The sequence below is a fragment of the Carex rostrata genome, chromosome 17 (genome assembly GCF_964058835.1).
Source record: "Carex rostrata chromosome 17, lpCarRost1.2, whole genome shotgun sequence".
NCBI lineage: Eukaryota > Viridiplantae > Streptophyta > Magnoliopsida > Poales > Cyperaceae > Carex > Carex rostrata.
The window spans coordinates 10,048,780-10,109,727 of NC_135934.1; the positions used below are offsets into that span (position 1 = coordinate 10,048,780).

General features: G+C 34.4%; 2 protein-coding genes and 1 long non-coding RNA gene across 3 annotated transcripts; all 3 read right to left on the reverse strand.

The window, feature by feature from the left end:
* Positions 1-12,871: 12,871 nt before the first annotated feature.
* Positions 12,872-17,228, reverse strand: LOC144568110 (putative auxin efflux carrier component 1c). The gene is made up of 6 exons (XM_078318340.1): positions 15,242-17,228; positions 14,817-15,087; positions 14,390-14,475; positions 14,024-14,181; positions 13,595-13,671; positions 12,872-13,357 (listed from the first exon to the last, which is right to left on the reverse strand). Exons 1-6 carry the CDS (start codon positions 16,464-16,466, stop codon positions 13,291-13,293), a joined length of 1,884 nt encoding a protein of 627 aa, XP_078174466.1. The 5' UTR covers positions 16,467-17,228; the 3' UTR covers positions 12,872-13,290.
* Positions 17,229-36,330: 19,102 nt separating this feature from the next.
* LOC144568055 (uncharacterized) lies at positions 36,331-36,786 on the reverse strand. Its single transcript, XR_013515588.1, has 3 exons — positions 36,709-36,786; positions 36,498-36,651; positions 36,331-36,398 (listed from the first exon to the last, which is right to left on the reverse strand). It is a non-coding gene; the product is annotated as an uncharacterized LOC144568055 (long non-coding RNA).
* Positions 36,787-37,416: 630 nt separating this feature from the next.
* Positions 37,417-40,124, reverse strand: LOC144568448 (putative fructokinase-6, chloroplastic). Its single transcript, XM_078318803.1, has 7 exons — positions 39,767-40,124; positions 39,347-39,564; positions 38,946-39,158; positions 38,581-38,778; positions 38,350-38,487; positions 37,850-37,966; positions 37,417-37,757 (listed from the first exon to the last, which is right to left on the reverse strand). Exons 1-7 carry the CDS (start codon positions 39,921-39,923, stop codon positions 37,623-37,625), a joined length of 1,176 nt encoding a protein of 391 aa, XP_078174929.1. The 5' UTR covers positions 39,924-40,124; the 3' UTR covers positions 37,417-37,622.
* Positions 40,125-60,948: the final 20,824 nt, after the last annotated feature.

Consider the following 60,948-nt stretch of genomic DNA (forward strand, 5'->3'; position numbering starts at 1 on the left):
GTATACTGCAGAGGAGGTGTCACATATATAAGTTCCTATTCCAAATTCCAAACCAACAGATCAGTTGATATTGACAAAACAGAATGAACAGATAGATAGAGATGTGCACATATTCATTGATTCATGCATGAACAACAATTGGTTTGGTGATGGATTCCTTATTGCTTAAAGCCACCAATAACACAAAGATATGTAATATATTCCAAGAAGAAGAGAATCTGATTAGAAGAATGGATGAGATATCCTCTCTAATCTCCCCCCTTTTACTTTTGATTTTAGCCGCCAAAAAGAAGGGACCATAGAAACAAGCTAGAAAGAAAGGAACTTAATTATTGCACGCCTTTGTTTTTGTATCTCCACTTTCCAGTTGTTCTTCCATTTTCTATCTCCATGATCGCATATCATGTAGATTATGTTCTGAGAATTGAAGTTTGGATAATCTTAATTATGCTGATATCATATTAATTTGATATATCACTATTGATCTTACTAAACTGACTTGATGGTATCTATGTTTTACATAGATTGTTTTGTTATTCAACTCATTAATTTTATTATTCCAATTAAGCGATTTATTATTCATATTATTTATTTCGTTATTCATATTTATTGTGTTGATGTTGAGACTTGAGACTTGAGAATCAGAACACGAAAGAATATATTTGACCAATAAATTAAAAAAGAGCGCGTGCTATATATCAGAGAATCGCACGGTTTCCTCAATTACGGCATCTTATATATATAAAGTTAATTTCAAGTTTAAATTGTAAGCATGAATTCAAACAATCAAATCAACACATGTAATGTAAACGCGATGAGGGGCGCGCGCAGTGCGCCTTTAACTAATTAAATAGACAAACCAGCCTAATTAAATTCTCATTTTTATCAATTTATAAAGCAAAGCTTTTAATCTATGTTCAAAAATGTCAAGCACCTCTTCTTTACGAAAAGACGGTGACTTTATGTTCTCACTGTATAGTGTCTTCTTCATGCATGTTTGCATCCTTATCTATTAATAACAAGATTCTAAATAGCGCACTATAGCACCGCTATAGCGTTTTTAGACCATAAAAGCTATGGCGCGCTATCAACGCTATAGCGGCGCTATTTGGGAATAATGCTGTTTTTTTAATCAGTCCGCTATGACGCGATAAACGCTATTTAAACCTTTGATTAATAATATGCTAAATGATTATCAAACAAGCAAATAAACAATACTAACGTAAATAATAAAAAAAAGAAAAGAAAAGAAAAGAAAAGAAGGTAGAATCTATACAAAGTTACAAACAATCACATCAAAGTGGGTTTGGAATTAAGTAATATAAACGAAGAGAAGACAGCCCCATTTCTCCATGTTGTCCGGCCATGCACGCAATCATTCTCTCTTCATTTTTCCACTTCTTCCATATCTTATATCTTATACCCATATCATGATATGCCATGACCTCTCCTCAAAGTCTCAAACTGAAAAGGCTGCATGTAATATAATTGCAACATCCATAATCTACAAATTTATTTTTGTTCTTTTTCTTTTGTACCAGTCTTTTCGTATTCTATCTAAAGTACGTACGCATTCCGCAGTTGAGACTTGAGACTAAGATGGTGTGTAATTGTAATTGTAATTTTGAACTTCTACAGTTTTAATTTGTGGTAAGAAACGGAGTCACATTTTTAAGATATAAGAATAAATATATTGAGATCAATCATATAAATTTTTATGTAAGTATAGAGATCATTCTTACAATATTAATCAATAATTTACTTTAAAATATATAAAAAATTATTTAAAAATGAATGGACGTCATTTACTGGACCAGTACGTACCCCTGCTTCTGGCAAAATGACACTATTTTAATATTTTTTACTCTAATCAAGATGATGAGAATGAAATCAATGTTGGGAGTCCGAATAAATTTTTTTTTTTTGAATATTAAAATAATTAATGGAAGATCAAAATTCCCAACAAGGTCAGAATTTTTATCTGGATTGCGATCCAAGACAGGTTGCTAACACAACACGTCTTAAGGTGGAGAGGATGTGATGTAGAAGCAGGTTGTCACTTATGTCAGGACCCTGGCATTGAGACGGCAAGTCACATCCTCTACTCATGCCCCTTTGCTACAGGATTTTGGTGCATGCTGCTATTCAGATATGGCTATATATAGGCAGAGATTTCGCAACAGTAACACGGTGCTGGAATGGTGGTGGGCGATGAGGATGGACATAGCGCAATCGGATAAGGGTCAATGGGACACCCTTTGGGCTTCAGGGTGTTGGGCGCTTTGGCGTGAGAGAAACCGGAGGCTCTTTACAGGAAAGAGCAAGACGGTGATGGATCTGATAAATCACACCGCAATAGAGTTCTCCAATTGGCGTAGAGAACTTTAGATGATTTAGATCTCTATCAGAGATATTTGTACATATTTACTTTCCAATAATGTGTGTAAATAACATTTTTCTATTAATCCATGAAATGTTAGTTCTACTGACTTTCAAAAAAAAAAGAATATTAAAATAATTAAATGGCTTGATCGTTAAGTTAGAAAAAAATAAATTTTACCGGCCTATGTCACCTATTATTTTACCTTTAAACAGGTACAATTTTGTTACCTCGTTTTAGATGGGTAAATTAAAAAGCTTAAAGAGGTTTTCCAAGCATGTATATATGCATCCATTCATGAAACAGAAAAGCGGCCTTTTGGTTCCTGGTTTTTTTCCAATCAGTTTTTGGAATGATTTTTTATTTTATTTTTTTGTTATTGCCTTCAATCATTGGATTAGGTATAATTAATTATGCCATTAAATTATTTGATTGGTTCGACCAGTCACTTGTACTTTGATGTGGATCCTGTTTTTCTCATATTGATACATAGCATTTCATAAATTGATGTGGATCCTATTCAATTGATTAAAATTGCATAAATTAATGTATAACATAATTTGATAAATTTAGATTAAAATATGAATTCAAAACATATAATTTGTTTATACTACTATAAATGTGAAAGTATAAGAAAATGGTAAGCAATTCGAAACAATAAAAAAAAATTATTATGTTTACAGTAATAACTAACAACACATATAAATCTGCGATCATCTTACACAGAAAGAAAAACAAAAGAATAAAGAAATAGAAATCCTAATATTTCAAATATTTCAAATAATTAAAATATCCGTATTTCTAAAACAATCAAAAGTATAATCTCTATGCATTCGTATGTCATATGGATATAGTCAAGAAAGTCAGATCCGGTCCAATAACCAACCTCACGCGAATGGAATAATAAAATTGAGAAATACTTCCGTATAACCTTATTTTTATTACTTTTAGTACAACAAGAGCCGCATTAAAAAATAAAATTGGTATCCGTACATTTAGCGGCGTGAAAATTCTTTTTCCTTTTTACCTTTTTTTTTTCTCTAACTGACCCACGCATCGATCGAATAGTTGTATCAATTTAATTATGAGAGGGTTCAAATACCTCTAATTTTTGTGTCTTCATAATATTTTTATTTTTAAGAATTTTAATAATTCAAAATTCAAAACTTAAAAATCAAAATAAAATCACTAGATATAATCTACATCATTTTATCTATGCACGTATAAAAAATTATAACATTTCAACTTTGTTTTGATTGTCATCAAAAACTTGTAAAAACGTACTAATATGAATAATTTTTAGACGTTGATTTTTCAAATGATTGATTCACATAAAAATAAATCGAAATGTGATATTTTTTTATAAACACAGAGAAAACAACATAAATCACATATAAAGATTTTATTTTAACATTTATAATTTAAATTTTGATTTATTAACGCTTTTAAAAATAAAAGTACGGTGGAGGTACAAAAAATAAAGGCATTTGAACCCTCTCTTTAAATTTTTTAATGTTTCTGTTTCTGTTACTAATTTTCATTTTTGTGAGTGCTAGACTGCTAGGCTATATATGTTGCTAAGTTGAGACTTGAGAGAATGAGAGGTGAAGAGTACATATATCGGATGCAATATTGGATGCATGTAAAAGGATGAATAGTTCAATAAAGTCTTAACCAAACGCATTTATTAGCATTTGATTTAAATTATTTTGGTTAGGTCCCACATACCTGTAATAGATAACACGGAGAGGAAGGTGCCATTAATAGCTTTAGTACGATTACTGAAAAAGAAATTAATAAAACAAACCACCAGTAGGCAGTAGGCAGTAGTCCAGTACTCATGACTCACTATTTCCATAAATCGCAATGCATGCATGTTGCATTTAGAGTGTGAAAAATCAATGGCACCGCGAACCTGATTCTGCCACACAATAACATGGTTATGGTACGACTTACGTGTTAGTTACGTGTCGTGATTCACGTGTCCCATACTGTGATCATCTTTTTAAACTTTGACACAATATAGCACGTGAAAGATCTAATCACAGCACGACATGACACGTAGTCACGCGAGTCACGTGTAATTAAAACTATTAGATATTGATCAAATGGTGAATCTCAAATACTATCACGCGATGCACGTTTGATCACGGCACATTTGGGCACGACATAACTCACGTAGCGTGACCATTCGTATACCGTGACCACCCCTTGGCATTTTGGTCACGGCACAGCACGTTTTTTCCACTCTAGCTGCATTCACTGTTGTCTTACCATCGATGGCTGAGATTGTTTCCGTAGCATCACTTCATGGTTCAGCAAAAGCAGAGGATCACATTTCACTTCTCTTTCTTTTTCTTAAAGAAAAACACAACCGGCAACATATATATTTGAGAGAGGTCACGCCATTTTGTAAACCGCATACTGATTTGTACTATAAATTATTAAATTTATTTTTAAATTTTAACAGATATTTTACAATCGTTAACATGTTTTTATATAAATAATATTCGGAGACCAAATTCTATATATATTTTTTTACATGTTTTTATGTAAGAAATATTCGGAGACTAAATTCTATATCTTTAGATAGATAAAAAAAAAAAAATCACCAAATCTATATATTCTTAGAGTGATTATACAGTCACACCACATTAAAAAGTGAAAACCTCTCTAATCATGTATAGGTTAACCACCTCACCAAATTAAATCTTAAGAATTAAATTAAAAAAAGAACACACAAAGTGGTATGAAAAGGCGTAAGAGCACTAACAGCCCACATGAACGCTTTAATAAATAATATTAATTATTGTAATAACTATAATTAATTATAAGATGACCAAACTAACCAGGGTCCAGGGCCCTTGTGTAAGCCCACTTACCACCAAATCCCAGCAATGGCGTCAAAGTACTAACTAAAATATTAAATATCTTTCGCACTAACTAATTAATTTTCAGGCGACAGACAGAGGTTAAACTTCAAATCCACGAGAAAGGAATGTTGCCTCTAAAATCTCTAATTGCGATTGCGACCCGGTGACCCGTTTTGTCGAGGTATATTCTGTTTGCGTCCAAATCAAATCCCATACTATTGCCGGGTCCCATCTCTGACCTCTGCTCTACACTCTACACTCTACCCTCTACACCACCACCATTTGCTCTATATAAAATAAATATAATCTCCCTGTTTAATTGAAATTTGAAACAGATTAACACAGCTAGCTAGGATCCTCTTCGCTCTGTGAGTACTGGACGTGTCCATTACTGTATAGCATAAGATAAATTGAGGTGTTGTTTGTCTTTTATGCAAATTATTCATCTCACGAGCTTAAAATAATATTAAAGATTTTCAAGTGCAAAATTTAATAATAGAAACTAATTAAAGTGCACAGTAATATATATGACAGTATTTTTTTTTAACATGTGACTAATAGATTGTTTGTTTTCTAAGGAATATATATGAAATATATAACAAGTTCTTAGCCTTTAAAGACCTGTTCGGCAGCACCTTTGCTCATGAAATTTCTTGGTTTAAATGATTTTATGAATCTTTTATTTCCATGAACTATTCGTCAGCTGGTTATTATACTCATTTTCAAAACCTGCTAGGAACTCCTATCTTTTGCTTGTTGCTTTGTAGAAAAAAAAACAATTAACTCCAAGCTCCATTTTTTTTTCTCAAAAAGTTGGAGCTCACAACTTTTTCATTTTTGTTTTCTTCTCTCAAAGATCCCTTTAATATTTACATATTTATGAAGCATTAATCTATTGCATGTTTAAAATAGAAGACATTAATTACTTGTATATTTAAGATATGGCATTACTTAAAGCTATTGAAAAAAAAATATTGATTCTTGGAGGACAAGCCGTGTAGATTGGTAAGAAAATATTGATTCTTGGAAGGCAAGCCGTGTAGGGCATAGTTGGAAAGAAATGAGCTGCAATATTTTATTTATTTCCATGAATAGAATTAGGAAAGAATCTTGTGCAAGATTTATATTCTATTTTTTTTCTATTAAACCTCCCTTGTGTGTCTCCAGTGGAGATATCCAAAAAATTGTAAAACTATTCTGTTATGAATAAAGAAGAAAAAAAAGGGGTTTGAGTTGAGGACGTAGGTACTAAACTGGTACTGAACCTCGTTAAATTTGTGTGTTTGAATCTTTATTTATGTGATTGTTAGTACTTTTAGACATGGTATCATAGCATAGTGATCAATCTGATGGAGAATCCTCTAATACAGCAACCCTTCTGGAACGACTAACTCAAATAGTAACCATGCAACAAACACAAATGAACCAACTCATGTCTCTCCAATCTTCCCAACACACAGCCACACCTGCCCCACCCATGGTGACAATTGAAGATCCTTCTTCTCCAATTTCGGTGAAATTGGATGGTTCCAACTACTCCATCTGGTCTCAGGTGGTGAAAGTGTATTTAAAAGGGCGTGACAAGATGGAGCATATTACTGGTGATCCACCTTTACCATCGACTCCAACATATCAGAAGTGGAGTATCGATGACTCGGTGGTTAAAGGTTGGTTACTCAACTCGCTTGAATCCAAACTTATGGTTAACTACATCCATTATGAAACTGCCATTGAGATGTGGAAGGTTCTTGCAACCACCTTTTATGATGGAAATGATGAAGCCTTTGTGTTTGACCTGAATAGAAAAGTGACTCGACTCAAGCAGTCGGGTAAGCCAGTAGAAGACTACTATAATGCTTTGCAAGGTCTTTGGCGTGAAATTGACTTTCGACGTCCTAATCCCATGACAAGTGCTACGGATATTGAACAGTTCAATAAGTACCTTGAGAAAACTCAGGTCTATATCTTCTTAGATGGTCTTGATGACCGTCTTGACAACATAAGGGCAAGTGCGTTATAGATGTTGCCATTTCGACCGTTGAGCAAGCCTATGGGGTAGTAAGAAAGGAGGCAATTCGACAAAGTGTTATGCTGAAATGGGAAGAAGATGTAGTTCAAAACTCTATGGATATGGTGTTAAGGAGTTACAAGTCATATGAGGGTAATTCAACTCTGAACAAAAATTACCCTAGTCAGGAGAAGTCAAATCTCAAGTGTTCAAACTGTGGAAAAACAGGACATGTTAGAGAAAGGTGTTTCGATTTAGTTGGCTATCCTGACTGGTATAAAGGAAGTAATGGAAGACAGCTAGGTGAAAAGGGAAGAAACCAGGCCTTTGCTGCGACTACTAAATGACATGGGTCGGGTTCACCGGATCCACAAGGTGTAGGCCGAACAGGGCATGCTGAGCAGAAGTTGATCCGAACAGCTCCAACTGGTGGATCTATTCAACCAATCTGCTCATACCAAACTCCAGGTATTGCATCTCATGTTGAGGGAAAAGGTACACAACTTGATGAAGGTATGCTATCTCTAAATCATGATAGTTTGGGTGGTTGGTTAATTGATTCCGGTGCCACTGATCACATGACTTTCTCTGAGAAGGACATTAGTGACATTAAAAAACCAAGAACTGATATGATTTTAAATGCAAATGGAATTGGGTATCCAGTTCAAGGAGCCGGGAATGTGAAAGTTACTCAATCTTTGGTATTAAATAATACACTTCTTGTACCTTCATTGAAGTCACGATTAGTCTCTGTTGGACAAATTACTAAGGAGTTGAATTGTGTGGTTCTCATGTTTCCTAATTTTTGTATTTTTCAGGATATCCTCACAAAGGAGATCATTGGGCGTGGTTCTAAAAAGGGTTGCTTGTATCACTTAGAAGACTTAAGAGTGGGCAGAACCAACTTGGTAAGTGGGTGTTCAAAAACAGAAAATAAAATATGGACATGGCATAGGCGGTTAGGGCATCATTCCTTTGGTTATATGAAAAAAAATTTACCTGATTTATTTTCCGGTTTAGATATATCTATGTTTAAGTGTGAAATATGCATCAAGGCTAAAAGCCACCGTGTATCCTATAATATTAACATGAATAAATGTGAGAAACCTTTTGATCTTATTCATTCTGATGTTTAGGGACCATCCCCAGCTGATTTTGTTTATGGGTATAAGTGGTTTGTGTTATTTATTGATGATTGCACTTGCATGACATGGGTATACCTATTGAAAAGAAAAGAGGAAGTAGTAGAAGTATTTAAAACCTTTTATAAAATGGTTCAAACTCAATTTGGACAGGCCATTAAGTTTTTTCGAAGTGATAATGGAGGTGAATTTGTTAATAAGGTTCTCAAAAGTTTTTTCATTGACAAAGGGATTATTCATGAAACCTCTTGTGTTGGCACACCTCAACAAAATGGGGTAGCTGAAAGGAAGAACAGACATATCTTAGAAACTACTAGGGCATTACTTTTTGAGAATCAGGTGGAGAAAAGGTTCTGGGATTGTGCAATAACCATGGCAGTATATGTAATTAATAGACTACCCTTTAAAGCGAATGACTTTCAAACACCTCTGAAAAAACTTGCAAATTTTGTACCCATACCATCGGTTCTGAGCTTACCACCAAAAATATTTGGATGTGTTGCATATGTCCATATTCCAAAGAATCAAAGGTCTAAAATTGAACCATGTGCTGTTAAATGTGTGTTATTGGGACTTGGTATGCACCAAAAAGGGTACAAGTGCTATGATCCATTGTCAAACAGGTGGTATGTTACAATGGATGTATCATTTCTGGAAAGTGAATCGTTATTTCAAACTACCAAATATCCCTCTCAGGTGGAGAATGAAAATGAGAGAGATTTTTGGTCTCAACTGAACTTAAATCAGGTAAGAGAGTTGGCCAAAAACTCTGAAGGTGTGCAGGGCCCAGTTCGGGTCAGAGAGTTGGCTGAAAACTCTGGAGGTGTGCATGGCCCAGTTTGGGTCAGAGAGATGGCCAAAGATTCTGAAGATGGTGCTGGTCCAGTTCGGGTCAGAGAAGAAGTTGATGTTGTATGGACCGAGATAAATGAAGAAGATAGTGAAGAAGTGATACAAGAAGACCAAGAACCACAGATCCAAGAGTATCTTGAGGATATCCCAAAGGTAAGTACTTCTCACTCTAGATATATTCTACCTCCTAGACAGAATCGTGGAAAGCCCCCTAAAAGGTATGTTCCTGAAGATGGAACCAGTAAAGAAATAGAATACCCAATTGCAAATTACGTCACCACCAAAATACTATCAGAACCAATGAAACTTTTTTGTGATACAATGCTTACCTTACCAATACCAGAAAATGTGAATGAAGCTCTTAAGAATAAAACATGGACAAAAGCAATGGATGTAGAAATGGAAGCATTGTATAAAAATAGCACATGGTCTTTGGTTGAACTTCCAAATGGAAAGAAGACAGTAGGATGTAAGTGGGTGTTTTCTATAAAATATGATTCAAATGGTAATGTTGAGAGATACAAAGCTAGGTTGGTAGCTAAAGGGTATACTCAGACATACGGAATTGATTATCAGGAAACATTTTCTCCTGTTGCTAAATTGAACACAGTTCGAGTGGTGTTGTCTCTTGCAGCTAATCTATATTGGCCCTTACACCAATTTGACGTGAAGAATGCTTTTTTGCATGGGGATTTAGAAAAAGAAATCTACATGGATCTTCCTCCTGGGTATGAGAATCCGGGTTCAAAGCAAACAGTGTGTAAGTTAAACAAAGTTCTGTATGGACTCAAATAGTCTCCTCAAGCATGGTTCGGTAAATTCTGTCAGGCAATGAAGAAGTATGAGTTCAATCAAGGGGAATCTGATCATACACTGTTTTACAAAAGAAGACATGAGAAACTAATTGTTTTGATTATCTATGTGGATGGCATGATTATTATAGGGGATGACACAGAGGAAATTCGAGTTCTGGAAGAAAAGCTTTCAAAAGAATTTGAAATGAAAAATTTGAGTGGTCTAAAATACTTTCTTGGGATTGAGGTGGCCCGATCTAACCAAGGTATTATTTTGTCTCAAAAGAATTTGAAAGTATATTACAGGGGATGGCATGATTATTATAGGGGTTATACTGATGTAGATTGGGCAGGAAGTGTTACAGATTGTAAGTCAACATTTGGATATTTCACTTTTGTTGGAGGTCACCTTGTCACATGGAGAAGCAAGAAGCAAGGAGTTGTTGCTCTCTTGAGTGTTGAAGCTGAACTTATTGGAGTAGTTAAAGGTTTGTGTGAACTTCTCTAGATAAAGAAACTACTAACAGAACTTGGTTTAGCTCAAGAAGAAGCCATGAAGTTGTATGTTGACAACAAGTCGGCAATTGACATGTCGCATAACCCAGTGCAACATGATATGACCAAGCATGTTGGTGTAAATCGATACTCCATAAAGCAAAATATTGACTCAAAGGTAGTTCAGATATTTTTTGTGAGATCTGAGAACCAACTTGCTGACATTTTGACAAAAGGTGTAACAGGAACAATGTTCAACAACACGCTAGACAAGTTAGGCATGACAAACCTTTACATGCCAACTTGAGGTGGAGTATTGGAAAAAAAATATTGATTCTTGGAGGGCAAGCCGTGTAGGGGATAGTTGGAAAGAAATGAGCTGTAATCTTTTATTTGTTTCCATGAATAGAATTAGGAAAGAATCTTGTGCAGGATTTCTATTCTGTTTTTTTCTATTAAACCTCTCTTGTGTGTCTCTAGTGGAGATATCCAAAAAATTGTAAAACTATTCTGTTATGAATAAAGAAGAAAAAAAGAGTGTTTGAGTTGAGGACGTAGGTACTAAACTAGTACCGAACCTCGTTAAATTTGTGTATTTTAATCTTTATTTCTGTGATTGTTAGTACTTTTAGACAAAAGCCACCTATCATGCATTAAAATAACTCTAAAGACATTAATATTTTAACTGTATAAACAAACAATAGTTAAAATCATATTTTTTTTTAAGTACTTAACTGTATAGGAATTAATTTCACAATTAGAACAAAATAACTTAATTGTATAGACATTAATTTCACAATTAGAATAAACAACACTTAAAAACTAACTGTATAATGCTCCAATTACTTATTACAATTAATGGTTGAAATCATATTTAATCATGAAATTTATTCATTTTATATACTAACTATAATTTTCAAAACCAAATTTACTTTGAAGTTATTTTGTTTTTTTCATAAACAAGCACAATTAACATACAAATTTAATAATATAACAAAACAAACTCAATTAAACAAAGTTTTTCAATATAGTTTCTAAGTTATGTATGACGGAGATTAAAGAGTTCTTTGTAATTTCACGGTTATTCATTTATGTTCACACATTTAAATTTTTGGAAAAACTATATATACAATTGTATTGATCATAATTAGTAATTAGTATCAATACACTTTGTAGTTTAATTTGAGTATTACTCTTTTATAAAAAAAGGAAAAAAAAATATTCTAACAAATTTCTCATGCATTTGTCGAACATCTATATTCCAAATTTTTTCATAAATTAAATAAATTTGATTTTGACAAATTAAAATTTCTATTCCTATATTAAAAAATGTCATTCTCACAAAATTTCTTTATTGCTAAACAGACTCTAAATCTATGTCGCCGACCTAGCAAAGGATATGTTTTTTTTCTTTTCTCTTTTTGAAGGGTGGAGACAAAGGTACTTAGCGTGTGAAAATCATGTAATTAATTGGTTCAGGGCTTCAGGCTAGTAGTCCGACATATCAAATCACAGATAACTAACCACTGGGGAGGAGAAAATGGATGCTCCTTTTTCTTAGTTTTATCTTGTTTAAGCTAATTAATTAATGAATACTAAATGGATGGTTCCCAGCAGAGAGAGACACACATTCCCCTGCCATCAGTTGACTCTGACAATTTTTACGTTTACCCCCCTGAATTTCTATTTTCTGCCTAACCCTGTTTTTCAAATATTTTATATTGATATCCTTCTGCTTATCTTTTTTACGCTTGCATTCGCACATTAGAAACTAATCATAATATTGTCAAATTTAAATAAAAACGAATAATTTTGTTAAACATTTGAAAAGATAAAAAAAAATAATCTAAATCAGTCCTCTTACTGTCGTTTTCTTTTCAATTTGAGGTAACAGTATTATTACTGTCACAATCATAGTCAATCAAAGATGGTTTTGGATTTTTCTCTCTCTCGGGTTTGATCTTAAAAGTATTGTTTTCTTTCGCTGAAATTTAGGAAGGAATTGTTTGGGCCATACAGATAGTACTATACATCACTGTCCTTGATTTGATGCTAGTTTATATATATATATATATATATATATATATAGTTTCACAATTGTGCTGTTATTTTGGGAATATCTGAATTCATATCTGAACAGTATTAAACTCCTCTTCCGTTGAAACACATAATTTGTTTCTGTGAGAAGAGTTGCACATTTTTTTCTTCATTACTTGATATATATATTGACATTATCGAGCACTTGCATCATTTCATTTCATGATTAATAAAAGGAAATAAATGAGCAATCAAGTGGCATGCAAAAGAGGGCAAAAGAAAAATGAAGGAACTAAGAGCACCAAGATTGAATAGAGCATATGATTTTACAACACTAAACAAGTGGGGGGACCCGAATCCGAATCGGATCCAAATAAATTTCCCCACATTTCATTTCATTTCCCTTCTGAAAGTTGCTAATTAGCCTCAAGCCCTCAACTCAATCTATCCTCTCTCTCTGTCTCCTCTTTTTTTTGGAATACCATTTCTGCCCCTAGTTCTAATATCTGTCACTGACACCTCTCTCTCTCTCTCTCTCTCTGGCCGGAGTGCTGTAGTTGACGCATCTTTTGTCTTCTTTTAGTAGGGGGCTAAAAATAAAAACCCTAGAAAAAAACTTTACACGCAAATAAAAACAAATAGAAAAAGAAATGAAACAGTGGCAACCCAACCCTATGAGTAATTGAGTATCAGTATCAGAGTATCAGTATCACAGTCCCAGTAAAATGTAATAAACCAAGGTAATAGGCAGAGCAACAAGCATTCCAAATATGACCCTGCACCAACAAAGAGGGAACCGAATCAAAACATACAGAATCTAAATAATCCATACAAACGACAGAACAAAACAAAAATAGTATGGGCAGCTAATTTATTCTCTCTCTCTCTCTCTCTTCCTCTTCTTATTTTTTATTTATTTGAAACCGGATTGGTCATTTGATCCTTGACCAGAGTCAATTAATGAAATTATATCCATCTCCAGTTTAGAAATTAAATGGAGAGATAGAACTGACCCAGTGCTGAGAATGTCGGGATGCACATTGTACTCCTTGGCGAAGACGAAGGGGACAATGCCTTGAGGCAGCGCAGCCTGCATGCGTCACCATCCGTCAATAATCAATAATCCAACGGTCAAATAAACACAAACTTTATATGTTTCAGGTTACAACAGTCACCAAAAGCTGCTTCTTTAGAAGCATGGAGAAGAGAAAAGCTCTAGTTTGTTTCTCCTGCTTTTTTACTTTATAACCCAGATCATGTTATGTTTTCTTCCTCAATTTTTAAGGTCGTGTCATGATAAATTCAATTAGAATTGAATAATAATAAAATTCTATGGTAATGAAAATAAATTAACATTATGTAGCAGACTTAGATGAGTGAATTAATTATGTGTAATTAAATTAAATTAAATTAAATTAAATTAAATTAGATTATAAAAGGACCTGAACAATGGCGACGCGAAGGAGATTGCCCTTGAGGCCGATTGCGAAGGAGGCGGCCGCCATGACCGCAGGACCGCAGAGGAAGCGCACCCCCATGGTGTAAACCGCTTTCTTGTTCCCGCACGCTATGATCCTCGGCTGCAGCGCCATGAATAACCCTGCATGCATGCATGCAGTAAGTAATTATTGAAAGTGCATGAACTAACTAATTATATTATTATTATTATGTATAAAATAACAATTATATCTAATGTAGTAGTAGTAGTAGTAGTAGTAGTATTAGAAGAAGAAATAATTAAGAGAGCAATGCAGTGCAGTGCAGTGCAGCGGGGGAATATTGATGGAACTATGGAAGTGAATACTGACCGAGGCTGAACATTGCCATGCCGAGGCCCGCATCAGACAGTATGGAGATGGATCCAGATATAATTGCTGGCATCTTCACTTGCCACCTACATTACCAGCACATCAACCATTAGTACATTAGTACATGCATTTCTTTAAATTTCCTCCAATCACACTACACTAGGTTATAGTTATACTACCATACATGTGAAAAATATACATATATATATATATATTCTCATTAACAATATCCAAAAGAAAAACTAAGAATACAACCAAGAACAGTCCCCTCATTCGGGGACGCATTTATTGCTCTGATCTCATTGTTTGTTTACAATTACCTTTTCACTTCCACAAAGCAATTTCAGTCCCAACCTTTTTTATATAATTAAATGAAAATATGAAATGAAAGAGTTAACATTTTGGCGTGGTAATAAATGATTTTCACCTGAAGGAGACGAGGGCCCAGATGATACCGACGAGGCTGGAGTAGGTATTTGGGTTTCTGATCAGCTTGCGCCAAACCATGATCAGAATCAGCCTTGTCATCACACTTGTCGGCGGCATGGCCGTTGCTCTCATCGGCCCCCCAACACCTCCTGCCATGGCCTTAGTGTTGTCGTGTCCCTTCTCGTCCCCGTCATCTCGGTCCGTCATTCCTCGGTTGCCGAAGCTGAATTCGTCTCTCTCCACGTAGTCATCCCCCCTTCTCCCATCCACTGACAATTAAATTGTACCATTAGATTAAACTATGCAACAGGCTATTTGCTACTTGCAAGGATATTTGCTACTTGCAAGGATACGTACTAAGAGAAATAACATGAAAAATTAACAGAAACTGATCAGGGAGCACGGAAAAGGAATTTTTAGTACTTTTGCGGGGAGAGACAGCAAGCCTGACTTCTTTGACCGCTGACGGGTCGGCCCCAGCTGCCGGGAGACCGTACTCCTGGTTGTTGCCAAAAACATCTGAAACCGGCGAAGCACTCGAGCTCCATACAAACATGTGCAAGTCCTTGGTGCCGCCGTCCTCCGTCTTCAACAAATGTGTTTGACCATTGACTTTCTTTGTGGCGCCTCCACCTGTCGCCTTCTGCTGAGGAACACCTGTGGCTGCCGGTGGCACAGGAGAAAACACTGCAGGATTGGGAGCCGGGTAATGTGGTCCATGGAAGCGCCCTTTCGTGGGTCCTGGAGGGGCTGCCGCCGCACCCCCATGGTCTTCCTCATAATTTGATGGTCTTGGTGTAGCACCAGTGCGCATGCCATATGCATCAGCTGCCCCAAAGTTGGAGCTGCGCCCGACCATGGAGTAGAAATCAGTGTGGTTAAAGCTCGATCCTCTGGGTGTCGGATTCCTCGAAGACTGGAGAGAATAGATCTCTGCATTGGTGAGGTTTGACGGCCGGGGCGTGGTGCTGGAGAAACCCATTGACCGGCGCGAATAGATGTCGGATCGAGACGCGTTGGACCGACGAACTGTCACGTGAATTTTTCCATCCTCCTTTATCTCAGCCTCAGTCTCGATTGCGTCTCTCCTCCCATCAAGAGAGACCACGTCAGAATCAACTATGATGGAGGCAATTGATCCGGCAGTGTCAGGGAACTGCTCGGTGATGAGGAGCTTTGCGCCACGGTACTCAAACATGAAGAGCATAAGAGTGTACCAGATGATGCATTGAAGCACCACAATTTGCACCATAAGGCTCCCAGAGGATTCACCGTACATTCCCTTGAGCAGAGGAATACCCATGACGAGAGTGTTTGGGAGAGTGGAAACGGAGAAGAGAGTGATGGTCCACTCGAGGGACCCACTGCGGCTGAGATTGCTCCAGGCGGTGAGAATGGCGAGCACCATGAGTTTCTGGAGGGTATCTGCGGCAATAAACTTGAGGTTCATCGTGTACGGGTCGTTGGTCGAGATGAAGTGGAAGGAGAGAAGGGGCACGGCGAAGAGCGCGACAAAGCGGTTGATACCGGAGCATTGGTCCGGGGAGAAGATCTTCCACCACTTGACGGAACCGTAAGCGAGGATCATCGCCACGTACAACGGCACCATGGCCGTCATGACGTGGTAGAAATCTAGTGCTGTGATCATCTTAACTTAATTATATATATATATATATATATATATCTATAATATATATTTGTTCTCTTGAATGAGATCAATTGTGTTTCTCTCTGATTGTGATAGTGAGGGGTTGTGGTACGTGAGTGGTTTTAGAGGGGAGGAGAAGATAGCAAGAGTGAGAGTGATAGGAGGCTGAGGAGGAGAGGATCGAGGAGCATGTGTTTGGGTTTTGTATTGTGGAGCGCAACAGCAAGTAGCGAGCAAAGGATGCTTTAAGAATCGTGCCCGAGGAGTTCCAGTTCGGCTCTCCTACTTCAATTCCCAGTCTCCCACGCTTGGACTACTGGCCTCTCTCTCTCTGTTGCTGGAGTACAGTGCCAGTTTAATTTGTTTATTCTCTAGTTGCTTCAGTCTGATTTGAGAATTGAGAACAGCCCCAGCTCGCCTTGGTTTTTCCCTTGTTGGTAATCGGTGTTATATATATATATATATATATGCTTGTATTGTATCTCTCTCTCTGTCGAGAGTCCACTGGTGCGGTGTGGCGTGGTGTGTGGTGTGAGGTATGGTGAGAGAGAGAGAAATGAGACAATAGAATAAGAATAGAATAGAGGCGAGAGCAAAGGGAAGGGAAGGGAAGGGAAGGGAGGGGAGGGGAGGGGAGGGGATCTGAGCTCGTGCAGAGGCTTTTGCCTTTTAGTCTGTTCGACTTATATAAACAACCGCACATCATCTTTCTTTTCCTCTTCCCTGTTCAGGAATTAATTTTTAAATTATACTATTGGATCTGTTTTACGTTAAAGAGGAAAAAAAAATTAAATGAATAAATTATTGAAATTTGTAGCCCACTGAAAAAAGAGGAAAGGGAAGAGGACAAGGGAAGCGTTGATTGCAACCAGTGCCGGGCTGTGTTTTGTATGGGAGAAGGTGACGTGTCAGTGGCTAATCCGCATTTTTTTATCCCTTTAAAAAAATAACTAATATGTTTTCTTGTATTTGGGAACTTGCAATACCAACAAAACGGAGGATGGGATTAAAAATTACTGGGTGCATTGGGGTCAGGGATGGAACAGTTGAATAATAGCGGGGGTAAAAAAAAATGGGGAACAGGAGGTGGGAAAATCGGAATAAGATAATGATGGGGTTTGGGATGGTAAACTTTTTCATGTCTAATTAAATTCATTGGCGAACTTAGATTAGCCTCTCAAAATAGCTGAGATCGGGTTCTCTCCATCCATCTATGTACAATTTTCAGGTTAACACTCACCATTGGCCGCTTTATATTAGATCGGACGGTTGATTCTCTGCACTTCAAAATTGACGGGCTCATCTCTCCGGGGAGGCGATTGGAGAGGATCCGGAGGGAGGAGGAGTATGTTGGCAAATGGCGATGCAAAGGGTTTCTCGAATTTCCTTGCGCGTGCACTTGCGCCATCATCAACTGCTGAAATCTCGTACACCGCAAAAGCTTTCCACGGTTTCACCCCGCCCTCTATTTCCTGCTCCACTCCAGCCTTACCCTAATTGGAGGTGTCCTTTTCCTGTATACAAGTTGCAGACAGACAGTATCCCATTTTCACTGTATATAATTTTAATTTGTCGTAACCGCTAATTTCTATCACATTTCACTGTTAATAATTAACTTTTTATGTACAAGTAAACAATAGAAACAATATAAAATGAGCAAATATTGTTGTGTTTTTTATCTTTAGAGTTAAGGAGGGAGTACACAAGAATTAACTTGAATGAAGAACATAATAAATGGATTGTATTGTTTGTAATAAAATGGAGAGGAAGATTAGTCTCCAACGGCTTACCACCACCAAAACTCGCATTAAAAACTTGACCCACATGGGTGGATCGCAGCGTCGCTACTAGCTCGCCTTAGCTGGAAAAGCCCATTCATTTTTCATATAACTCCTCAACTTATTAAAATTCATGTTAAGTCTTAAGATTTGAAAGGAATTTTTTATTGGAGGAGGAGGGGTCAGTTATCACATAATAATTAATAATATACAACCAGAGGGGCCTTTCGCTCAAATTCAGAGATTCTTTGTTTTTTAATTTGCACGACCATTTGAGGGCACGAGGGAATGAGTAAAAAGTGGAGGGGGGCAAAAGCAAAAGTGGTAAAAGAAAAGCCTGCTCCAGTGGCCTTTTAGAGAAGAAAAAAAATACTTGTTAAGATTCTAAAGCTGGTTTTTGGTTTGCAATAAAAAAAGTTTGAGGATATGTCATGCAGATACTCAATACAGTACACAAGGAAGGAAACTTGCCTTTTTAATTATGTCATAATTTATTTGGAAAAAAAAGTTTTGTTTCCAAAAATATAGTCCTTGGTGGTTCAATTATATAATTTCTTTGTAAGAAAGGAATTTCTATTTTGAGAGAAAAATTAACGGAACTATAGATTAATTAATTAGTTAATGTATGTATGGTACTCCTAGAAAAAGTAGATGTATGTATGGTATATAGAGTAGGGGATCTTTTGAGATGCTTTGCAATATTTCTATTTAAACTCAAGGCAAAGAGGAATCCATGAAATTTGGGATTGTGACTCCTGGAGGGGGGTATTATTTACTTATTCCCGGATAGGCTTCCATAGCTATCTATCCATCTATGCCTGTTTCACGGGAATAAATCAGAAAGTGGGCCCCGCCTACTCAGACTCATTAATGGCCACAGCGTGATTAACTGCTCATCTCATGCATATTTGATATTTAGTACAAATAAAACCGGAGTAAACCAGTCTTTCCGGCCATGATATCTTGTTTCAGATTTTATTCGTTTTGTTTAATCTGCCTTATCTCATACTTTGATGGTTAAGCCTATAATATAATCATTACCTCCACAAGTATAAAAAGACAAAATATTATTATTTTTTCTCTATCTTTTTTGTAGTTGTAATTTATAACTTTTTGACCAAGCATGACTAATCAATGACATCAAATTAAACACTGTTATATAATAACAATTGTTCATGAACATATCAAGTTTAATCCTTAAAATACATGATAAAATTTGCATTCGTGAGAAAATTCATACATCAACAAAGTAGATTAGATGATTAATACTATATAATCCAAATAGATTATTAATAGACAGTTCATTAAAAAAAAAAGTAAACAATTACAAAAGCGGATCGGAATTAAATATCTCCATTTTCCCTCATTTCCCCTCTCAAATGTTCTTTTTAAAAAGGGAATAATAGAAAAGAACAATAACAGCCCCCATGGTAAATTAACAGCAGACTAGACGGCCCAATTTAATCGGCCCATTAGGAAATTTCCCCTTTTTGTCGTTTATTCCTAATCTCTACTCTCTAGTCACACGACCCCAAACAGTAACAATAGACGTAAAAGGAGGTTCTGAGATTCGTACAAGTCAACGAAATCATTGAATCCAATGCGATGGAGCCAGTAGCCACGGAAGTACAAACAAGGTGCAAATGTTTTCATTTAATGGCGATGCACAGAGCGAGGTCTCGGGCTCGTGTCGACAAAATGTCGCATTGCCATTTCTCATACTTGCCATCTAATCTATCTGCACCTGGGCCCCACATTTTTCCCTCCTTGATTTCCTTGATGTGCTTGCTATAATTGCTCCTCACTGCTGCTGCCCTTGATTATGTACTGATTAGGGGTGCACAAAAAGCTCGTGACTCGAAAGTTCAGTTCGGATTCAACTCACTATAACTCAAGTTAAAATTGACTCGGTTGATTTATGAGTCGATTCCAAGTTACTCCTAACTCGGTTAGGAATCAACTCGGTTGGACTCATCACACCAAACCCTAATTCATATTAGACTTTTTTTTTTTTTTATAACTGTGTAATGTTTTGTTAAACATCGTAATATTTGGTAATTTGTACTGTTTTGTTAGACTTTATCGGTTTGGTAATTTTTAATTATGTACTATTTTGGTATTTTCGTAATTTTTAATTATGTACTGGCCATTATCTCATTATGTATTGCCTTTAATTGTGTATTATTTTGGTAAACTGTGTAATATATTTTTTTTGTTAGAATTACATTAGACTGTCTCACTATGTACTACATTATGAGTCACGAGTCGACTCGAGTTGCTCACGAGTTGATTCCAAATCAGAGTTTTTAACTCGGAACTTAATTAGCAACTCAGACTCAACTCGGTTCATGAGTTTGCGAGTTGAATCCAAGTTCTCCTCAACTCGGTTCATGAGCAGCCCTAGTAATGATTAATTGGATGCTTATTGCTTCCTATGATTTCAGTTCGCATTTTTTTTATTCCTGTCTGTCTAACCCATTTACTTTTCAATTTTAGTGTCCCCTTTAAGATTCGTGTAAATTTTAGTTAAACGATCAAAATCTAACCTTATCTGATTTGAATTCCTTTTAGATGATATGTTATGATACCATGATGGTACTTTAGGAAGGCGTGATTTTTTAGGTTACGTTCATACAAAAATGTACATGTAATTAACATTTTTATTCTTAGTCAAATTCTTGAGAGAAATCTGGATCATTGCATTACTTAAATTAATCTTTCATTCAATTGTTCATCCATTTCTTACGTGTTAGAAAAGCATATGTTTTCAGTTATCAATAACAGACTTCATCATGCATTAATTATTGCCGTCTTTTGCATTGATCGAATTTGAATTCTATTGTCAACAGACAACTAAAAGAAAACGATAGATTTTATTGTCTTTCAACTTCTTCCAAATCAACCAATTTAAAATATAAATTAATTGAGAGGTATCAAGATAATGCCGAAATTTTTATTAATACCCAAAAATTCCATCAAATTACTCAATCTACCTAAATTTGTACATAATTTTGAAAATTGCCCCTTCCGATTACTAAATAACCAGACTATCCTTCTTTCCAATGATTTAGTCACCGGATTTAGAAAAAATTTATGGTTACTAAATAACTGAAAAGTGGCCTATGTTTGACCGGTTACCAAGTAACTTTTGTTTGTTTGGCTCTTCTTCTTTTTTTTACAAAATAATTTTTGTTATTTTTTGTATTGAAATATTAGAAATGTTGAATATATTTCTTTAAAAATAGATGGAATACAATATAATTTGATTTATTAGAAAGACTACAACAAATAATCCGGATCAACATTTTTCAGGCCGGAATTTTCACGGCTATAAGAAAAATTAATATACTTCTTTATGTGTTATTGGAAAAAAAAATAAATATGTTTTGAATGTGAGTTATTGATTGCAGTTTAAAAGTCACTTCTAGGTAATACATAAAATATTGTAATCCTTCTAGTATATTTAATTTCTAAAAAGTTGTATTTATTTTGAGAATTATTTTTAAATATTAATCATTAAATAACTTAAAGTTTTTATTTTTTTTCAAAATTAGATACAACTTTTTAGAAATTAAATGCACTAGAAGGATGACAATATTTTTTGTATTTACCAAGAAGTGACTTTTGAACCGGGATCAATGTCACACCCCGCGGCCACGGGTTGCAACAGTACCCCGCCGTAAGCATACACTCCATGTATACTTACAAGGCATTTAAAATAATTTAAGCAATTCACACTAAAATAATATAAAACAGGTTCATATATATATATATAAAATCAGAGCACACAGTCTGGTCAGAATATAACACATCAAAAGTATCTCATCCGGATACCAACCATGAGGCCTACCCTAAAGCTATACAACAAAACATATCTAGGGTCATATGAAGGTAAAATACCAAGGCCTACTACTCGCGTGCCTCTCCGGAATCAGTCGCACCTGAACCTGTAAAATAATCCCGAAGGGTGGGGGTGAGAATAAATTCTCAATGCGAATTTGCCACAATTAGATTATTGGACTTGCAATCAAGTTCCATATTCAGAAATGAAATCCATACAACAGCAATTCAAACAGATATATATATTCATAAATAAAAGAATGCATATGCTCGATAACAATTCAACCAGATGAATCACAATTAACGGAATTTCCAAGATGAATTTCAAAAACAACACGTATTTGGCTTAACTCGACTCATTAGGGCTTGTAACAACTACAGATGTTCTTTTGAGCTGGACCCTTTACCAAACCCTCGTCTGTAGGGTTACTGACACCTACAGACGTTCCACCGAGCTGGACCCTTTATCTGACACCCATCTGTAATCACTTGGCTTAACCGTTCACTAAGGTCTGGTTCAAGTCATATAAAGAAAATCCTCTTTGGAATCATTCCAATGATCGTGACATTCAATTGACCGTCCAAATGCATTAACACGTAGAAAAATGCCACCGAGCCACAGACGTTACACATGTCACCCACGACTCCAAATCACACATCAATACAATCACTCACCCCTCGTCCCAACCGGTACTGGGAAAACTGAGGGCTGTTCACCTAAAGCACTAGAAGGATTCCAGGCTCAAAGTCAGCTTATACAGCTCAACTTTGCAAATTCATTAGATCCAAGTGCTTAACTTCGTAAATCCATTCACTTATACATTCTCAATCAACAAGTTCGTGGTGACTCTCAATCAAAATCAGATCATAATAGATCGACACAACTGACAACCATACCAGCATGCAAATCACTCAAGTCACATCAATCCGAGTTTAATTTGATTGGGCTATGCAAATGATTTACTCAATTCAATGATGCAATCAATCAGATATTCAACATGACAAACGAATAACAATTTAATTCCTGAAAATGAAATATCAAACAAGTCCAAGAATCCCGCACCTGTTTACGACGAGCGTATCGCTTATTTATGGATCAGACGTCTCGAAGTGTCCCGCAAAGTCTTGCTCGACCGATCCTACGCCTATATTACACACAAACTTGGTTTAACCTTGGTTCACGATCGAGGTATTCACTCGAGTTATATTAGGGTTTATACTTTCCTATTCCTCTTTCTTGCTTTAAAATCTCTAACTTCTCACAATTTCCATTTGGGTCTTCTAGACCATACACGATCTCAATTTGGTAACAATTCATTTACTAGTTCACAATTTCGCTTCCCATAACAATTCAATTCACCGAGTGGTTAACCCTAATTTGGTCAAAATCTCAAATTAGCCGTTAAACGTTATAGCAATTCCAGATCAAGAGGTAACCCTACCGATTACAAGTCTAATTGGTTGGATTAAACAAATCAATTCACGATTATGCCCAATTTCGGTTTTGGCACGAAACCCTAGAAATCAAAATCCGCAACCGGGGTGAAATCGGGAAAAGAATCGGCAAATAAACAATCAAAGAAGCTCAAGGAGCTAGTCTACAAGCAATTCAAACACAAATCTCGGGTTTAAAATGAAAACCCGAGAAATTGAGAAATCCGAGATTTTAGAGAGAAACGGGAAGAGAAAGAAATACCGAATAGGAGGGCTAGGAGAGATCTACGGCCGCTTGCTCGGTTCCAACTTTGATTTCTCGCAACAATCGGGAGTTTGAGAGGGAAAGAAAACTCTCTCGCTCTTTTTCTTCTCTCTTGGATGAAAATCACTAAAAATGAGGAAAGGGGCGGAGGGGAAGAGAGAGAAAGGGAAGAAATTTTGGGCTTTTATAAAAAGTGTTGGGTTTTCGGATACCACTTTTGGGGTTTCGCGGTAACCAAAACCCTTTTAGGCTTAAGCTGCGGAAAGAACGTAAAACAAAAAATTTTTACTTCTAACTCAAGCCGTGAATTAAAAGGGATATGCCGGAAAGACCAAAGCAGAGTTCCTTCTGAAGTCTTTCATTGCAAGGACCATTTTAATCCTTTTTACAGATCTACTCCATGATTGATTTCTAAAACTTTAATCTACTTACAAATTAAATAGATTAATATAACATATTTATACATTGTTTCCAAATCACAGTTGGAATGCAGACTGAGCGAGTAGAGCCTCACCAGGGAAGGAGTCGACTCGGAGTATCACACGTGTGATACCTCTATCGGTTATCCACCAGGACTAACCGGAGAGCGGTTTATTTCTTCTGCCAGAAATACCGTAAACCGCCGAATTATGCAAAAATACTATTCACGGGAATAAGACGAAAACCCGTAAACACGAATTTTCGGTTGCTCAGTTTCATCAATATGCAAAACTGACATACCGCGAAATTCGATAAAACACTATTCATCAATCCCGTAAATATTCTCCACAACAACCCGCAAGATTATACGTCAACTACGTATAACTTTCTTTTCTCAACCGAAACACTATTTGGGAGAGAAATCGAGAAAGAGAGAAAATACCGATTCGTTTCTGCACAAAAAGATACATGTGAATGTGCATATGTATATATGTAAATATATATTTCTCTCTCTACCCCTCCACCCCTATTTATAGTGTTTAGATTCGGTTGCAAAAGACCAAAATGCCCTCCAAGTTCGGCCTATTTACAAGATATGCCATTGACACCTCATCCTTTTTATATGTGAAATGACCAAAATACCCCTTCCACACCCTTCCACATCCTTCTCCATGTTTCTACACATGCAAGGTGGCATAGGTGTGAAATGACCATTTTGCCCTTGTGGATAGGATTGATGACATGTCATATGGATAGGATCAATGACGTGTCATGCAGATAAGCTCGAATCTGAAAAGACCCGAATGCCCTCGGCCCGAACACAAATAATATTCGTATAATTATTCTGAACAATTATATATATATTTTTCTTTCGGTTATTTGTTTCGGTATCGATGACATGTCATCTGGATAGGATCGATGACGTGTCATGCGGATAAGGTCGAATCTGAAAAGATCCGAATGCCCTCGGCCCGAACACAAATAATATTCGTATAATTATTCTGAATAATTATATATATTTTTCTTGCGGTTGTTGTTTCGGCAATTTATACAATGTGTCCTGCACATTTATAAATTAACCGGTTAACTTTTATACAACGTGTCACATACGTTTATAAATTAACCAATGTTTTTGCTTGTTATTTTTACATAATATTTATAATTTAATTATAACACGTATAATTAATTATAACCATCTTATCATTGATCATAACCAATTTATAATCAATCAAAATAAGATTCTCCGATTAACTCCTATATGGTGTGACCCAATAGGATCTGTGTTATGTTGGTAAACAGAGTTAAAACCATTTTAACTTCTATAATCATGAGCGGCATCTGGCAACACATCATGACCATCCAATTACACAGATGATGCTGTACTGTACAATATCACGATCCAGTAAACAATTTACTTGTGTCTGTTCTTCTGTCTCATAGCTATCAGATTAGTTTCAAGGTAGATGTGTGTCATCCTTGCTAACTTAATCTTTTCTTGATCTTGAGCATATTATCAAATATGATTACTCTTGTAATCATACCGCGCGCTGATAATCTTACTCTATCAAGGGGCCCAGTGATGCTATAACTCGTATAGAGATACGAGGGACAAGTAGTACTTTTGGTAGACTATCACTTCCTCAGCTAAGCTATATATATCGAAAAGCTACCGTTATGACTGCTATTTACAGACAGCGTTAGATAGCAATCACACATATATATTTCTTAGTGGGAACGATAAATACCTCATACTTTAGAACTTTGACACTGAATGAAAAACATAAATGACACGAACACAATTCTATTTAATGTTTTCATTCGGGGTCTGTCAAATACCATGTTCCTAGAACATGTATCTATGTGATTAAAATGACATCTCGTGTCAAATGGTTTGTAAAACTTAACCATCTTTTAATCCACATACTAACCTTATAGCGGTAATTAGTGTTCCTGCTAATTACCTTGGTTAGTGACCTTTTAAGATTAAGAGTATATATCATCTATATTATGGAGTTTCACAATTTCAGTCATGAACTCGAAATGATCCATAAATTCAATAATACTCAAGGCAACAAAATGATATTAATCATCCAATTCATGAACCAAACTTTATGATAAATTATCGTATTATTGACTTCTAGATTATTACAAACTAACAAAAAGATCATCTGAGTGCGGACGCACTCAATTCAGTGCGGGTCGGCCACCCGCACTCTGCACTTGGGACACATTTTCAGCAGTTGAAAATACACATAAATATCCATGAGTGCGGACGCACTCATTTCCAGTGCGGGTCAATCACCCGCACTCAACACTTGGCAAAATTTCGACAGCTTGGAACACACATAAAAGAATACCCCAGTGCGGACGCACTCAGTTCAGTGCGGACGCACTCAGGACTTGGTCAGAATTGGGGGAAAAGAGAAATTGGAATCAGTGCGGGTCACCCATCCGCACTCACACCAGTGCGGACGCACTGAGCCTATAAAGTCTCAAATTCTCGAAATTTCAACGCGGTTTCGATTCACAGTTGACTTACTTATTTAGAGAGGCATTAATTAAGGTTTAAACTTCTATTTTGTTAGCATGATTTTTTATTCTTGCTTTCAAATCATTCAGAATTTAATTGTTAAAGTTCTATAACGTAACAATCAATAACTTAGAATCTAAGCATTTTTATTTTTTTGCCAATAACACATAAATAAATATATTAATTTTTCTTACAGCTGCAAAAAATTCGGACTAAAAAATATTGATCCGGATTATTTTTTGCAATCTTTCTAATAAATCAAATTATATTTATTCCATCTATTTTCAAAGAAATATATTCAACATTTCTAATATTTCAATACAAAAATAAAAAAATAAAAAAAAATTCTGTTTTGTCAAAAAAAAAAAGCCAAACAAACAAAAGTTACTAAGTAACTGGTCAAACATAGGCAACTTTCCGGTTATTTTAGTAACTGGAAATTTTTTCTAAATCCGGTGACTAAATCACCAGAAAGAAGGATAGAGTCCGGTTATTTAGTAACGAGAAGGGGCGATTTTTGAGATTCTGCGCAAATTTGAGTAGATTGAGTAATTTGATCGAATTTTTTAGTATTATTAAAAAATTCGGAAGATAATGTGATCACTTCAATTTATACTCTCTCAAACACCTCAAACTCAGAAAATCAAAGATTATTCAATGAAGTATTAGAAAGTGATAAACAACAACCACATTAATAAATCTAACAACAAAAATCAAATTATAATACAACTCAACAATAACTAATTAGGCACTAAAATCTGCATCTTCGCTTTCGTTTTCATCCTCTCCTTTTCAAATAGGAACTAATAATGAAGTGTGTTGATATTTTGTGTAAAAATTTAAACATAACATTATATTTGTCATCTAATACAACTAAATATTAACAATAATGATAACAACGAAATAAAAAAATATTAATGATATCTTAACACTTTCTCAATCTCTATTAAGATGGGTGTATAGGTCCTCTCTCTATCTTCCTCTCATAAATAATAGGAAGATCATTAAAATTGATGATAATATTATTTATTGTACATCATTTTCATGATGTTAATGATACTTTTGATACTGCTTAGTTATCTATATTTAACATATGTTTGTCAACACCAGCACTAAAGCATCGGATCCAATAGGAATTCCATAATTAAACGTGCTTGGACAGAAGTAGTACAATGATGGGTGACCTCTTAGAAAATCCGAAAAAAAATAATTATTTGTAAATATTAAATAATTAGATGACTTGATCTCCAACCTTTACTCAAATCTAGCAAAAAAAATTAAAAGCGGTTAATATGCCTAATGCACAATGTCATTCTTTCAAATGGATTTGATCCATTGATTTGCATGGAATTCCCTTTCTTTGATCTATACACTATCTTTAAACGCATTGTTAATTTGATCTAGGCTAATTAGGTGTTGCCGTTGGATAAAGTTGAGAATGCAATTCGTTATTAACCGATGGTCAAGAGATTAGGAGACAGGCATTATTCAAATCATAGAAAGTACGGAATAATTATTCAATTAGTGAGAATAAGTGTCCTAAGATAATATATACATATTTAACTAGATATCATTTTTAATTAAAAAAGTACGGATTGCGATGATATAATCTGCTGTGGAGTGTGGTAGACCAAACATTAATACCTAGGTGGGGTTTATCTTTTTAGAAACTCCCCTTGTTTTACGGAATTGTGCCTCAGCAGATCCATGAATTACTCTTAATTCATACAAATCGATTTTTTTTTATTTATTTATTTTTTTTAATGCCGAAATTTTGGAGTCAAAACGAGATTTATTTGAGTTGGGCCCAACTTTGAAATCTTTGTGGCCCAAATTACTGCCTGGATTTGCTTGAACAAAACAATAAATAAATAAATAAATATTTATTCACCAGAGTTTAGTGGGTTTTTTCTGATAAATTGGGTGAGGAAAAATAATTGAATTCGCTGGGGATGTGATATGGAAAGGTCATGTTTTTCATCATAAAGAAGCTTTGGATTCATATGTAACTTCAACCTAATTATGACCTCCAAGAAAAAGCATTTGGGCAAGGAATAAGGATAATCATAACATATACAATGAATAAACTTCTCTAGCTTCACCCAAATTCTAATGTTATATCATATTATCATGCATCTGGCATTCACAATTTCACCGTACGTACTAAGTACTAACTATTCCTTTAAGATTCATGTTGATTAAGTCCAGTTATTAGTAGAGAGAGCCAGAGAGGTCCTGTTGTGAAAGATAATACTTGGTCAAGCTGACATGGATAACATTTACAATTTATTACTCTCATACGATACTAGATAGGCATCACTTACACAAGTAATACTGTAACACAATTACTGCCATTGAATTTCATTCTCTCACTTCTATCCATTTAATTTTGTCAATAGCACTCTCACCCTTGATAATATTAATTTTCATTTTCCATATAGACATAGTAGAAAATAAGAAACACATTATTTTATTGTATTGGTATAAAATATATTTTCTCCTTTTTTTCTTCCAAAGTCTTTTTCAAAATCTAATTTTTAAGAAACTATAATTATAGTTTTACTCCATTTCACCGTACAAGGATCTCATGTGCACAAACAATATTGTTTAAATTACACATTTTGGTTTTCTGCATGTGCAATTTGCAAAAAACTAAATAAAATTATTGACAGCCAATTAGTTTTGTTTTCCTGTTGATTGCATTGCAAGGAAACCTGTAGTGAATCATGCTCTCCGAACAGTTGATCTGAAATTTTGTATACATAGGTTATTGTTTTTCTCTTGATAAAAGTATTACTGTTCAATAATATACTACCCTAAAAATATTTTTGTGACAACTCAAATATACATGATTTTAATTAACAACAAAGCTTAAGCATTTTGTGGATTCTAACATGTAAAACCCAATAGAAGGAGAAAGGTGAAAGAAATTATACCTTCATTTGTTTCCTCCAACATCTCAATTGTTGCAAACTTTACAAGACACTTCAATTATAAAATTACTTATTAAAAATTGTGTAGTTTTCTTGTAAATAATTCTAGTTCTATAGTCATATGTACATAGAATGTGCAGACACAAATTAGGAACTTGTAATTTTTTTTTATGGTCAATCAAATTGTTGGACCTTAAAAGCTTCCAACGTTATATAGAAAAACATAAACAATCTGTAAATAGCAAAGAAAATATATAATTGTGGAATCATTTAAAATTTGTGAATAGTGTTAGATAAATCACAGAAAACAACGAAGTAACAGAACTATACCTTGTGAAAAGTATGAATAAAATAATTTAATAATTATTCTAGGCTGCGTTATAAGGGCCTGGTCTTAAGCAAAGGCATTTAATAATTATTCTACTGGTTTTGTATATTCTTTCTCAAAATGGCCTTGTTCTTTTTCTTCTATTTTCCCCAAAAAAAAAAAAGTTGTACAGCTACTTGACGACATTTTATTATTATTACACACATTTACAAAATTTTAACCTATATTTTTTAAAGAGGCAAGACCAATCATCATCTCTACTACGCCTATAATTCCAGATTCTATCAACATTATTTACAAATATGAGGTCATATTTTAATAATTAACTCGAACGTAAAAAGATATCTCAAATTTATCACTACTACTACATTACAACTTAGAACTAAATTGATATGCGAGAACACATACTGTTTAACCACAACATAACCATTTCGACTAAGATAACACTAGATCAAGCTGGCATAACCCAAATTTAACATAGAATAATTTGGATTATAAGCGATCTCAAACCGGGTGGGCAACCCCGATTTATGTGTGTTAAAAGTCGTTTAAGGAAAGAGGCCAGAATTAATAGATCATCGAGGTCGTTTGAGGTGAGGCCAGAATAGATCATCAGTCATCAGGTGTATGCTAGAAGCTTCTTTGTAGACCAACATAGCAAATGAAATTGATGCGACTTGGGCCGGGCCTTAGTGAGTCAATGTTGCATATATTTCAATAAACTGTTAAAAACGATTATGTTGATTGTTGAAGAATGTACCCCCGACCTAAGCTAGATTTAGAGGGAATGTTCAGATAAATTTTTAATGATGCAACTTAAGGAATCTAAATCTAACCCCCAACAAACTAAAATTTTCTTGTTCCTTTTACCATCAAAGTAGATGTATTTACTGGACGAGGACTCTAACATTCTAAATTTCTAACACTGACATAATATATGCCAAGAACAACTTTTGATGTTTTAAATCGAGGAATAGTCATCAAAGATTCTTATCATAAAGGTGCTGCTTTCATTGTTTCTTCCTTATCTTCTCTATTTCCTGTGAAGGATTTTCAGTGGAAAGCTATTCCTTTGAGTGAGGATTGTTTCTTCTTACATCCACCTGATCTGACTTGGCGGCAGTTAGCTATTGCTGAGGGTAGAATCCTTCTTGGGGATATTGTCTTTCTTTTGGAGGCTTTTGATCCAGTTAAGTACGATGGTGGTTGGGAACCCTTTACTTGCTGGATTAAGATTTATGGTCTTCCTTCATCTCTGTCACATGGGTCTGAGTTTGAGCGGTTGATAAGTGAGATTGGGGGATTTATTATCAAAATTGACCCTTTGACACAAGCTGGTGAAAATATGAAGTATTCGAGGTTGAAAATTGAGGTTTCTGATCGCTCGGACATTCCTTCTTGTCGCAAGCTTTACTTCAAAGGCCCAGATGGTGTTCCTCGTTATTATTGGGTACAATTTGTTGTTGAAGGAGATGGCCGGCCGACTTCGGTCCCACATCGTCGTTTTTGGAAAGAACGGTCAGGCCCTCAACCTCACCCATTACCCCTCCGTGCACCTCCTATTCCAGCCCCTCCTCCTCCCCCTCCACTTCCTCCTACACTCTCTCCAGTCCCCCCTCCACTTCCTCCTCCTCCTCCTCCCCTACCCTCCATGCCCCACCCTGCTACTTTACCTTTACCTCCTCCCATTCCACCCTCTGAAGCAACTTTGCCTCCCCCACCAGCCATACCTTCTGCGGATTCTAATAGATTCACTTTGCTAAACTCACTGCCTGATAGTGAGTCCAATCAAAGTGATCCATGGGCTTCTCAGAACGAGCTTCCTCCTCCACCTCCATTGCCTCCTATTCCTCAAGATCCTCGCGCGGTGGCTCTCAAAAATGACAAGGAGAGAAAGCGCAAAGGAAAGCAGCTTGCAATGCCCTCTATGGAAGAACCTAGAAACAGTCTTCGTGTCAAACTCAACCATCTAGCTGGTGCTGCAGAAGCTATAGTTGGAAATGGAGCTTCTTCATCCAAGTCTGCCAAAGCCACCACAGGTACTCAATTTTTGATTGATCAATTCCCTTACTCTTCTTTATCTGACTTGGATTTAATAAAGTTGTATGATATTAGTGGTTTTAAATTAGGTGACACTTTAGATGATAGTATACAAATAGTTCGTGCTTTGCGTTCTTTATCTAAACCTAAACTTGTGTCAATTTTATCTGAGAGTGCTCCTATTGGCCAGATTGTTGTTTCTTCTGTTTCTTCAGACATTACAGGTTCTCAAGCCTTAGGAATCCATGATATTCCTGAGTCTAATCAAATTGGGGCACTTACTATTTCTAATGGTTAAGTTCCTCAATTGGAATGCTAGAGGCTTAGGCCTAGCCACTAAAAGACGGTACCTTAGGGATTTACTTAGTGATAATCATATAGACTTTGTAAGTATACAAGAAACTAAGAAAGAATTATTTCATGATAGATCTTTGCGAACTCTTAGTAATACAATCAATAACTGGATAGTTAAGCCTTCTGTGGGTGCTTCGGGAGGTTTACTTTTAGGATTCAATGACTATTTATTTACTTTAATCTCTTCTTATGTTAAGGATTATTCCATTACGGTACATGTTAGAAATAAGATTGATAACTTTGAGTGGTGCTTCATAACTGTCTATGGTCCTTTAACCACCGCTTCTCGAAGAGCTTTTCTTCTTGAATTGAATAATCTATGCTCTTTAGGTATTGATGCTTTCTTAATTTTAGGTGATTTTAATATGATTAGAAGAAGATCTGAACGATCTGGTAATAGTTATAATCATGTAATTAGTAGTCGATTTAATTCTTTTATTAGGACCAATGACTTAATGGAATTATCGCTATCTGATAAAAAGTTTACATGGGCACGATCCCTTAATTCTTCTTCACAGGCACTCTTAGATAGATGTTTTTGTTCCACTTCTTGGAACGCACACTTTAATCTTTCAAAACTCACTTCACTACCTAGAGCCTACTCAGATCATATTCCTTTAATTTTAGACACTCAGGCAATTGTTATTCCCCGCTCTAAGTCTATTAAATTTGATAAATCCTGGCTTGCTCATGAGGGTTTTTATGACTTAGTATCTTCGTGTTGGCTTAATAATCCTTTATCATCTGATCTAGGTAACAGTTGGAAATTTAAAATGCAATCTTTACGACAAAAATTAAGAGGATGGAGCTCTAATGTTAGAGGTGAAAAGAAGAGAATCAAATCTACTTTGCTTTTTAGACTAGGTTATTTTGAAAATCAATTAGATGATAATTGTCTTACTGAGAACGATCTTGAAGACTGGAAATCTTGTCAACATGATTTATATACGCTCTATTTAGAAGAAGAACAATACTGGCAACAACGGTCTAGATTAAAATGGTTTTTACAAGGGGATCTTAATACTAAATTCTTCCATGTCGTGGCATCAAACAGGAAAAAGAAAAATACTATCGATAGTTTAGAAATTGATGGTTCTATGTGTTTTGATCAATCTATAATTTTACGTCATGTTACTGATTTTTATAAAAGCCTTATGGGGTCCTCTACTCCAAGATTACTATCCTTACAAGACAATTTGTGGGCTCCATCTGAAAATTTAACTGTTGATCAATGTCTTTTTTTACAAGCACCTTTTTCTTTAGAGGAAATTAAACGGGTTGTTTTTGCATGTAATCCCTCTAAGGCTCCTGGGCCTGATGGTATGTCCTTTCAGTTTTATCAATCGTTTTGAGATATTCTTAAAGATGATTTACTTAAGATTTTCACAGCATTTTATAATAATAATTTGGATATTTCCAAATTTAATCTTGCTTCCATCTGTTTAATCCCTAAAAAGGAGGATGCTACCATAGTTAGCAACTTTCGGCCTATTAGTCTAATTAATTGTAGTTTTAAGCTAATCACAAAATTATTAGCCGATAGATTAGCTTTAGTTATGGATTCTTTAATAGACTCTTCTCAAACAGTTTATGTTAAAGGTAGATTAATTTTGGATAATGTAGTATGTGCACATGAGGTTCTTCATCAAGTGAAAATTAAGAAGCAAAAAGGTGTTCTATTCAAACTTGATTTTGAAAAAGCTTTTGACCATGTTAATTGGGAATTCTTACTCGAAATATTACATGCCAGGGGCTTTGGGGAAAAATTTACTACTTGGATCAAATTGATTTTAGAAGGTAGCCGAACATGTGTAAATTTAAATGGTACTTTGGGCCCATATTTTTCTTGCCAAAGAGGGGTACGACAGGGAGATCCCCTATCCCCTTTCCTTTTTCTACTTGTAACTGATGCTTTCAACAAAATCCTTCAACAAGCTAATAGAGGAGGATTTGTTGATGGTTTGGGAAACTTTTCAAATTTCGGAAATGTTATGAATTTACATTTTGCAGATGATACTCTTCTTTTCCTTAAGGCTGATAAAATAGTTTTAACACATATTAGATGGCTATTGGTAGCTTTTGAGAATGTTTCTGGTCTGAAAATTAATTATGATAAAAGCGAGATGTATCCGCTTAACTTATTAGATACTGAAACTGATGAACTCGCTTCAATTTTGAGGTGTAAGATCTCCACTTTACCACTTACTTACTTAGGTATTCCTATTAATAATAAATCTCTAACTGATATCGATTGGCAAGTGTTGATTGATAAGATTGAAAAAAGATTGCAAGGGTGGAAATGCTCTTTACTATCTTTAGGAGGTAGAGTAACCCTTTTAAACTCTGTTATTTCTGCTATTCCTTTATATTGGTTATCCGTATATAGATTACCTGCTAAAATTAGACATAAAATAGATAAAATTAGACGTAAATTCTTATGGCATGGAGGTAACTCTACTAGAAGAAAATACTCTTTAGTCTCGTGGAGAATTGTGTGTAAAAGTAAATATCAGGGGGGCTTGGGGGTTTTAGACCTTAAGCTTATGAATAAGGCCCTTCTGGCTAAATGGTGGTATCGGTTTCTAGATAATTCTATTTCTGGTAGATGGAAAAATATTTTACTTAGTAAATATGGAACTAGAACTACTCCTTTTCTTTGTTCTCCTTTTTGGCGATCAATCCTAAAAGATCATGTGGTTATCAATTTAGGGCTAAATAAAGAAATAGGTAACGGTAAAACAACTTCTTTTTGGTTAGATAGATGGTGTAGTGAACATACCTTAAAGAATCAATTTTCAAACCTTTTTTCTATTGTTACTGATAGGTTTATTTCTGTCGCTGAGGCATTTTCTACTTCTCATTTAAGTCTGTCTTTTCAACGACAACTAACTGGTATTTATAGGACTGAATTGATTACCTTGCACCACAAGTTTCAACATTTTACTTTGTCTTCTCATTTGGAAGATAGATTGATATGGCGATGGTCACAAGATGATCATTTCACTGTTCATTCTTTTTATAAATTGTTAGAAAAATTGTTAGAATATGGTGGTATTCCAAATTCTGAATATGATACCATTTGGAAATCTCACATCCCCTTAAAAATCAAAATCTTTCTTTGGCTCGTCCGACGTGATAAAATTCTTACTAAGGTTAATTTGGCAAAAAAAGGTTGGCCAGGAAATCTTACTTGTGCGTTTTGTGACCAACATGAGAGCGCTGACCATTTATTTATACATTGTTCATATGTGCGCTTGATATGGAATTGGATTGCCAAATACAATTCATTCCCCTTTACTTGTAATTCTGTAGATGATTTATGGTTACTTGATGCTTCTATTCCCTTAAAGGATAGACTCCTTGTGGAATTATTAAGGGGCGCTATATTATGGAATGTATGGTTAGAAAGAAATAAAATTATTTTTAATGATAATACTACTCCCCTTTCTGTTAAATCATTAGGGTTTAAGATAATCTCTTTAGCTACTTTTTGGTGTAAGTCTAGCTCTGATAATTCATACTTAAAATTAAGTCTAATGCTTCCATGTGATGTTAAGGACCTTCCAGATCAAATACTGGAGGAGGAAGAGGTATCCATTCAAGCTCTTGGAGCTGGCAACCCCCCAGATCATATGTCTGGAGACGAGATGTCGGATGAGGATCTCTTGGATTACTAGTCTCCTGTGATGTGATTACTTTTTGAGACTTTTATTTTGCTTAGTATTCATTTTGTTTCCAGTTTAGCTTTTGATGTAGTACTATCTCTCCTTGTATGCTTTTATGTTTGTTGATGATGACTTGATGTATGACTTTTCATATTTGATTTTGGTACCTATTTTAGGTACCATATCAGGTATGCTTTGATTTCTATAAAATCGGTGGTAATACCACTATTTTTCAAAAAGAACAACTTCTGATGAGTGCTAGCTGATCTATACATCACAGTCCGCTTTGCACAGTGGTGGATTGTAACCTTAGCTTGTGAAATGAGGCACATACTTGACCTGAACCTGAACCTGAACCTGAACCGACATAGACGGTGACCTGGCATAACGCCGGACAAAATGGAAATTTTGAAATTTTCTGAAAAATTGTACAACACATGGTACCTGAGTCTGGTAACATGTGGAGATGATCAGAGGCAGTTGAATATGAGAGTAAAATTGCGTTGGTCTTTGCAGGGTGGCCTGGGGCCGGGAACTTCATTACTAATGCGAGTCGCTCTTTACATTTTTTTCTAAACGAAAAAGAAAAAAAAAAATACTGGCAGCAAATGTATTTACTGAAGAATGGGAAATTTTAATCACAATTCCATCCAACGGTTAGGACTGTATAGACTACAGTTCATCTCAGGCTCTGAGGTTCAAGAAATCAGATCAGGTGACAATTTGAAAAAAAGTAACAATTGGTTGTAGTGTCAGATTTTTGTTTTATTTGTTGTTTTGGTATAACTATGCTGGATACGGGTACAGGTATCGTATCGGATACAATACGAATACGGCAATACAGTAATTTTCAAAGCGATAAAGATACGACGATACGATACGGGACCATATAAAGTATCGGGGTAACATAGTGTATAAGCGACTCTCCTTACATTAGGTTTCAAATTGATAAATGCTGTAAGCGATAAAATTATAGAGCCCAAAACAGAAGCTAGCTTATCTGGAGTATTTTTGTACTCAAAACTCATTCTATCAAAGAACATAGAAGAGATTAAACTGAAGTGAACAAAAAGACAGTTTCGTATCAGAAAATATCTCCCTAAGGGAAAGTGATATGATGACGAACTGAGAAATCCGCACTATGAACAGCACAAGGTCTGATTTACATTTGCAATTAGAGATGGACGATACAAAGATGCCAACCCAAAATCTCAGATCAAATCACTGACTAGTGGTAAATTTGCAGCCGGGTTTTTTTTTTACCACATTCAACCTGTTGTGACCTGCTTTGCTTTCCATCCCGGGATGTAATACTACTAGCATAACAAGAATCAGTGCCAACCTCAATGAAATAAATAAAGCATTTGTCAGCAGTTATAATTATATGATTATCAATTCATAAAATAGTTACACTGGCAAAATAGTTACACTGGCAAAATATTCTCAGCAGGAAAAATTAATTCCACAAGGAAATCTAATGCTGGCAGTTTATGTACTCCAGCTTCACCAAGCCGCAATTTACTTTCATTTTTTTATAACACAAATTCATATTACGGAACAAAAAAATGGTCAAGCAGGCACATTTACTAATGCATCTAGAACTGCTTGACGAGTTGGTAATGCCGGTATTGCCCCTCTCTCTGTCACAGTTAAAGCACCACATGCATTCGCAAACTTAAGAGCTTCTCTTAGGCGGACTTCATCCTATTAATCACAAAATTCAAACAAGCATCAGTAGGTATTTTTAAAGCAACAACCATTTTCGAAAAATATTGAACAAATTTATTGTGTTGTACCTTGATTAGCGATTGATCCAGTGCCAACTGGGACAAAATGCCGGCAACAAAAGCATCTCCAGCTCCAGTGGCGTCGACAGCAGAAACCTTTATTCCAGGCACTCTTCCACTAAATTCCTATTGTACACATATTCTTAAGCTAAGTTTTACCATATAGAATAACAATAATGAAAGAAGAATTACAATGTCAGCCTATGAAAAATCAACATCTCATGCGAAACAAAAAATATACCATATGTTATATGTACCCTCGTCTCTTCATTCCTTAAAAATACCAAATCACCTCTATTTCTTTTTCTCATTGTAAAAATAAAAACAACAAGGCGTCGCATTTTGGACAATTTTCAGTTTATAGGAGAAGATGCAGCGTTTCTATATGTTTAGTAAACTAAATGTCATATTACATTGCGCTCCATTTTAACATATATAAAAAAAAAATTGTGGGTATTTTAGAATTGTGTGTGTTTTTTTTAATAATTATGTACTTCAGAATTGATTACCTTGGAATAATACCTACAGCCCTCAGACCCCTCAGTCACAAGAAGTAACTTTAAATTAGGATGAAAAAGCTTTCTCACAACAGCATCGTCATATGGATCCTCTCCTCGTGTAAGAAATGATATCTCCTCTTCACTTATCTATTTAACAAAAAGTAAACAAACTTGACCTAAGCAATAACAACTTGAGCAATTAGGCAAAACAAAAAATTATGTAAGAAGAAAGAAAACTACTTTGATGATATCGGCAATATCCCAAATGCTCAGTATGCCCTCTCTAGCACTATCAACCGACGACCACAGGGGAAGCCTCAAATTCGGATCATAAGACAAAAAAACCCCTGCTTCCTTTGCCACTTTAGCAGCTGCCATGTGTGCCGATCTACATGGCTCAGTGATGAGGCTTATTGAACCATAATGGAAAATTTTTGCCTGTAAACGACATGATTTAACAGATGATGCTTAAAATCTAATAAATAGTCTGTGTTGCAGTAATTTACAAGTTTCATTATTCGATATTACTGATATCAATACTTAAATAATAAGTTTGATTAGAAAAATAATAACTAAAGAAGCCGTAAAACAGGAAATAAATGTACCTTTCTTATGAGGTCAAGATCAAGCTCCTCCTCTTTGAGAAGCATATCGGCACTAGGGTTGCGGTAAAACATGAATTCACGCTCACCATCGCTTCTCAGTGTCACAAAAGCTAGAGCTGTGCGTGCACCCGAGTCAAACCGCAACCCGCTATTATTCACACTATTTTCTTTCAAAATGTTCGCCAGCATGTAACCAAACTCGTCTTCTCCGACCTGTTTAATGTTTTGGGTAAAAGATAAGCAAAGTTTGCGCACCTTTTATTTGCAGTCAGTTGTACGAACAAGCATAGTATCACTGGACTTTGGTATCAACTATTGGCATATGCGACCATTAATGTTGTACCAATTTGAGTTTGACATGTGTCATTAATGTTGCACCAGCTTGTAATTCAAACATATACCTTTCCAACAAAGGCCGAGGAGCCTCCAAGTCGGGCAATTCCAACAGCAACGTTAGCAGGGGCCCCACCTGGGGCCTTCTTGAAAGCCGGCGCTTCAGACAGTGATAATCCGCTGACGGTAGGGACAAAATCGATCAGCATTTCTCCAAAACACACCACATCAGCTGATTCACTGGGCTCCAGGAAGCCATCAGCGCTTGAAAATGCTTTCGTACAACCTAGCACAAAATTTTAAGTATGATATTATCAGTTTGATTTCAGTCGTCAGCACCCAGTTGGTACCAGATTAGATAAATCACTGCTTCAGTGAGATTAAAATATGTAATTTGAGGGTTCAATGGACATTTTTGATCAATTTGAGGGTTCAATTTCCCTGCTATGACTTACGAGTAACAAAATTCAGTTTGATCAGAATCCAACCTGAAAATCTAAGAAGATTTGAAGAGGAAGCGCAAAAGAGAGAAAGAGAAGGGTGAGCATATGGGATTATAGGCAATCTCGCAGTTTTTAACTGGAATTTAATCGGAGAATTTGAAGAGAAAGGAGGAGCAAAGGGAGTAGCAGCTTGCAGAGCCATTTAATTAAGTTCACCGACTCCGATTAGGCGATACGGCCGAGGAGAGAAGAGAAGGCGACAAAGAGGCTAGAGGGAGGAGGTCAGGGGAGAATGAATCACTGTAGACTGGGGCCCACAATCAGAATGAAACTGGTGGCGGGCACTTGGAAAGAGAAAGTTGTTGCTGTCTTCGGATCTTTTACGACGGAACTGCGGTTCTCCTTTCTGAATTCTGATGTGTTGAGTTGTGTACTTGTGTAGTTGTGTGGCGTTTGGTGGCGAGAGCAGGAGCAATGAATTCGTTTATTGTTCTGAATTGACTCTGAATTTTTTTTTTATACAGTAATAGGGATCCTCCGCAGAGTTTTTCCGTGCGGAGCTTTAATCTGGTCCGTTTGTTTCGAATCGGACGGACCAGATCAAATTTTGCCTGAATTTAAAAAAAAACTCAAAATTTGGTGAACCCTTAATCCAGTCCGTCCGATCCGAAACGAACGAACCAGATTAAAAGCGTCGCACAGCTCCGCACGGAAAAACTCCACAAAGGATAGCGTTCCGGGGGCACCGTGGCGTAGGCCATTTTGAGAAAAAGCTTGGTTTAGGACTCCTATTTTGAGATTTTGCTCATTTAATTTGGATATTTTCGGAACAAGGATAGATGCTAACTTATAGATAGCTAAACTTTTCAGTTTATTTCAGACTGATGTCAAAAATTATTATGGTTTCTATTTAGATGTATGGAATTAATTAACAGAGTAAGGTTAAAAACTTATTTGCTTTTATGCTTCAATCATGTTTCATATTTTCATTTTTGTTTTCAAGGTTCAAGCAGCTAATTTGAATCGTTCAACATGATATACGTATTAAAATGTACTTGAATGCCAAATTTTATATTTTTTTAGAATTATTTTATTTTAGATAAATACAAAATTATTGTTTTTGAATAGTTCAGAATATTCTGATTTTATACATATCTTAACAAATAGTAAAAAAAATCGAAAGAAGAATATATAATTTGGTTTGTTGGCACATTTTATTTATGGAGATCATGTTGAACGGTTTGAATCAAGTATTTGTACTTTAAAAATAAAAATAATGATGTGGAGTATGAGTGGAGCATCAAAATAATGAGACATTTCAACTCGATTCTTATAATATAGAAGGGTCCGGATTTTTTAGAAATCAACTCAAATTTTTTAGATTCGTATTTAAAAAATATGAAGTGTCAGGATTTTTTACAAATCAACTCAAATTTTTGAGATATCTCGGGGAATGTCACTAATGTGAATTCCTAACTAACCTTCTCAGTTAATTTCCCAACTAACTTACCCCGTGAATAAATACAGAAAATACGAGGATATCGCTTATCCTTATCCTAAAAATTCATATTTAATTGAGGATTAAATTTTAAAATAAGAAATTTAGTTTTTCTTTAGATTACTGAATACGGAATAAGTGTGATGGTTTAAAATAATTCAAATCTAATTTTGGGTCGACCTAAATTGAACCATCTATACATAAATGGTCTAACTTAATTATTTTGTCTTTGTGTGTAAAGGAATTTTTTTTTACTATTTTCACCCTTTTATTTGAACTCATTTAAACCTCCATCAAATATTAATAATCTAGATCGACTTTATTTAAAATTACTAATTTAGAATTTCTTAACTTTAAAAATGAACATCTATAATTGAAATGCCATCAATGCTCGTCCTTTTCATGAAAACGGCGACATTTGTATTTTTCACGTACAACGGAAGTGGGTAAAAGAAAAAAAATACCTAAAATTAACTGAAAATTTTCGTTTTTGTCGTTTGAAATTTTAAATTTATGCCAAAAAAAATATTATTATTAATCTCTCTCGTAAATAAATTACATAGTACTCATTCATTCATCTTCTGTCTTGATTTTCTAATTCCACTTGTGTACACAGTTCAATTGTGTAAGTCTGAATTTTTTTTTTTTTGAAGGTCAGGGGCAAGGTGCCCTCTGACATTTTTGTATTAAATAAAATAAGGGAAAATTAATTATTTGTCACTTCAAAACCTTCAAATTAGAAAAATGCCACTCTAAAATTAGAATTCATTAAAATGTCACTCCAAACTTAAAAAATTCAGAATTTTGCTACTCTAAATTATTAATGACCAAATTACCCTCTCCATCTCTTCTTCTCCTCTACCTCCCTGGTTCTGACCCGTGCCTTAATTTCTATACTGTATTGACAAAACTCTAAAACTTGCTTGGAATACATTAAGAAACAGAGTAGCATTTTGTTTTCCTACTTTTAGTTTATGTTAAATATATATTTCTTTCTCAAATTTTTTTTTTGTTATTAACAGGATGGAAGCAGATGCTTCAGGAGCTGCTAAGGAGTGCTTGATTCTTCTTTCTCAAGTGGAAAGCAGAAATCATTAACTTTAATAAAGATTTCTATTTTCAATTCTCTATTTCTCGCTCCAATTTTTTCCTGTGACCCTTTTCCTTATTATCCAATTCAACTCTTTCAGAACTCTTCTCTACGTGCTACATCGTGTCAAATCATTAATCGATTCTTCATAGTTGTAGATACATTCTTTTTCTTCTTATCCCAAATATTCAAAGTTCTAAATATTATAGTTTCCACCATACAAATTGCACAAAATGGCTTTGGCACCACCAATCAAAGTAGCTCTTGGTTCAATTGCTTTTGGTATTTTTTGGATGTTGGCTGTCTTCCCAGCAATTTCTTTTCTCCCAATTGGTCGAACTGCTGGTTCTCTTTTAGGGGCAATGCTCATGGTAATTTTTCGCGTAATTTCACCTGAAGATGCCTATGCTGCTATTGATCTCCCAATTATGGGCCTTTTGTCTGACACCATGGTTTTAAGTGTCTTTCTTGAACGAGCCGACATGGGGTACTTTTGGAAAGTATTATCTATTGTGAAGAAGGATATTGAAGTGGCCTCAACTGTTCCATCTGAGGTTGTAGCGGATGATGAGTTAATTTCTCACTGGTTTTCACCAGGTACTATGTCACATTTGACTTCTCGTGGTTCCCAAGAACTAGAGGCAGCTGTTGAGGCAGTCATACAGACAACCTCAGCCAGTGCCGGTCTAGGTGGTATAGGAGACATTACCTTTAGAAGTAGGCAGAGGGAGGCGGAGGAGAAAGAAGAAAACGAAGAAGAAGAGATGGGAGGGTAATTTGGCCATTAATAATTTAGAGTGGCAAAATTCTGAATTTTTTAAGTTTAGAGTGGCATTTTGATGAATTCTAAATTTGGAGTTGCATTTTTCTAATTTGAAGGTTTTGGAGTGGCAAATAATCAATTTTTTCATAAAATAAAGAGTAATATTTATAAGGTCATCTCAGCACATCAAATTTTCTATTACAAAATTTTCACTAATCTATCTATTTTGAATAAACTGCAGCCAATAAAATACAAAATCCTCTCACAAAGTCTCTCTCTAAATCACCTCTCACCGTTCTCTTTTAATGAACAAACAGTTTCCCGATTTACTAAACAATTTATTCCTTTACAAACCTCGTTGCCTTTCCATAAGAAACACCTTCGCACAGAGTCAATTTGCTTGATTATCCCTTTTGAAATTTGGAAAACCTGCATGTAGTGGAGAGGTAATGCAGAAAGAACTGAGTTGATCAATGTTACTCGTCCCCCATACGAGAGTAGGTTAGCCTTCCAACCTGCCAATCTCTTTCGGACCGCGTTTACGAGTGGTTGAAATTGCAGCATAGATGGCCTTCTCTTTGTTAGTGGCAAGCCAAGATATTTCATTGGAAGCTCAGATGGTTGACATGCGATTAAGCTCTGAATCATGGCCGTGAGGTGGTCAGGAATCCCCAAAGGTACAAAAGTGCTCTTGTTCCTGTTTATTTTTAAGCCTGTGATTTGTTCATAGTTCTTTAAAATCAGAAGAGTACCTTTATCTAAGTCTGAATTTAAACTACTGACTTATCTCAAATTAATTTTTAATTGTTCCATATAGTGAATCACCGTAGAGCTAAACATTATTGAGCACACTACAGTAGTACATAAGAATATTTTAAATAATTTGATCAGAACTACTAACAAATTGTATAGCATACATAATTAATTGCCAAAATTAATCTTCACTTGAGCCTCTACCTTCCTTTTTAAGAACAACAAAGTGTGCCAATAGCAACTAAACTAGTGCGATATTTACACGGACATGAAAATTATAATTGTAAATAATTGCAAACAAAAATATTTTGAAGCAGATATATTATTCATGACACCAAGTGATAATTCACACAGAAATTAAAATTAAAATCTGAAAAGATAAAAAAGAAAAAAAATTTTAAATACAGTTAAGTGCTACTTCACTAACATCAATTGATAATTATGATGACGTTAAGTGATAATTAATTCACAGAGAAATTAAAACTAAAATTACGACATCGGTGTAGTCCAGTAGATGCATCTAATTTAATCAGTTCATCAGAATAAGCTAGCTCACATGGAAACAGAGGAATCCGCATCTTCTGCATTAATTCAAAAGAGAATTTTTTGAGTTTAATGCATTTTGGCTATCACAAGTCTGAATATTAGCAAGAGACACGATTAAACATATAGGAAACAAAAACGATGACCATATATATATACTTGGTCATATACTATGCAGTAGTAAATCAAATAATTATTATAAGTTATAACGTACCATTTCAAATTTACAATTCAAAATAATCAAGAGAAAGCAACCATGACGAGGACGGAGCCACATTCCAACAGGGTAAGTAGTTTACATCTTGATTTTGGTAAATACTAAATAGGCTTTGACCCGTATATAATCTTAATTGTTTACTACTGGATTTGTAAATTGTTTATTATTGGACTGGACCTCAAACTTGGTTAGTGGTTTTTCTTGATCGAGATCTAACTGTTAAAATCGTTACATAAAAAAGCTACCCAAAAATGAAAAAAAATCGCTCTCTGTGAGCCGTCGAACCGACATTTTATTTATATTCATTATTTAATATATTTTACCACAAATAATCAAGGTTTTGAAATTTTTTTAAAAATACCATTGTGGTTTGAAATTTTTATTCCAAACTGCAAGAAATTCTTACATTTTGGGATTTAATTTAATTTAATTTTTTACACTATAAAAACCCCGTTGCATTATATCTCTTTGAATTTTGAAAATAATAATAATAATTATCGTGTAAAGGAGATATATTAAACAATCATAAATAATTTTAATGACCTTTGAATAATAAATAAAACCGTAATCCATTAAAAAAATAAGCGAACAGACACAATAAATAGTAAATATATTTTTAAATAATTATATGGGTAATTCTTGAATAATCTCTTAGGCTTTGAAAAACACTAATACCGGTTATGGTCAATCTGTATGGGTGCGTTATCGATGTTTTGGCAATGAAACATCTATGCACTTTTGTCGTCGTTAAGCTGGGCATAAAATATCGGTGCGTTATCGGTGTTTTTGCACGGAAGCATCGTTTTTAAAAAAAAAACGTTGGCTAGGAAAGTCAGATTTGCACGTATGACCCCAATTCGAAAAGGGGGGGACGAGACAGATCCGGATTTTGTAAAAAAACATCATTTAGTGCTTCAAAAATTCAGTTTAAGTTTTATATCAACGGAGATGATATCACCATATTTGATATATTGTTCTAACCAATTCCCATACCAAAATATGTATTTTAAACCATCAAATAGCGTCTATTAAATTGAATATCTATAGAATGTGGTACTGCTGCGCCTTCATTCTTATTTTGCATAAAACTGGCGAAATCAGGGAAGTTACTGACATTCTGAGACTCTGATGCGGGTAGCATCAGAGTCGATGCGGGTAGCATCAGTGTCGATGCAGGTAGCACCAGAGTCGATGCAGGTAGCATCAGACCTGACGCTGGTAGCATCATGCCCTGACTCTACCACAGACACGAGGCACATCAGACAGGTTCCAACGCGGGTCGCATCACTGGTGACGCGACTCGCGTCCAGAGTTCCCAAAGCAGACAGCGGAAGCCCAATGAAGTCCAGTAAAGGCCCAGATTTGAAGTATTCGTTTTGGAAAGCTTATAAATAGACCACCCTTTGCCACTGGAGGGGTAGTTGAGAAATTCAAGAATTCAAATCTCAAGGCCTTTGGAGTGTCGTTCAAGAAAGAGGAGGAGCTGAGGAGTGAAGATTGGAAGATTCTTCTTAGATCCAATTTCTCCTTCGGTTTTATCATGATTTCTTCTCTTATCTCTTTCTTTATGATGCTTGAGTAGATCTATCTTGTTTCTAGGGTTAATGTAATCTAAGATTATGTCTGTATGCATTGAACTTGAATTTGAGCTTTTCTTGTGTTTGATTGCCTAAGTATTATTCTTCTATTGCTTGATTGTGATTGTTTGAATGAATCTTGATGTCTACTGTTGAATGTTTCTTGCATCTCTTCTAGTACTTTGACCTTAATGTTTCTTGTAATTAGATCAAGTATTTGAGGTAGATCTTAGATCCGAGAGGTGAAATTTCCATTTATTGAGAGATAGTGGATACCTTTAGCAAACCAGACAATTGACTTAGGTTGAACACCAATAAACGAGAGTTTGAGGTTGTAGATCTAAGAAGGTGAAGTTGCACATCCTTACCAGGTTCATTAAGCCAATAAACGAGAGTTGAGGTTTAGGAACAATAGGTACGGTCAACAGATCCTTACACAAGTAAATAACTCAAAAACAGGTCAAATGCTGCATTCACTCGAGGACCACGCGAGTCGCGTGGGAAACCATGCGGGTCGCGTGAAGGTCCAGAGAGGCAGAGTTGAGGATGAAATCTGAAACCCTAGAAACTTCGTTTTAAATCAAAGTAAAACCAAACGTTTAATTGCTTTCCTTTTCTGTTATTGAATTTAGGAATTTAAACAAATCAAACCAATCTTTTCTCAAAATCTAGTACCTAACCGAGACAAGCAAAGGTTCAGAGTTGAACTGTACCGTTCCTGAGGATCGATACCTGATTATACTCTTGAACGAAAGTTGTGCACTTGCAACCTAATTCGAAAGCTAAATCACGGTTTAAAAGGGTACAGCTAGCTGTACCTGAAACTTTGTGTATAGCATACTTTTGTGCGAACAGTAGACAAACAACGATTGAGTTTAGTTTTTTTCAAAAGCCTAAGAGATTATTCAAGAATTATCCATATAATTATTTTTAAATGCATTTACTATTTATTGTGTGTGTTTGCTTATTTTTGTAATGGATTACACTTTCATTTATTATTCAAATATCATTAAAATTATTCATGATTGTTCAATATATATCATTTACAAGATAATAATAATTTTTTTTCAAAATTTAAAGATATATAGTGCAAAAAAAAAATTAAATCTCAAACCGCAAGAAATTCTTGTTGTTCGAGTATTTAAAAAAAATTCAAAACATTGATTATTTGTGGTAAAATATATTAAATAATAGATATAAATAAAAATGTCGGGCCGTCAAGTCGTGCGAATTGAAATTTAGCATGATGAGAAAAAACTTTACACAATAAATCACTTAGAAATTACAAAGAAGGATCCTGATAACAATCCCCGTAGCTTTATCCCCGCAAAAAACCCCTCACAAACTGCCAAAAAATCATGGGGGGACCGCTCAGTCATTAATAAGCGTTTCGTAAACTGTTAGTATTTAAGTTGAAGCATCAAATTATTTATCTTGAATTTGCAAAGTATTAATCCATACGCAATGATCTCTATTTATGAAAGAATAAATCAATCCAACAATTGTCCTCGCACAAAATTTATGTTTTTTTTAATCGTCCTCGCACAACTGGAGACCATTGTTACGTTACGAAATTTTTTACAATTAAATTCGAATGAATTAAAAGCAAGAATCAAGCTAATTGTACTAATAAAATGGAAGTTTAAACCTTAATTAAGGTTCCCCTAAATAAGTAAGTTAAGTGTGAATCGAAACCGCATCGAAATTTCGAGATTTTGAAATTTTATAGGCTCAGTGCGGATGGGATTGACCCGCAGTGCGGGTGGGTGCATCCGCACTCATGCAATTCTGTGTTGGTCTGAATTTTCTAAGTACTGAGTGCGGATGGATGGACCCGCAGTGCGGGTGGAAGGCATCCGCAGTTGGCTCAGACTTTTTCTGGAATTGGGTCTAAAATTGACTAAGTAGTGAGTGCGAGTGAGGGATCCGCAGTGCGGATGGGTGCAGCCGCACTCATGAATTTCTGTGTTAAACTTCCTGAAATCGGCTAAGTACTGGGTGCGGATGAGGTTGACCCGCAGTGCGGGTGGAGTTCATCCGCACTAGGCTCGGATTTTCTGAAATTTCTGTTGACAACTTTCCAAGTCTCGAGTGCGGGTCAAGCCACCCGCAGTGCGGATGGGTGCATCCGCATTCAGGGAAATTTTAACCCTAAAACTCAAATCCAACCTTCTCTCTCTCTCTCTTCACCATTCCCCATTTTCATGAGATTTTCGCCCAAATAGAAGAAAAAGAGTGTGAGAAGTTCCCGTTTCTTCCAGACTTCCGATTGTTGCGAGAAATCGAGTTTGGAACCGGGTAGGCAGCCGAGGATCTCTCCGAACCCTCTTATTTGGTATTTCTTTCTCTCCTTCTTTCTTTCGAAACCTCGAATTTTCTCGATTTCTCAGATTCTCGTTTTAAACTCGAGATTTGTGTTCGAATTGCTCGAGGACTAGTTCCTCTACACTCCTTACTAGTTTGTTTGTCAATCTTTTTCCCGATTTCTTCCGATTTGTGAAATCTGATTTCTAGGGTTTCGTGCCAAAATTGAAAGTTGGCATAATCGTGATTTGATTTGTTTAACCCGACCAATTAGACTTGTAATCCGTAGGGTTGCCTCCTGATCGTGAATTTTTAGAACATTTAACGACTGATTTGAGGTTTTGACCAAATTAGGGTTAACCAATCGGTAAATTGAATTGATCCGAGAACCAAAGTAGTGAAACGGTGATTGATGGTTACCAAAGTGAAAGGGTATATGGCTAGAGGGCCTAGATGCAATTGTGCACCGTTCTATGAGATTTTTAATAAGAAAGAAGGAACCGAAAAGAATCGATACCAAAACATAAGAATTGATTTAGGACTGTACAAACCCTAAGTAAACGTATGGACCACTGAATCCAAATTAAACCAAGTATACGTATAATATAGGTGTAGGTTCGGTTGAGCAAGACTTAGCGAGGCAATACGAGACGTCCGATCCTTAAATTAAGCGGTACGCTCGTCATACTAAGGTACGGGATTCTTGGACTTGTTTGATACTTTATTTTCAGGAATTAAACTGTGTATTCGTTTGTCATGTTGAATATCATTGATTGCATCACTGAATTGTGTAGAGCATTTGCATAGCCCAATCAAATTAAACTCGAATTGATCTGAATTGAATGATTTGCATGCTGGTATGGTTATAGGTTATGTTGATCTATTGTGATCTGATTTTGATTGAAAGTCACCACGAACTGTGTATGTGAATGTATGTGAATGGATTTACGAAGTTAAGCACTTGGATCCAATGAATTTGCCAAGTCGGGCTTGTATGCTGACTTGGATTCCCAGGATCCTAAATGGCCTTAGGTGAACGGCCCTCGATATTCCCAGTACCGGTTGGGACGAAGGAAGGTGATTATGTTATGAGATGTGAATGGAACTCGTGGGTGACATGTGTAACATCTGTGACTCGGTAGCATTCTCCTACGGGTTAATGCATTTTGAAGGTCAATTGAATATTACGACTATTGGAATGATTCCAAAGAGGATTTTCTTTATATGATTTGAACCAGACCGTAATAAACTGTTAAGCCAAGCGATTGCAGATGGGTGTCAGATAAAGGGTCCAGCGGTTGGCCATCTGTAGGCGTCTGTAACCCTACAGATGTGGGTTTGATAATGGTTCAGCTCGAAAGAACATCTGTATTTGCTACAAGCCCTACTGAATTGAGTTATTGAATTGAGTTAAGCCAAAATATATGTTGTGTTTGAAATTCATCTTGGAAATTCCGTAAACTGTGTTTCAGGTTGATTAAACTGTTGTCGAGCATTGGCATTCTGTTATTTATGATTATATATATCTGTTTGAACTGTTATTGTTTGGGTTTCATTGTTGAATATAGAGTTTGATTGCAAGTCCAATAGTCTAAACTGTGGCAAAATTCGCACTGAGAATTTATTCTCACCCCCACCCTCCCGGTTATTTTACAGGTACTGGTGCGACTGATTCCGGAGAGGCACGAGAGTAGTAGGCCTTAGTAGCTTACCACTTGATAACCCTAGATATGTTTTGTTGTATAGATTTAGGGTAGGCCTTATGGTTGGTATCCGGATGAGATACTTATGTTGTATTATATTCTGACCAGACTGTGTACTCTGATTTGTGTAAATATAAACTTAGTTTATATTATTATCTGTTTAATTGTTGAGTAAGATTTGAATAGCCTTGTAAGTATACACGGCGTTGTATGCTTACGGCGGGAGACTGTTGCATCCCGTGGTCGCGGGGTGTGACAACCATTAAATAAACAATCCCCTCATAAATACTTGTCAGTTATCCCCACACAAAATTCTCTTTTTTTTTGGATTGTCCCCACACAACTGGGGACCATTAAATAAACAATCCCCTCACCCAATGATAAATACTTCTTAGACATAATGATAAATATTTTATGTTATATGGATAAATATTTTATACTACATGGATAAATATTTTTCAAACATAATTGCAACTTTCAGTAAAACATCAATAATAAATACTTCTCAGACATAATGATAAATACTTTATATTACATGGATAAATATTTTTCAGACATAAATGCAACTTTTAGCAAAACATCAATGATAAAGACTTCTCAAGTATAATGATAAATGTTTTATGTTGCATGAATAAATACTTTATGTTACATGGATAAATACTTCTCAGACATAATTGTAATTTTCTTATGTATAAATATTTTCTTATAATTTTGGACGAAAATTTTAACTAAGAATTATATGTATGTATGTATACACATTATAATTTTCTTATGTATGTATGCACATATATGTTGATCCTTGTATTTTTTTCATTGGAGATGCAATTTTGTTGGAGACCTTTAACTAAGAGGCACCATGTCATGGATCACATACACACTTCTTTTTTAATATGTTAGATCTAATACAACTAAATATGTATGAAATTTTGGTCCAAACTAGATCATAACCAAGTATTTTGGCAACATGAGCCCAACCTTGATCACATGGTTACTAAGTGGTAAGGATATAACTTCTATACAAATATTATATTGGATCTTGAGAAGTATATGTTATGTGGATCACATGGGATTATATGTATACAAAAGACAATATGTATATATGTTGCATGAATTGAAATATGTTATGATTTTATATGAATTCATATATAATAATCGGTCAAATGGAAGTTTAATGTATATTTTTCATATAAATAATTTAAACCATATAACGTTATTTTTTTTAAAAAAAATTGGTCGTTATCAATTTTTATCAACTTTAAATTGCAATTTTAAGTAAAATATATGTATGTCAAAGACAACGATAAATACTTCTCAAAAGCAATGATAAATACTTTATGTTACATGGATAAATACTTTTCAGACATAATTGTAATTTTCAGTAAAACATATGTACGTCAAAAACAATGATAAATACTTATCAGAAAAATGATAAATATTTTTTTGAACTTTGTTCTTAAACTTGTTAATAAGTAATGTTTAATCAAATCAAAGTATTATCATGTCAGGGACAATGATAGATACTTCTGATACATAATGATAAATACTGGTCAAAACAATGGTAAATATTTTCTTGAACATAAATAAACAGATAAATAAGTTAGCGGAAATTGTTATTAGAGAACAGTATAATTAATGCGATGATTGTTATTAAGAGGACTGTATAATTAATGCAGGGATTGTTATTAAAGGATATTAATTAATGCGAGGATAAATGTAAATGAGAGAATAAAAGACAGTTAAGAAAGTTACTTTGAAAAGAGAGTAGGAGAATAAATGGAGGAACAGGGTCACAGGGGTGAGAAAAATAATATAATTATTTTACAAAGAAACATATAAATAATTAATGGTTGTGGATTGGGGGCAACTGGCGAGAAAAATAATATAAGACAAAGTGACAAAGAGGAAATGGACGAATCAAAGTGATAACGAGTAAATACATGTACATCATAGACATCCATTTCCTCGTAAAGGTCATGTTTGATTATGGAGTAAAATTAATAGGATTAAATTGATTACTCCACTTTATTTTTTATTTTTTATATTTTATATTTTATATTTGTTTTGTTAGTTTAAGTAAGGAATTAAATTAATCTATATGAAGAGTAAGTGTTGAAAAATAAATTTATATTTATGGCAGTGGACTCTGTAGGTGTAGGTGAAGTAACTTGTTTTAAATTAATTCATCTCTTATTTAATTTTACTTCATGTTCTTCTATTTTACTCCTTGTTTGACTCCTTACACATGAAATTAGAGGATTGCTTACTTCACAAATAAATATGACCAAATAACTTAACGACAAACCATCACCAAAAAATTAGTTGGTGATTTATCAAAGGGCAATAAAGAACCAAATAAGAAAACCTAATTATTTTTATCATTCAAAATAATATTACTAAGAATAGTGTGATATACTCAATTTTGTGAGATGTTACTCATCTTGCAACATAACTATCACATCTGTTATTACTTTGTTAGAGCTACTTTTGTGGTGTAAAAAATCAGTTTTACTTTACTAATCAAAATTTGAAGAACTAATGTATATTTTTCTTTAAAGGTAAGAATTAATGTATATTGTGTTTTTTTTTTCTTCTCTCTGGTCTAAAACTAAAGTGATAATTTAATTATGCCACAATACTATGTGATTATTTGAATTATATGAAGTAATAACTCATGCATAATGAATCTTTTTTATGTTTCTCTTATTCAGAACTCGAGATAATAATTTCCACTATATTAATGAAATTTAATTTGAACTCAAGTCTTCACAAATACGGATATGTATCCTTTCAATTACCTAACTGAGTAAAATTAGCTCTTATTAAATCTCAACGGACCATTTGGAATTTGATGTCTATTTACACATAAGGGAAGCATTTTGAGATTTGTGCCAAGTTAAAACAAATGACTCATATCTAATTGTACTCAGTGAGGTAATTGCACTGGATACAAATCTCACAAATACTAAGTGAAATTCTAATTACTTAGCTTTAAGAATACATTTCACATTTTATGAAAATATATGAACCATATAATTTAAAAGTATAAAATTCAATTAGTTTTCAATATACATAATTAAAAAAAATTTAAATTGTAAAGATAACTAAACATTCCTTATCAAGGGTGTAGATCTACCCTGGTTATTTAAATCATCAGAATCAATGTCTAGACTCCAGACTATGTAAACAATCGATTCGTAAAAACCCTCTACAATATTTGACAAATTTAAAGGTTTGAATGAATATAGTAGCAATTAATTTTATCTGAAAATAGCATCCCCGCGTGCAAAATACTCTGCTACGTAACTGGAGTGTAACAAATTGCTTCTATATACAGATCAATTTCAATTCTATTTAGTATTTACAAATTACAATAAGAAAACCAAAGAGAATCCTCTCCTTTTCCTCATTAATAAAAAGAAAATATTAAAAAGCAGGTGTTATGAAATAATAAATAGTAGACATTTCACCTTCTCCACCTCATCCACTTTCTATTAGATTTAATTTTTGTATTAACTCTCATGTTAATTGTATGGCTTTTCATTTGCATTCTCTAACCTATAAATAGAGATTTTGTAAGTGGTTCAATAGAACATTGAAATTGAGATATAATATAGAAATAAGATTGAGCCTCTCCCCAATATTGTTTTGTTTTGTTTTGTTTTATAATACGTTATCAGCACGAGTTTGCTCTAGTCAAGTTGCGACGCGATTTTCTCAAGAAGGTACTCTTTAGATTATATTTCATAACTTTACTGTTAGTAATAATTTTTATTTCTTGAATGAAATTTTCTTATTTTATATTGCTCACTGTTAGTAATAATTTTTATTTCTTGGATGAAATTTTCTTATTTGAATGAGAGTAATTTTTTCATTCCCTGAAGAGAATGATAAAGCAAGTACATGATAATAGCTAGAAGCTTTTGTACATACTATAGCTAGAAGCTTTTTCTAAAAGAACTTGAAGTTCTTAATCATAATTTTTTTTATACAAGAGAACCTGAAGTTCTTAGCCAAAAGCTTTTATATATAAAAAAAAAAGAACCACAAGTTCTTATATGAACCAGAAATTCTCATATAAAATATAATAATCGGAAGTTATTGTATACCATTGAATGTTTATTTTACCTAACAACTAGAAGTTATTGATATTTATGATCACCGAAAGTTATCAAATAAATAAAATGTCTCCAATACTTAATTCTCTTAGTAACCTGAAGTTATTAAGATTCTTTTTCTTAATTAAATTAGTTAATTAATAATAGTAGCATTTTTTATTTTGTATCCTTTTGATAGTATAACACATATCTTAAGAATCCGAAGTTCGTATTACCCAGATAAAATAATAACTTGAAGTTATTGTTAGAAATGTTTTTGCGAATATATTTCGGCCTCAGTTTCGACCTTGGCTGAATATACTGTTTTTCAACATTTTCTGTTTCTGCCAGGAACTATTTGTTTTGGCTAGGCACTGTTTTTATTTAAAACATGAAGTTCTATTAGAAATTTTAGTATAAAATTAATATAATAACCAGCAGTTATTATAGGCCACTGGATGAATAATAACCTGAAATTATTCTCAATTAAAAACCTGAAGTTTTATTATAAATTCTCAAATAAAATCAATATAATAACCAGAAGTTATTATAGATCATTAGATGAAAATATAACCCGAAGTTATTTCAAATTAAATTCTACAATTGCACAGTTAATTAATTTAATAGCCGGAAGTTATTAAATAAATATTTTATTATAACCTGAAGTTATATTTAACTTTATTTATTTATTTATGAAATTTACATATTCTTTTATTTATATTTTATTTATATTTACATTATTTATTATAAATCCAGAAGAAATTTACTAAGCTTTAAAGATATTCGACGTAATGATTATCATCTTGAAACCAGGACTGAAAATAATATTGAGTATCTCCAAATTACATCTATTGAATATGGCCAGAAGATCATATTGGAAAAGTTGGAAGCTTTATCCTCTGGATTATATTGTACGAGCATAAATCTAATAGAATCAAATATGATAAGTAACCAGAAGTTACATGATACAAAGATGTTTACTCTGTGGCATAACAGATTAGGTCATCCATGTAACATTATGATGAGAAAAATAATTGAAAGTGCAAATGGGCATCCCCTAAATGACCTGAATATAATATTATCAAAAGATTTATCATGTGCAGCATGTTCTCTTGGAAAAATGATAATTATGCCATCTAAAAATAAAATTGAAAATGAATCTCCTTCATTTTTAGAAAAAATTCAAGGAGATATTTGTGGGCCTATTTCTCCTCCATGTGGACCATTTAGATATTTTATGGTTTTAATTGATGCATCAACTCGATGATCACATGTTTGCCTATTAGCCACAAAAAATGTTGCATTTGCTAGGCTATTAGCACAAATAATCCAATTGAGAGCAAAAATTTTAGATTATCAAATTAAGAGAATTCGGCTTGATAATGCAGGAGAGTTTACATCCCAATCATTTAATGATTATTGTATGTCAATTGGGATTAAGGTAGAACATCCAGTGGCTCATGTACATACACAAAATAGTTTAGCTAAATCATTAATTAAAATATTGCACCTGATTGCTAGATCATTACTTATGAAATGTAATCTACCATCTTCTACATGGGGACATGCCATTTTACATGTTGTTTCACTTATTAGATTAAGACCAATTGCATATCATAAATTTTCTCCATTACAATTGGTCTCTGGAAGAGACCCAGACTTGTCCCATCTTAAAATTTTTGGTTGTGCTGTGTATGTTCCAATTTCTCCACCACAACGTACAAAAATGGGACCACAAAGAAGATTGGGAATTTATGTTGGTTTTAACTCTCCATCAATTATTAAATATTTAGAACCATTAACTGGAGATGTTTTTACAGCACGTTTTGCTGACTGTCAATTTGATGAGACAATATTTCCAATCTTAGGAGGAGAAAAATAAAAGCTGGTAAAACAAGAAGTAATTTGGAATGCATCATCAATATCTTATCTTGATCCCCGAAGTGGTCAATGTGAATCAAAAGTTCAAAAGATTATACATTTGCAAAGAATAACAAATGAGTTACCAGATGCATTTACAGATACAAAAGAGTGACTAAATCACATGTACCAGCTTTAAATGCAATTGCTCGAATTGATGTAATCCCAGCAAAGGTTACTATACAGAGAAAACGTGGAAGATCAACTGGTTTCAAAGATAAAAATCCACGAAAAAAGAAAGAGCATAATAAAGCAGTTGGTGTAACTCCAGAAGAGGTTACTGATAAAATCCCAGAAGAGATTAATAAAATCCCAGAAGAGATTGATAAAACCCCAGAAAAGGTGGATGAAGTTCCAAAAGAAACTCAGGAACCTAGTAATTATGAGATCTCAATAAACTATGTACAAAATGGCACAATATGGAACCAAAATGATTTTTTTTTGCATATGCTATAGCAATTGATGTGCCAAAACTCCTGAAGAAGTAGATAAAACTCCAGAAGAGGTTGATAGTCGAACTCCTGAAGAAGTAGATTAAACCCCATAAGAGGTTGATAGTGGAACTCCTGAAGGAGTTGATAAAACCCTAGAAGAGGTTGATGAAGTTCCAGAAGAAACTCCGGTACCCAGTGATTATGATTAAGAGTGTATACACAGAAATGATTGACCAAAATAGAAGGATACCAAAATAGAAGGATGCCTTGAAGACTGAATTAGATTCGCTTGAAAAACGTAATATTTCTGGACCTGTAGTCTTAACCCCAAAGAAGTTAACCCTGTAGGTTACAAGTGGGTATTTGCATATTTGCAAATCATGGGCCACGTACCTGTAGTACGTGAAGAAATAGATACTTTTATTAAGGGAGAGAATAAAATATAGAAGTTTATGTTTATGTTTAATAAAAATTTAGATTACTTTAAAATTTTAACATGCAAACAAGTTTTAATAAAAGTAGTTTATTTTTATTCTTGTATTTTTATTATTGCATTCTTTTATTTTAAAGGACACATGTTAATACACGTGTAAATACAATTTATGGCATTAGTGATTTAATTGAGGGCTCCGGAAGAGCTTGTATTTTGTTACGTGAAGGAACAAAATTAATTATAAATGATGCATTATACTCTAGTAAATCCAGAATGAATGAGAAAAATAAAATTATGAATTACAAAGCAAGGCTTGTGGCACAAGGTTTTACACAAATATCAAGAGTTGATTATAAAGAAACATATTCACCTGTAGTGGATGCAATAACTCTTAGATTTTTTTAATCAGTCTCACAATCACTGAAAACCTTCAAATACACCTCATGGATGTAGTCACAGCCTATTTGCATGGATCACTTGATAATGATATATATATGAAAATCCTTGAAGGATTAAAAATGCCTGAAGCATTAAAATCAAAACCTCGAGAAATGTATTCTATAAAGTTAAAAAGATCTTTATATGGACTAAAACAGTCGGGTCGAATGTGGTATAATCGACTTAGTGAATATCTCTTAAAAGAAGGATATAAATCTGATGTAATTAGTCCATGTGTTTTTATTAAAAGATCAAACTCAAATTTTACAATTATTGCAGTATATGTTGATGATTTAAATATCACTGGGTCTCCTGAAGAGATCGAAAAGACTGCAAAATTATTAAAGAAAGAATTTGAAATGAAAGATCTTGGTATAACAAAATTATGTCTCGGCCTGCAGATCGAGCATTTGTATAATGGTATTTTTGTCCATCAATCAAATTATATCCAGAAGATGTTGAAATATTTTAATATGGACAAAGCTCATCCTCTGAGTATACCAATCGTTGTTCGATCACTTGATATAAAAAAAGATCCTTACCGTCCTCGAGAAAAGAATGAAAAAGTTCTTGGTCCAGAAGTACCATATTTAAGTGCAATTGGGGCTTTGATATATCTTGCTAATAATACGAGACTTGATATTGCTTTTTCTGTAAATGTACTAGCAAGATATAGTTCTGATCCAACACGCCGACATTGGAACGGAATTAAACATGTATTTCGTTACCTTTGCGGGACATGTGATATGAGACTATTTTATCAAAAAGATACAAAGTTCAAATTAGTTGGGTATGCAGATGCAGGATATTTATCAGATCCGCATAAAACCCGATCACAATCCGGATATGTGTTTACATATGGCGGTACTGCAATTTCATGGCGATCGACAAAACAAACACTGATGGCAACATCATCAAATCATGCCGAATTAATTGCTCTATATGATGCTGGTCGAGAATATGTCTGGTTAAGATCAATGATCCAACACATCCAGGAGGAATGTGGGCTTGAGTCAATCAAAGGAAGCCCGACAGTACTATATGAAGATAATGCAACATGCATTGCTCAAATTAAAGAAGGATATATTAAAGGTGACAGAACCAAGCACATCTCGCCAAAATTCTTCTCAACTCATGATCTACAAAAGGATGGCTTGATAGATGTTTGTCAAATCAGATCAAGCGACAATTTGGCAGACCTATTCACAAAATCATTGCCAAGAAAAGTTTTTGAGCAACTTTCATAGAAGATCGGCATCCGTCGCTTAAAAGATATACATTAAAATGAGGGGGAGTATTATACACGCTGCACTCTTTTTCCCTTCACTAAGTTTTGTCCCACTGGGTTTTCTTAGTAAGGTTTTTAATGAGGTAACATAACTGATTCAGAAATATCAGTTAATTCAAATTGGTCCTGAAGTACCAAATTAATATTTGTTCTGTAGTACAATATTTATAGTGTATAATATAAGGTGAAATATCTAAGGGGGAGTGTTATGAAATAATAAATAGTAGACATTTCATCTTCTCCACCTCGTCCACTTTCTATTAGATTTAATTTTTGTATTAACTCTCATGTTAATTGTATGACTTTTCATTTGCATTCTCTAACCTATAAATAGAGATTTTGTAAGTGGTTCAATAGAATATTGAAATTGAGATATAATATAGAAATAAAATTGAGCCTCTCCCCAATATTGTTTTGTTTTGTTTTATAATAGCAGGAACAATTAATGCAAAAAGGTACGTGGAAAGAAGACAACTGCATTTCTCCTCTCTGAGTTTCAATCAAATCAAGCTTCTCATTGTCTTCAAAAAGCTTCAAAAAATCAAGGGATTTTTTTAAAGTTAGTAGTAGAACTCGTGCACTGCTAAAATCATTTTATTTATTTATTGATTAAAAAAATTTGAGAGATTAGTTCTCTAGGCTGTAGCTATCTGTACTCCCATTATCGTGGATAAATGTTTTCTGCTGATAATGATCTGTTGAATTGTCATCCTTCAACTAGCACATAATTTTAAAATACTTTTTTTTTTTTTAGCAGTGAGAGAGTCGGTCGGTGATCATATTTTGTGGTTAATTTGTGTTGCGATCTCATCAAATTCTAAATATTTATTTTAGAAGAAATAAAAATAATATAAAAATTTAGAAGAAATTGTAAATATTTATTTGTACAATAGTTTTAGAGATCCTAATCAATAATCAATAAGTATTTAAAATTCTTTGACTCCGGTCCTGTCTATTTATTTATCATGTTGAGTTAAATTGTCTCCGTTCCATTTGTTTTCTTTGATTAGCTCAAACCTATTTGAACTAAAAAGTATAAACTCAAAATGTCAAACGAAATAGAAATGTAAAAATGACAAAAAAATGTCTACCACCTCCACGACTTATGGCAAGAAATTCCTTATTTAATAATTATCAGTTAGATTAGATATGTGATATGTCAACTTAATTCACAATTGGTCTCGTCCGTGAAATAAGGAAGGATGTGTAATGTGTTCATCCGCAAGCATCAACTATTACAAGAAAAAAAAAAAACTTATAATAATAAATCATCACGAATGCGTAAGAATGTAAGATTATTATTCAATTTCTCTTTCAAAGTTACGTGCTTTTAAAGCACTCTGTAATATAATTTTTAAAATTTCCTGCATCACGTCACGTACCATTTTAAAGGAAAAAAAAGTTGGTTCCTAAACCCGGACTTATTACAAAATTATTTTATGGTCCTTGAAGATATGATGAGTTAAGTAACATAGTACATAATTTTTTATTTTAGGAAATATATTAAATATTTTTATTTTTTTATGTACTAAAAGAAACTTTGCACATTTTACTTTAATCACAGAAAATGTTTGATATGCTTGCAATAAAGAACCGAATTAATAATTCACTTTCTTCTAGTGCATAAAGATTTCTTTTCCATCTTTCTGATTCTTTTATAAATTTTTTGATACATTTTAAAAATAAAATGCTGCAGTTTCATCTCCATCGGATTGACTATAATTTTTTATTTTAAGTTCCCATGTATTAATTTAAAAAGAAAAAATTATCTTTGGTTCCCCTATAAAATCATGGATTTATTACAAAATCATTTTATGGACCTTGAAAGATACTGATGAGTTGTGCAACAGAGTAGGTCAGGTAACCCCTGCCCGAGTCGGATCGAGCCATCGAGGCCATGTGATTTGTAATCTGGGTCCAAATCGACGCATTCAAGATTAAATTTAATACTTGTAAATAAAAAAAAATAATAATAAAACAGGTGGCTTTTTATGCCGATTTTTTTATTAATATCCAAAAAATAAATAAAATTTTAAAAAAATATCCAAATACCGATTGTATTTCAAAAACTACCCAAACCGGTTATCCAATAACCGGATTTGGGACAAATTTCCGGTCAACAGTCGCCCGGACTCAAAAACAACAAATCCGGTTAATGGTTAACCGGATTTG

Excerpts from the sequence above, each read along its gene's own strand:
- LOC144568110 (XM_078318340.1), bottom strand. The coding sequence starts at position 16,466 with ATGATCACAGCACTAGATTTCTACCACGTCATGACGGCCATGGTGCCG. Across the intron at positions 14,182-14,389 it reads CATGGCAATGTTCAGCCTCG|GGTTATTCATGGCGCTGCAG; the intron begins GTCAGTATTCAC and ends GCATGCATGCAG. Across the intron at positions 13,358-13,594 it reads CCCGACATTCTCAGCACTGG|GGTCATATTTGGAATGCTTG; the intron begins GTCAGTTCTATC and ends TTGTTGGTGCAG.
- LOC144568448 (XM_078318803.1), bottom strand. The coding sequence starts at position 39,923 with ATGGCTCTGCAAGCTGCTACTCCCTTTGCTCCTCCTTTCTCTTCAAAT. Across the intron at positions 37,967-38,349 it reads GCTGTAGGTATTATTCCAAG|GAATTTAGTGGAAGAGTGCC; the intron begins GTAATCAATTCT and ends TGTGTACAATAG. Across the intron at positions 37,758-37,849 it reads TGGATCAATCGCTAATCAAG|GATGAAGTCCGCCTAAGAGA; the intron begins GTACAACACAAT and ends TGTGATTAATAG.